The sequence below is a fragment of the Pinus tabuliformis genome, chromosome 8, assembly GCF_031772625.1.
Source record: "Pinus tabuliformis cultivar Carrire ecotype Pingquan chromosome 8, CPIR1, whole genome shotgun sequence".
NCBI classification, from domain to species: Eukaryota; Viridiplantae; Streptophyta; class Pinopsida; order Pinales; family Pinaceae; genus Pinus; species Pinus tabuliformis.
In genome coordinates, this window is record NC_142294.1 from 143548419 (window position 1) to 143620507 (window position 72089).

The window sequence follows — 72089 nt, forward strand, 5'->3', positions numbered from 1 at the left end:
TAAGGTTGCATCATAATTAACCAACCCAAATGGAATTCTTTTGAAAGAAAACGTGCCCCACTTCGATCGAAATGATGTTTTCAGTTTGTTAGGTTCTAACACTAGAACGTAGTTGTAACTTGAGAATCCATCAAGAAAATAAAAAGTTTTTGACCTTGATAATGTTTGTAAATTTTTTTCCATTAACGACACCGAGTAGTTATCTTTTTCCAAGGCATGATTGGGGTTTCGAAAATCCACGTACAAACATATTTCCCCCAAAATTTTCCTTATTGGGACCAAGCTAGAAACCAATGTCTATTGTAGTATTTTGTAGATGATTCGAGCATCCAACAACTTCCTTAACTCTTTCTAAATCAGAGGCTCAAGCGTTGGATGAAATTTCCATGGCTTCTACTAGAAAAGCTTGACCCCTTCTTTGATCGAAATAACGTGTTTGATTATTCGTATGTCATAAGTCTTAAGATCATCTTACATCCACATGAAAACATCTCAGTACTTCTTGAAAAGGAGGATAAAATATTTCTGCTCTTTAGGCGTACAACAAACACTGATATTAACAAAATTTGGATCATTTTCTATGCCAAGATTAATCTGTTTGTGCGACAAAGTTTAACTGTGAGTTTTTACATTCACCAGTTCGCAGAAGTGATTCTGCAAGTCATACAACTTTTATAGTGACACCACATCCTTAGGTATGGGGTTTTCTTTACCTGATCGAGCTGCATTTTGCATCACCTTGTCATGCTCATCTTCATTAATGGCTGCATCCTTGAACACATCAATGTTGTCCATGAAATGGAGTATCTATTGGTCATAATTAAAAACACTAAAATTAGTGATATTGTCAGGGAAAAATTATTTGTAAAGAATATGAATAGACAAACCAACCATCCTTAAGAGGTGATAACTTAGCAACAACATTTTCTAATGCATCAGTAGCCGCATTGCATATTCTAGGAGCAAAAAATATATTGAAAGCTTGGAAATGCAAAATTAAGTGCCATACTTCCTATCGGTAACCTTTGAGATTAGGTGACACATAGTGTATAGTATTTCGAACATGTCGTAGGACAATCTCAGTGTCACCTATTGCTTTAAGAACCTAAAATTTGAGGTCAATGGATTTCTGGAGGCCCAAGATGAGTTCTTTGTATTCTGTGGTGTTGTTAGTGCACTCAAATTCTAAGAAAAAAGAGATCAAATGTTTCCTCTATTTTAGATCTACTAAAACACAAACAACTCTAAATCCCTCTTGTGTCTTTGAACCATCAAAATACAAAATCCAAGAATCAGAAATACTAGAGTTATATCCTACACTAGTACTACTAATATCTATTGTACATAAGTCATTTCCACCAATTAGACTAGGAAGGAGTTCCAACTGTGTATCTGGTGGGACTGGGGAAGGTTGAGAAAGATAACACCCAAGGTTAGTTTCCAAATATAAATTTACAAAAATTAAGTCTGCGAAAGCAACGAGAATAATTTTCCATAAGGGTGTAACAATGTGTTTCATGTAAGGCTCTGATTAAACTCGGATTTTGTTATTCCTTCCCTTCTAGGGAAGCGAAATATGTTACCAATAAATTAAAAGATACCCCTTTAATTTGTTGGACCAGTATCTACATAGAAATACACCATAGGTTTCAGGAATATCCAGAATCACTATGTTTATACACTGGTGAACTCGGTGATGAGACGATAAGTGAATAACATCATTCTTGAGTTCATCGATAGCATGGAAAAGAGACTTCTCTAGATGAATATCTGTGCATTGGTTTTATCCCATTAGGCATTGATTTTCTTGGTGACAGATAATGGGATTACCTTCATGGATGCACCAGAATTGACTAAACAATTGTGGACATTGTAATTGAAAATTTTAAAAATCAATAAAAATAGAGGGTAGAGAGTGTTAGCCTCTAATGTTATAGCATTAACAACTAATTCCAGAAGACCAAAAGACTTACCAAACACCTTCTATGAAGAAGAAGCATCATCACCTGATTAAGGTTGCACAAGGGATCAAATAAGCAATTCCCACTAGTTTTCTATCCTTGTAAGATCAAGGATTGAAATATTCATGCGAGATTTCTTCATGTCTTCCACTATATTGTAATCCAGTGTTTCATATGCAATGAGCATTGTCGAAATTTCAGGAGGACTTACTTTGTTGGACACTTTTGTAGGTGTAGACTTTCATTTTCCACTAAGGAAATTATTTTTCATTGTAGCAGTATTTCTAGACTTTATCTGAGTGTTTTGAGCAGAGTTAACAAGTAGTGTGATTTTTCTTAACAGGTGTTCCTTCAATTTTCACCTCGTTAGCTCGTGTTCAGAAATATGCCCCTAAATTCTCAAATGGTATCTGACTATTTTGTTATAAGTTGGGGCCTCATTGAGTGGTGGTTCTTTGACATTTTTCTTCTTAGTGGTAAAAACATAATTGAAAGTATTCATTGTGTGTCCAATACTCACAGTCCCTTCAGTCGTAGCAATTTCTTCCTTTTCTTTAGTTTGCTGAGTCTACTCATATGAAAGTACCGTGTCAATAATGTGCACAACTAGAGCATTCATGTTGTGGTTCCATTGTGAGCACGTGTTTTATTAATTGTATTCTTGATGAAAATAACAATATTGGTCCATTCCCATGCTTTTGACATTCAACACAACATTCGAGCTATGCACAAACTTAGATAGTTGATTATTGTTGTTATTTTTATCAGTCCTTCTCAGGAAGTTGAACTTGGGGGGCTTGCTTTTGACAATGGTCTCACTTCTTCTTTGTTTCAACTTTGCCAACTCATTAGACAAAGACTTGATGGTTTAGGTCAAGCTTTCAATATGAGTATCTTCTTGATCCTTGGCATTGTTCGAAGAGGCATAAGACATTTTTTCCAGTCTTCCTAGAATGTCTCAATGATTCATCATCGAAAATAAATCTGATCACATGTAAGTCATTTTGAACTATGATTGCTTCTTCAAAATTCTGCATCAAAGTTTCTTTCACATTTCTTAAGAAATTGTGAAATGCTTCTTCGCAAGGCAGAAGTATAGTAATCAATCATGATTGAGTCATGAGGCTTCATATCCGGGGGAAATTTGTTCAGTATTCAATTAAAACTCTAGTTGAAATCCTTAACATTCTCTTTTTTTCCATCTTTAAATTCCCTAACTCCTTTTATTATATGGATGGGGTTTTATCATCAGCAAACTTTTCAAGGAACAACCCCTTAAACCCCCTCCAATTCTACATAGAGTTTACCAGAAGACAATGATACCAAAAAGTTGCTCTACCATCTAAGGTACAAGAAAAGAGTCTACTTGCAACATCTTCATAATTCACCTCGAGCATCTACAGGTGTAGGTAGAAGTTATCCAAGTGGTATTCCACTTTGATTGACTTGTGAGGGTCATATTTTGTTAACAAATTTTTTGGTGTCTTCGAATCTTATGTAAAATACCCAGAAGTGTGAGTAGGCTCTGAGTCATTCAATTTAGATCTTGGTTTGTTATGTTCTCGTCTTTTTGCTCCTCCTCCTCTTCAGAATCTAAGGAATCCTCTCCATGAACACCTATCCAGTGGAAAATGTCATCCAAAAGCACAAATTTATCTTTGTATCCTTTGTTGTAAGGTGGAAGATGATCTATATGTTTTGTGTCATCCACAAATTTTGTTAATCTTGAAGACTAGTAAACAAAAGATTTTCCACTATAGAAACCACTATGCTAGTATGAGTTGTTTCTTTTCTCTTTAGAAAATGAGGAAGGTTTTGTGCTATGGGATTTAGTCTAATAACCTTCTCAAACTGACGGGTTATAGGTTGAATTGCTCGGATCTATTCGTAAGTAATTTCGCAGGTTAGTTTCCGGCCCAGTTGAGAAGATCATCCCCTTCCAGGAATATGATTTAGAGAGGTTTTGGGAATGTTGTTGCCTTTTCCATAAGAAAAATGATGTGGATGAGTGGATTTATCAACCATAAAAAGCTAGCTACCCTTCTTCTAGTGCCATAAATATTGAGAATGTTGGACCTGCCAACATTCAAGGGGTCTCCCGAATATGTGGTCCCAACTATACCTCACAACATTTGGTTTAGGATCCCCATCTGGATATGGACCCGAATGTTGTCTAGTTAATTATTTTCCTTGGATTTAGCTGTCAGCAAGAGAGAGAATCACATATGTGCCTTTGAAAAGCATGTATGTTTTCTTGGTGAATGTTCAGTTGCAAGTGCATCAAGGTTCTTCTACTACAGAGGAAGGAAAATACATGAGCCTCTAAGAGAGGTAATAATACCAGCCTAGTAGAGACACACACAAACATGAAAAATTTGTCTAATATACACTGGAATAGTCCATAAAGGTGCGATGATCAATAAAACCACTACAACACATTCTCAATATGATGAGAACTAAAATAACCGAAATAGTTCAACTACTTTATTACAGGTTAAAACAAACATGAATCATAAAAATTCACATAACAGTCTGTTGTGGCCAGCAACAACCCCCCTTCTTATTTAGTGTTATTCTTAATACTAAATAAGTGGGGACCCTTAGTCAAAAGATTTAAAAATAAATTAGTACTTGAACTTCCTTTTTCAATAAAACTTACCATCATAAACTTAGGAGAATACCCTTAAAAAAATAAAAAAGCCTAAGTTTTATGATAAAGTAGAATTATTCCTTAGGAAATATCGCATCACAAAAAGATAATGGATACCTCCTTACAAGCAGAAGTCTAAGATTGCGATATCACAATGCGAAACTACACATTAAGAAAACATTTATCACATCGCATGTCTAAAAAATCACTTACGCTGAAAAACTTTAAATTGCTGATATGCGATGGCGCATATCGCAAATCACATTTTGTAGAAAACTTATTAATGAATGTGACATATATTGTGCTCCAACGATTTACGATATAGCGATATTGCGATATAGTGAGCTAGAAACCTTGTGATGTTGCGATTCTGCGATGTTGCGATCTGCAATATTGCGAAGCAAATCACAAAATCGCTTCATCGTAGATCTTTCGGGCTTGTTATTAAAAAAAGTATTTTCCATAAACCGAGACCTGGTTATGCGCTTTAATGCTAATTAATGAGTTAGTTTCCAGTCATTAATGGAATATGGTTTTGTGCTTATCAAAAAGCCATTTCACGTAAGGTGGTATATTTTATATGTCTTTGGCATTTAAAACTTTCCCATCACCTTTCCTTATCATTATTCTCACTTCACTTGTAAATTGCAGGAACGGAGAACAGAGAAATATACAAAGCAGTACGCAGGATATTATGGGAAAGAAAGGCAAAGCCCCGAGCTCTGAAGAGAAAGAAATGGCGCCCTTGTATACAGACACCGCCTGTAACAGAGACACTGGTATTGCTACTTGGGAAGGCATGTATAGTCTACTTGAGGAAGAGAATCCTAAAGTGATGGAGGTTACAGCTACTGCTGGCTCACATGGTTCTTCTGAGGCATCCATTACAGAGCTAGCTTGTTCATTCTTACACAGGATAGCGGCGAGGCCCAAAATTCTTCCATACACGGACATGATTAAATGGATACTGGATAGCGCTGATATCAGAAATAGACAGTTTAAGACTCAGGGTCAAGGACTCATTGGCTCATTCACTTCACAAGATTTGAGGCTCATGTATCATTTGCCAGAGCCACAGGCGACTTATAACAAATAGTAAATGGAGAATTTTGCAAAAGAAGATCAAGACCTGGCAGAATGCACCAAAGACTGGTCAAGGAGGGATGAACCGCTAAAAAAGGACAAACATGGTATGTATAACACTGGTTCTCTCACCTCCTCGTATTGCTTTATTGCTGCTATGCTCTGTAGACTTTTTGGGAAGCGAGACATTAACAAATTTTCATCTGAATGGCTACCATTATTGGATGTTGCCACCAATGCTATTGTAGTGGACTGGGCTAAAATATTGTCTGATAACTTAGCCACAGCCATTGTAAATTACCGGTCTAAAAGAACTGTTTCTCAAAGAATCTATCCCCCTTTCTACTTATCTGCATATGTGATGGATGCGATCTATTATATTTCCAAGTTTCCTTTGATGGGTTGGAAATGGATGACTCAAGACCCCTTACCCATTCATGTTTATCATAAAGAATTGTGGGATTCTAAGTTCACTCTGTATTTCTACAAGATTTGTCATGGAATCATGCTGCCCATGTACAAAGTGTTGTATGATAAAGATGTTCCAAGGTTTTCTCTTGAACTAGAGGTAGATATACTCCTTGTTGCGAGATGGTTTGGAGAAGAACTGTTTACATATGTTAGGGTATTCAGAAGTCTCGCTTCCCCTCACATCTTACCTTTGTGTATGTTCCTGATAAACTCTTGGCACGATAAATTTCTTATCAAACCTGCGGAGAAGGAGGTTTTACTAAAGATTTGAAAGACAAAAAGAAGGATATTTGGCCACAATTTCCTGTGGCCTGTGGGGCCTTTTCACTATTTGATGTAGGTCATGCATTCAAAGAAGTAAACAACATAACATGTCTACAATTGTTCAAATTTCCAGGAAGATCGTTTGACCCTTATGATATTGCTAAGAATTTCGCTACTGCACTCAAAATAAAGTTATTTTCTACTGCACTCAAAATAAAGTTATTTTCTTGAGAAGATGATCTTTTTGATGACATATTCCAACAGAAAAGTACGCTTAAAGAAATTCTGCATTCGGCCCAAATGCGATTCCCTCCAGCAGAATTTCAAGAGTTCAAGATATATAGGGAAAGGAGGTTAGCTAGTATCCCTGTGGAAAAACTACGCTTGGAACCCGTAAGGGAACCAACTCTGAGTATCAGTCTCAGTAGAAGTTCAGGCACAGACAGATCTAAATCTAAGTCTGGTAAGGAAACATCTGAACATTCTAAGAGATCTGAAAGTGACCACGATAAAAGTGAAGGGTCAGTAAAGGATACTGCCTAGTCAAAAGAACTTCCACAGCAACAGGTTTTGACCTCTCCACAGCTAGATCCTCCCCCTCTCATCATCCAGCCACCATCAGTCAGAACCGAGCTAGATAAAGAATGGGAGACATTCAATGATATAATCAATGTTGAGGGACCAAGTACAAAGACACTTGCGAGTGATGTACAGGCAACAAAATATATAGTCATAGGAACAATTAGCAATGTCTCAGAAATGGAACATATTCCCATCACCACATCCTTTGAACTTATGCTTAAAATAGAGGAGATCCCTCCTCTTGATGTATTTTATAGTCCACAACACAAGGCAGTAGTGAGAAGACAAAGAAAGAAAAGAAAATTGGAAAACATGCTCTCTCATGATGCAGAGAAATTAGACATCCTATGGCAAGATCCTACCACTGATCCCACTAAAAATCTCACCAAATTACCTCAGATCGCAGGAGCATATGCCTCTGCAACCATTGACAAAGCATCTGAGATATAGCAACTGCTAAAAGAAAAGGAAGACCAGATACAGGTTTTGCAACAACAGTTGCAACAAGCCAACGCCAACAATGAAGCACAAAAACAGCTTGAAAGGCTACAACAAGATTTCCAACGAATGCAAATAGGCTACCAAAATAGTTTGGCTGAAAGAGAAAAACAGTTACAGGATTTGCAAGAGATGCACAAGGATGATCCTAAGCTCACAGAATTTATTACAGAATCCATTTCCTTAAATGATCAACTACTGCAGCAACAGGAAGCATTGTGCCAAAGAATATCACAGTGGAACTCTTATTGTGAAATAAGCGATAAAATCACTAATCAAGTCGTGGATTTATGAAATGATTATGATTTAATTGATAAAAGAGTTACTGAATACTTAGCTTGGCAAGAAACAGAGGAGGGGAAAAGAGCAGGTGCACCAATAATCAATGACATTCACAAAGAAATGCTCTTTAACAAATGGGATGCACAACTCAGGAAAGCAGAGCAAGCAGCAGAAGAAGCAGCCACAGTATCGAACAGTGTTATTGACTGCATAAATGAAAATTTGCACAGGGCAAATATGATCTCAGAAACCACTCCAGGGTATCTACCGAAAGTACAACAACTACAGACAGGCTGGAGACAGAAAGCTCAAGAAAAGGCAGAATCAATCCAAGGTTAACCAAGTTGAATTGGGATTCTTACTGGGCATACTTGGTAAAACCACACAGCCAGTGTATGACTCTCAAGTGTATCATCAATTCTACCGAGAAGATGGCACTAGCTCTTGCCAATTCTGTTTTCACAGCACAGCTAAAATCAGAAGTCGACCAACCGACTCTTCTCAAACAAATGCTTAACGCGTGTGATTTCAAGGACCAGATACAGAAATAATTAGTTAGTAGTTTTAATTTTAGATTCAGTTTTAGTTTTAATTTTGTTTTATTTCTGCCTGAAACGAGGACGGTCATTTAAACCGCATCCTACATTTTTGTAATAAGTTATTTTTATATTTAGTTAGTAGCATTTAAACCCTTCTCATGCATTTAGAGAAGGGTCTTGAAATTTATCAAACTTGTCCTCAGAACATGCACTTTTGTACCATCCGAGGAGGTTTTGATGAATGAATGGAACAGGATTTATTGATATCTATATTTAATATCTACTACTGATGTTGCACTTCTGTACTCTTAGTGGATGTTGGATTAAGAAGAGATAAATCATTATCGCTTGAATCTCATGAGTAGAACTAGTTATAAATGGTACTTCTATCTCTTAACTATTTCTGCCTTTGTGTTAAAAGTAATATTCATGTTCAGCTATTTATATATTCATGCGTGAATGTTTGAGTTATCATTTGGCACTTTTGTACGGTGATAACTATTTATTTATGCTTAATGTATGAGTAGCTTATTATGCGATATGCCTTTCACAATTGCTTCATCTAACTTTTTATACGAAGTGGTTTATCTGTATTGAATTATTTTCTCATAACAGTTGAATGATCTTTATTATTGATTGTTATCTGAAATCATTTTAGATCACGTATCAGAAGGATTACACCCTGGGTTAGTGTAGACTTAGATATTTCTGCTTATTAGAATACAATTTGCATGTTATTAGATTGGAATTAGAATTAGAGCATCTCACTTAGGAACTTTTAGAAAGGAAATATCAATTCTTCACACACACACACATAAATTGGGAAACTGGTCCCATATCCCCAGTCGGACCCACTATACCAAACAGAAAAGGAGCTGCTAACCAAGGTCCGGACCAGGTGGGTATCCCCCTTGTTGTAGACCTGATTTTCGGGGCTTCAACACAGTCTTACAAATATTCACAATTCATGCATGAAAAATGTGCTTTCTATTCAGCTTCGAATATTAAGTAAAAGTCCCAAGATGCATGAATACAATCAACATCACTTTCTCTAACAGTGGAGCACTGGAGCCACTACTTTCTCCCCAAAAGTACCAACTTTGTCTCTCTGATTCCCTATGGGAGAAGCCAAGGTGAAAATTCCTTTGCTTGTACAAATGAGGGTGTATATATAACAAATGGGGTGATGTTTCACCTTCCTTGTAACTCTTAGACTACCCTCATGACTCCTTAAGTACCTTCATTACTGTTTGACTTACCTATGCCTTTTGACTCTCAGCTGAGTCTTCACATTCTATACATGTCCTTTGTACTTCCATTTTACAATACATTTTAGAATAATAATTTATATAATCCACAAACTTATGTTCCACATGATGAATCATGATATGACATGACATGACATGACATGACATGACATTGATTACATGGAAATGTCAATCCATTATTTTGTTATTTCTTTCTTTGTGTCTTCTTGAATATAGAACACGATCTCTTCTTCCACCTCCATATGGATTAGAGATGAGGATTCTTTAGTATTATATGGATCTTTAGTTGTTGTCGCAATTTGCTTTCCCTTTTCTTCTTCTTGATTGATCAAATTGCACTTGCAGGTACAAGGGTGTCTTCTAGCATGGCCTCCTTACCCATCTCTTTAATCATCATCCTATCATAGCATGATAGAATACCTGTGACTACAATTCACTCATGATAAGATGAAATCAGTTGGATAAACCCATAGACTAAGATGCACCATGATGATCCACTCACTGAGCTAAAATTGGATGGAAAGTTGAGCGAGAGGCTTAGGAATTACACAATTGTCTAGCTCAGTCAGTTAAGGGTTGGGATTGAGCCTTGAGATTTTGCAATGCGTAGTTCAAGATGGACTAGGCCTAGAAAATATGCAGTTGATCGATTCAAGAAGCTAGGCTGAGGACTTGAGCACTGATATTTCCCATTGGATATTTTTAGAAGGACAAGAGGCCAGGTGATTGCATAATTGTGCAGTTTAGGAGCTCAAGGTTGAGGCTTGAGGATTGAGACTACATAATGTACAGTTTAGGCGTGGCTGGAGGTCTAGATTGCATAGTTTTGGAGCTTAGGTGTTGGGCTTGTCTTTGAGATTGCACAGTGTGTAGTTCTAAGAGGCAGAAAATATGCATTGCGTAGTTCCAAGAGACAATTTTGTTGCTTGAAGACCGAGACTGCATAGTGTGCAGTCCAGGAGGGTTGGATGAGGCTGAGTGGCCTAATCGAGGATTTTTCCCAGTTTTGACTAAGTGTTGGATCAATGAGACGAAATTTAACAAAATAAAGACTTAAACATTATCACATGCTTATATTACTTGACGACACAATGAGGAACACTCAGAGCACACAAATAAAATACTTTCCTTAATGCGACAAATTTATGACGGCTAACAACAAGTGCGACATTAAAGATACAGTTTGCGACGATCGTGATGACAATTGTGTGACAATGCTTAAAACTTTAGAGATGAGTGAGAGAAAAGTTTTCATGATAAGAACAATTCATTTGCACAAGAATTACCCACTAAACACACAAAAACTAGCTTGTGTACAATGTGCGACACTTAACATGTTAGAAGATGACACTTTGATCTTCTCACAAATGAGACTTGAACAGTTAGAAAAAAACAATTGCAATGAATATTACTATTTGAGATGACAACATGTAAATTCAAAGTAGGCTCTAAAATTTGGATGTAAGCCAAAAATTTGGAGGGTGTTGTAGCAGTAACAACAATTCAATGAGTAGTTGATCGACGAATTCAAAAACACACAAGTCTCGAGTGGGTCGATGCCACGTAATAGATCTAAGTCATTGATTAAGGGATAGGCATCTTATCAAACTACCTTCCAAGGCACCTCACTCATTAAAGTACGACAAGTGATGATTCCCCCTGGAATAGATTTGAGTCGTCAATTTTGAGGTGAGTGGCTTGATCAAACTATCTTCTGTAGGCATCCCAATCGCTAAAGTACAGTGACTGATGAGATGTCAGACACTGTTTAAATGTCATGAGAATTTCTACGAACCATCGATTATGTTTAGGATAGGAGGGCTACGGGTTAATCCTTAACTCTTGGTTGTTTCATGTAGAAATGGATGAGGCGTGTGGTGGAATAAGAAGAGGCTTGGGAGCTTCAACCTTAGTGCTCAACCTTTGGTTGTTTCGTGTGGAAACAAGGCCAACGGTGTTGAGCCATTAGCAAAAGGAATTGAATGTACAAAGGGCTTAAGTAGGTTAAGTGCTAATAGGCTTAGCTAGTAGTCACAGGGTAATTATGAGATCTCTATGAGTTACAAGAAAGAAAAAAAAATTATACCCCATTCCCTCGATTGGAAATAAGGGTTCGGGTATGATACAAATGACAATCATAGGATGAGATGATTGGTAGTATTGGAATTTTTGAGATAGTTTGCAATTGAGTGTATTTCCTACTCAATTAGAGCTTAGTGAGTGTTGGCTTTGTGGGGCCTGACCCAATTTCAGCGTGAGTTAGCCAAACAAATCCCTACACTACTGGCCCTTTCGGCATTAGGCCGCGGAGCACAGACCGAAGTCTCACTCGAAGTAGTATGGGGGGATGCTGGAACCAAGTTTCTGCACCCTTAGATGGTTGTGATGTCGGTTTAGACCCTTCGTTCCTACTTTCATGTAGGTCACTAAGCTTTAGGGCTCTGTCAGTCTACCCTTTATTCCGCCCTTTAGTACCTTCGCGAAGGTGTACGATTGACCTTCGCGCAACCTTAACCTGTGATCTAGGTACTTCCGCACTACTATGACAACATATTGTATAGGTTCCCAAGTTATCTTAAGTATTTTACTTATATTACTAATCAATCACAGTTAGCGCCATGTAAACTGATATCCTTACTTGTGTTTAATTAACCAATACAGTCACATACATTCGTGCATCACATGAACATTGTAAATTGAACCCAAAACACAATATAACTGGATGAATTAACAAGAAATAAATACACACAATTTGTAGAATACTTCTCTTTATTGATATATTCAGATTAATACATACTCTATCCGCCTTGTGCACTTAGCTGCAGGGGTCTGCGCACTCAGCTACGTACTTGCACCCTAGGCCTCTGCGCACTTAGCTGCAGAGCCTCTACCTACACTAAGACCCGAAACACCTATACTTCTCTACAAAGACTCCAAAACTCGTCTACCAAGTACTTAGAGCTTACTTACTTAGCTCCTTTTTATATAATCCCATGGTCCACGAACCATGGGTGGATCTTTACAAGCAACTTTACACTTTACAAAATAAGGGTGGACAACCCTTATGACTCTTGGCGTGAAGACCTCCCAGCTCGACCTGTATGACGGCAACCTCGGCAGTGCACTGTGCAGCCGCTTGCTTCACTTCTTCAACCAACTACTCGGTCGCTGGTCCTGAACTATCAGCCTAAAGCTTCTACTGAGTTACTTTGATATGAGAAAGATTGCTTTCAATAGAGGCCATGAACGAATATGCCTCATCCAACCAGGGCTTCAAGCGTGCATTCAACATTGCCTCCTTGTGCTACGATGCATCTACCTATTCTTTCAATTATTTAGCCTCCAATAGTTTCACCAGTCTCTACATGAGAGCGACGATTCGTACTATATCTTTTACTTCATCATAGCATTGCTGCAGTTCTTGAGCTTCTGTCTCCAACAGCTATACATTAGGGTCCTCTTGCAGGCTCATCAGGACCTCGAACGACTGTTCAAAAAGTTGTGTGCAGTCTGCTACTGCACTGTCTACCTCCATTATCACCTCTATGATAGTGATCGCACGTTGCTACTTTACTTCTAGTGGAGTTGAAGGCTGGGCCTTCAACCATAAATCTGCAATCTGTAGGTTCATCTCTAGCTGAACCTTAGCCAACTTTGTGTGAGCATCGCACACCCCTGTAGCAAGCTTGTGAACGTGCACCTCGATCAGTTCTTCCTCAGGAATGGCCAAATCCGGGACCATTCGGCATGCCTCCTCTACGACCTAAACTATGCTCTTGTTTCAGTCGATTAGCTTGGTCATGGTGGCGATGGCAGAGTCTCGTTGTAGGGCCATCTATTCATTATTAATCTTCTGCTCCCTGATCACCTGCAAAGCGTGGTGTTCAAGGGCCCTCAGCTCTGCGATCACTCCGTCCTGCAATAGGTGGAGTGCCTCGCCAGGGATCACTGCCAAGTTCAACCCCACTCCCTTGAGGGCGCTGACAGTGGGCCTGTCAGCTTCCTTTTCTATGGTCAGTTTTCTAACTCGCAGCACTATTGCGCAGGAGACCTTTGCATGCAGCATCTCGGTAGCTTCTAAAGTACCAATAATGAGGCTGGTGGACTGATCCAGGTGGATGTTGGTGGCCACCCACCAACCCATTTGGACCCCCACAACTGTCTCTTTCAGTCTTTTCAGTTTCCTAAATTACAACACAGTTTACTATTTTTAGCAGTTTTTCGGGTCCTGAACTTCCGGAGCCGTTTTGAGGCCCTAAACGACGTTTTTTTGGGATTCTGGGGCAACATGGGTCCATGGACCGATGTTGCCTCCCAAAGTGGTAGTACTCGGATAGATCTTTCTAACGAGCTATTGTACGCGTCAAACGGAGATCGTATGCCAAAGTTACGACCCCGGGAAATTGATGTACCAATTTACCCAAACGGGGCCCACAATTTGGCGTTTCATCTTCTAGGGTTAGGTTTCGGGATGTGAAGGGTTTTCCATTGTTTCTCAACAATAAATAGGCCTTCGAGCCTCATTGTAATACAGTTCAGAACAGTTCAGAGGCATGTAGCCGCCACATCTCTTCTCAGAGATAAGCTACCATCGCCCTAGCTGGTTTCTTTCCATTTCTGTTTGTAAGCATATTTCAGTATTTTACAGTAATGAAATGAAGTATTATTTCCGGTGCATCTTTGTGTATATGGTTATCGCATCTCTGTATTTATGGTTATCTCTGTAATCTATTGCGTTCCTGTTTAAATCTGGATCATGGACACCGTGCCAGCTTGTGATGAGCGGGTCTGCAGCTCCTGTAGACCCATTTGGATGGCCCCCAATAGTAGATGTTGCTGCTACTCGAACTGCTGTAGTGCCTCTGCGGTGACATCTCACACAGTGTCTCCAATGTCATGTAAATATCCCTCTGTGAGGGTGATTGGGTCCAGTGACACCTTACTGGCCTTGGATTTCTTTCTCAACCCCACTTTTTCTTGTTCCCTTGGATTCTTGTTGTAGTCTAACATTGTCTATGGGTCCGCACCATGCTGCTCTGTTTGCTCATTTGTTTTTTCCTCTGTTTCAGGCGAAGGCGACATCGCGCCTTTGTCAGAGCCACACTCTATTTTTCATGTCTACTTTTTCATTTGCTGGGTGGCATCATGCTCTGCCTGGGCCTTATCAGTAGCCTCCTTCTTCCTCTTCTCAGCCAGTTGTGCCATCTTGAGCTTGGCCTCCTCCTTTTTGCGCTGCGCGGTAGACTTGCTCGATCCCACCACCAAGTCCGAGGTAGTGTGCCACTCATACCAAGTCATACCGCAAGTCATACCATGTATGCGTAGGGTCCTTCAATGCCCTAATCGACACATGGTGAAAGTCTGCTTTGAAATCCACGTACCCTTGCAAGTTGGCAAACATAATAGGTGACAACCACGGTTTACAATTGATAGCCATGTGGATGTTCATTTCCATCAAGATCTAGAAGATCTTGCTATCCTTGATGCGCTGAGCATCCTTGGTCACCCACAGCGAAGCATACTTCGCTGCTTCTGGCAGGTCTAGTGTGACCGAGGGGAATTGACTGTCTTCTGACATCTCCAGGCTACCAGCATAATAGATAGCAAGAGCCACGCATAGTGGAAGGTCTTGCTGAGCTCTTGTGCCTCATGGCAGTTCGCAAGGAACTCATTGCAAAGATAGTGTGCCCAATTAAACTAGACTTCTTCAATGCATTGAGTTGCTAGCGCGATGACTGGTGCCGACACTTCATCTACGCGACACTTTCTCATAACCTTTCCTGCCAAAATCTGCATGGCCACCTTGACCACAAGGTCGCAGATACTCAAGATGGCATAGACTTGCGACTTCTTTACGAACTTGAATTTATCCTTCATGGCCTCCGCGAGGGTCTGCTTGCCACCTTTTCTCCCAAATATCAAGGCCGAATTTTCCCCTATGTAGGATAGTCGCGTGATCCTATGGATCAATCTGTCCTTGATGGGTATTGGCTCCTCCAGCCACAGATAGCCATTGTGCACTAGGCATAGTAGCTCCTTGATGACCAATACTATGGGGGTACGATTATAGTGTGGGACCCATAGGAGGTTGAGAAGACCTACCTTGTCTACTCCCCTTAGCCACTTCTGTGGTTCTAATGCAGTCATCCTGGTGGTTGTGTCAACAACGCAACACATGATGTTATGAAACTAGCTCACAAAAAGATATAAAAGATAGATCAACGCCTTAGAAATAAGCCTCTTCGAGGGGGCAACCCCCTTCACATTACACAAATGAACAATTCTTGGATGATACAAATGACAAGACCTCCTTTCTATATATAGGAGTCTAAGGGGTCATAATATAATTAGAGCCGACATAGGAATAATAATGTAAGGCCACAATAATAAAAATAGTGGGCTTCTATGGGGCACAATAATAACAATATGGGGACTACATGGGCACACCAATATAATAAGACGGTTGTATTAATAACAATAATGGGTTACACTAGTAGTATAGGGACCTAAAATGCCCCTCTCCTTCAAAAAGTGTTGTCCTCAATGCTTGAGTAGTTTGTGATGCTTCTGTATAAAATTCTTGTCCTCCCATGTGGAATTTTGAGCGGGTAAGTTCTTCCACTTGATGAGATACTCTGAAATTGATCGATTTCGTAGCTGTCGGGTTCTTGTTTCTGTGACTGCTCCAAGTTCCAATATGATTTTTCCTTCCTCGTCAAGTTCTGGCAATATTGTTTGAACTGGGATCTTCTATAACTTTTGAATGAGTGGCCACACTTCTTCATCCTTCTTCCATTCATCCCTTGCTTTGTTTATCCAATCTGGTTGGATAATAGAAATAACACAAAACAATGATTCAACATCCTCATCGTTTCTTGAGAGTGCATCTGCAACAACATTTTTCTTCCCTTTTTTGTAGATGATTTGAAAGTCATAACCCAACATATTTGTGACCCATTTTTTTTGTTCTTCTAAAGATAATCTTTTTTCTAAAAAGTATTTAAGAATATCAAGATCCATTTTTACCTTGAAGTGTCTTCCCATTAGGTAAGGTCGCCATTTCTTAAGTGCATGTAGTATTGCAAACATTTCCTTCTCATAAATAGCTTGCTTGAGATGTAGCCATAAAAATACCCAATTTCCTACATCAAAACTTCTTTCATTGCGATGTTGATATGCCTGTTGTTTCATTCGATTCTGCACCAAAGTGGCGTTATCCTTTAAAATTTGGAGAACTTGTTGTTGATGTTCGATGTGATCTTTCACTGCTTGAATCTTTTTCTTCTTGATATGTCCATCTATCTTGAGAGTTTGAGGAGTGGTAATTTGTTCCAATGCATTACAAGATATGGTTGGATTCATTTCTTGATGCTTGATGTGATCTTTCACTTCTTGAACATTTTTCTTCTTGATATGTCCTTCTATCTTGATAGTTTGAGGAGTGGTAATTCCGGCCAATGCATTACAAGATATGGTCAGATTCATTTCTTCTTTCTCGATGTGATCTTTCACTTCTTGAACCTTTTTCTTCTTTATATGTCCTTCTGTCTTGAGAGTTTGAGGAGTGGTAATTCTTGCCAATGCTTTACAACATATGGTCAGATTGATTTCTTCTTTCTCTAGGGTTCATTCCTAGTTTATATCCTCTTCTTCTTTTGTTTCTTGATCCTTTTCTTCATCCTCTTCACAATCAATGTAAACTAATTTCTTCTCAGCACACTTATGACCTTTAATTTATTTGTTATCACAATTGTAACAAAGTCCTTTTGCCCTTTTTTCTTCCAATTGTTGTGGTGTCAACCTTATAGGTTCTGGAAGGCTAGGAGAAACAACACTTCCATCTTTATAGTTGTGAGGGGTAGACTTCCTTGTTTCCATACTTTTTCTTTCCACTTTTCTTTCCAACCTGAATTCATTCTCCAATGAATTAAGTTCCCAAAGATGAACCTCATGTTGAATGTTATCCTTTAAAGTCCCTATGGAAACATCAATCCTCTGCTTCTCTGGAATATCATTTTCCCTTATATTCAATTTTTGAAAGTATTCAATGTGCTTTGCCATTGAACACTTTTGTTTGATATTTATCAATTGGATAAAGAAGGTGTTTATGTTTGTATCCTCATAATGTGCGATCATTTCCTCTGTGAAAATTGACCACGTAACAAGTGGTTTACAAGAACAAAGCCCTTTATACCATAAAAATTGATCTGGTTCTAAATATGAAGATGCAATACGTGCCTTTTATAACAGTTGCACTTCATGTAGATCAAAATATTACTCCATCTATAGTATCCAATTTACCAGATCCTTTCCATCAAACTTCCTCATATCACCTTTTCTTTATTTTAGGAGATCGATCTTGAAACAACTGTAACTATGTAGTTTCAGATTTCCAAGTTATAAAATTTTCTTATGAGGTAGCCCTCTGAGTCCTCTTTCTAACCCCATAAGTCTGATCAAGATTGGATTCTCCAAGGAAGAGTTATGCCAAATCTCCCACGGTGACCTGATTATAAACTAGTTCAGTAGAGCGAACTTGTACTAAGTGCCACGTGTTACTATTTTGACCTTAGGACCTGAAACTAATATAAAGAAAACTAAAGGTCGGTCTCTTTTTGAAACTTCTTACGAAATTTCAATTTGATGCTCAAAACAAACGTTATGATGATTTCCCCAAGTCACCTGTTTTGAATGTAATTCAGGAGTTTGCAAAAACCCTAACTTCCTCAGATCATATCTCTGAACATATAGTGAGACAAGATCTGAAATTCATACCCAAAGTTCAAAATGATTTTGGGTCAAATGGGTTTTTGTTTTAGCTTCTGAAATGTCACATAAAAACATTTATAGCGAAAATTCCATGATGACCTGTTTGGAGCCGCAAAACCTTAGAATCTAAAGCTCTAATACCAAATGTTATGAAACCATCTCAAAAAAAGATAGAAAATATAGATCAACGCCTTATATATAAGCCTCTTCGAGGGGGAAACCTCCTTTACATTACAGAAATGAACAATTCTTGGATGATACAAATGAGAAGACCTCATTTCTATATATAGGAGTCTAAGGGGTCATAATATAATCAGAACTGACATAACAATAATAATGTAAGGGCACGATAATAACAATAGTGGGCTTCTATGGGGCACAATAATAACAATATGAGGACTACATGGGCACAAAAGTATAATAAGGGGGTTGCACTAATAACAATAAGGGGTTATAGTAGTAGTACAGGGACCTAACACATGAGTTGTTCTGTTGCCAAGTGCGGGAACTTTTCATGGTCAGCTAAGTCCCAATCTTCCAGTTTCAACATAGGAATCCACCCAAATTGCAGTCCTTCAAGGAAAATTTTGTCTGGTAGTAGCGGGTGTGAAAGGCAACCTTACTCTCATCAATGTCCTTTGGCACCTTGGTCTTGCCCTTGCATGGAGGGACGTACTCGGGCAACTTAATGATAGGGCCAAAACCCTGGACTTCAACTTCCTCCACTTCTACCCGCAAATCCTCATCATCCATCGGAATGTCCTCAATTTCTTCCTCCTCCATCTCCGGGTTAATGGTTTTTCCCTTTTCCTGTGTGGTGGGCTTGTCCTTCTGTGGGTTTCTTCTAGGCAATGTGCACACCAGTATCGCAACCTACTTTCCCTTTTCCTGTGTGGTGGGCTTTGGTCTAGGCATTTATGGTGACTTGGGGACTTCAGCTAAGACCTCTGTAAGCTTTGGAGCAACTCCCTCTACCTCCCTAAAAACTTCCGACACAACCCCCTCGGTTGTTACTGCTTCTCTGTCCATAGCTTCTGCGGGCGTTGACATGATGCTATGCAACAACTCCTGTGTCTCCTTTGGCAATGTCTCAAATACTGAACTTGCTAGAAAAGCTTCATAGTTTTCACGGTTCATGTGCGCTTGAGAGCTCAACAACTCAATTCTCAAAATTCCAAGTGTTTTTCACTGGGAAGCCACCTGTAATTTATAGGCACTTTCAAGTTCAAATCTGATCATTCCCCCGAAAATCGGCTCATTAATGCTGGATTGGCAGCATATGTCCAAGGATATTACCCATAAAGTTTGTCTTAAATGCCAAACGGTCACTCCATTTGGCCACATTCTTACCATCAAATCATGAATAGTGACTTTAACGATCACTTTCCGATTGACCTGCATGATTTCTCCCCGAGTAGCGCAACTCTCTTTGTGCTGTCATGAACCCTGTGCCATTTCCTCGTTTCACACAATCCTCCAATAGTGCAGTTCCCCAACTCAGGCAGTGTAGTTTATAGTCACATGCCTCGTTTTAGCTACTTGGAGTGCTAAGACTATGCTATCTTCATGTAGTCATCTAACCCAATCACCGGTGTATGGCTTCAGTGGATTGCCATTCACCTTTCCTGGGAAGGGATCTCCATTCAATTTAACGAACTGAACTGCTCCGACATCGGTAATCTCCTTAATGACATAGGGCTCTAACCAGTGCATTCTAAATTTCCCCGGAAGTTTATCAAACTTGCTGTCATATAACAAAACCAGATCATTTACCTTAAAGGTGTGCTACTTAGTGTGTCGATCATGCCATGCTTTTTCGCGCTGCTTTTGGACTTGTCAATGAAATCTAGCTAGAAATCTCTCTTCCTCAAGCTCAGCCAGCTGCGCGAGCCTCTCTTCCAGGGCTCTGCATCCATCATACCCATGAGTGCCACTATGCACAGACTAGGCATAATGTATTCCATGGGCATCATTGATTCAACACCATATAAAATCCTAAAGGGTGTCTGTCCAGTCAACCTTTTGCATGTCATCCGATAGGCCCATAGTACTATGGGTATGTGTAGGTCCCAATCACTTCACTGAGTATTGTAAGCCTTGGTCAGCATGTTTTCCAGCACCTTATTGAATGTTTCCACCATCCCATTAGCCTGTGGGTGATAAGGTGAGATTTTTTGGTTATATACGTGAAATTCCTCCATCAGCGCGCTGATCGTTTTGTTCAAAAAGTGTGTACCACGATTACTCATCAAAATATTTGGACACCCAAATCACATATGTACATAGTCAAAGAGGAACTTTGCAGTGGTCATGCCTGTGTAGTCCGTCACAGGCTATGCCTCCATCCATCGAGTCAAATACTCAATCTCGGTGATAATGTATTGCGTTCCCGTCTTCTTCCCTTAGGGCTGGATGGGTCCCACAAAATCTATCACCCATTTCTCGAAAGGTTGTAACGTCATCTGTGGGTTCATAGGCAGCTCATCTCTCTGCGATGGCCTGCTAGTCCTTTGACACACATCACATGCCTTGCAGTAAGCTTTTGAATCCTGATGGAGGGTTGGCCACCACAACCCTGTGCATAGAATCTTTTATGTGGTCACTCTTCCTGCATAATGCCCTCCCGCGGCACCCCCATGAGTGTCCGTGAGGATACTTCTCCTTTCGAACTCTGGTACATATCGTCATAATACTTCCTTAGACCCCATTTTGTACAGATGTCTGGAAATGACAGAAAAAGTCTGTTGCACATACCACTAATTCCTTTTTTTGCTGGATGATGTAACGTTCCAGGGCAGTTCCTTTTGTTAGGAAGTGTATGATGCCTTCAAAGTGACCATCCATGATGCGCACTGCAAATAGCTGTGTGTCAGGCAATCCCTCCTCCAAATTAGTTGGCTCTTCCCCTGTTTCGATGCATGACAAATGATTTGGTCACGTGTTTAGTCATCCATACTTTAAAATAACCTCAAAACCATATTCCTGGAACAATAACAACCACCTATAGATTCTCCCCCCCCGACATAGGCTTATTAACCAGGTATTTCAACGCAGAATGATCTGTATACATCTTAAAATGTCCACCCAGAAAATAGTGTCTAAGCTTCTGGAGCACGTATACCATGGCTAACCCTTCACACTCGGTGGTGGAATAGTTCTTCTTAGCCTTGGATAATCTCTTGCTTGTGAATGTTATATGATGGTCCAATTCTCCTCCACCAGCCTGTGTCAGTACTACACCCAGTTCTATACATGACGCGTCTACATGTACATGAAACGCCTTCTTCCAATCTGGGAAGACTAAAATTAGCGTGATGACCATTTTTCCTTTTAATACATCCAAGATCTTCTGACAATCCTCATTCTAGTAGAATGTGACATCTTTTTTCAACAACTTCTCCATAGGCACGGTGATCTGGGCACAACCCTTGATAAACTTCCTGTAATACCCAGTATGTGCTAAGGTTTCGCGCAACTGTTTTACACTCCTTGGCACCTCCAAGTTAAGTATCACTGCGATCTTCACGGGATCTACCATCAGTCCCTGTCTACAAACCACATGACCCAGCAAAGTCCCAAAAGGCACACAAAACATACATTTCTTCAAATTAAGCGCAATATGGTACCTTCAAAAAGTATCTAGCATCAGGTGCAAACTTTCCACACGGCATTTTACCAACCCAAACACAGTCCAATAATCAAAGTACACCTACAGAAACTTATGAATGAATTCTTTGAATGCAACAATGACTACGCGCGAAAAAATTGCAAGCGCATTCTTCAATCCGAAAGGAATTATAGTGTACTAAAAACATCCCCACTCAGTCACGAAGGTCATATTTCTTCTATATTTAGGCACGATTTTAATCTGATGGTACCCAGAGAACCCATCAATGAAGGAGTACACTTCCTAGCCACCTACATTATCCAATACCTCATCAGTGAATGAAGTCGAGAAAGGATCATGTACGTAAGCGTCATTCAACTTCCTGAGACCTACGCATATCCTTATTTCATCCTTCTTCTTCTTTTCCTATACCACCATTGGCCTCACCCAATCAGATTCTTCTACGAGCTCAATGATGCCTACCACGAGCATCTTATCTAGCTCTAAGTGGACATTCTCCTTATACTTCGGATTGAGACGGTAAGGTCTTTTCTTAATCGGCTCCGCGTTGGGTTTTAACGTGATCTTCATAATGCCCAGGTCTCCTCTTATCCCCTTTAGCTCCATAAATTTGGTAGGGAAAAAATCTAGGTATTCACAGAGCAATTTGACGACCTTATTTACCATCGCGTCATCCCAGTAGTCTCCAATCTTCACAAATTTCAGCTCCGCCTCCATACCAATATTTACCTGTTTCGTTTTTAGTGGCATAGTTATATTAGGATTCTCAATCTGCGGTCCCTCAACCTTGCAGTGACCCTTTGTTTCAGGGATATTAATCTTTTGTGGATCCTCGTCTTCTTCTTTAGTAGTCACGTTATAGCATTCCAGCGCATAGCTCAGCTAAGTAGTCCAATTGGGTTGAATCAGATCCAAAGGATGCTATGGTATCCTAAATATTGCTTCTTTAACTTCTTATAGAGCTTCATTAATACAGTCAAACCCATCTTCGAAGCTGAACGTCATTATGAATCCTTCACGCACAGGTGAATGGGATAACATCCAGGTATGACAGAACAAGTGCACCCATTCAGGTTGGGGTTTCTCTCCATAGACCTTAGCCCATTTGGCCAAGTGTGCACACGGATCATCCTTCCCGTCATATTTTTCTGTCATTCGTGCCATTGGCTTCCAAAATCATGTTCGCATCATCCTTCTACACTCACGCCAATCGTCAAAACTACCCTTGTGCGTACCCCACCATCTCACAGGTGTAGCGCGTAGTGCCCAGTCCAAAGCCTGGAAGTGCTACTTCTCTTGTACTTCCCTCTCAAAGTGCTACTTCTCTTGTACTTCCCTCTCAAATGCATCCAAAAATACATCTACATCATTCAATCCATCGTAATTGGGCATATTTCTTACCTCTAAGGATACACAACACAGCAACCGGGTCATCATGTTACAGCTCAATGTGGTTAATTCATGTATCCAATTCTGCCAGTGCTCTAATTCTTCATCAGAGTTTGAGGTGCAGGAACTCTCACGATCCCATGTAATTCATCCATCCACCATTGGATTCACCCAATTTTGGTCTCGTGCTGTTATTATATATATGCAATCCAAATCGTCATTGCTCTCATAATTGCGGACTGGTTTAGTACATCGTGACCCTTTAGCAGGGTCTAGGGGTACTATTACGTGAAACGATTTCTTTTCAAATATCATGTTTTGCTTCTTTCGGTTGATTACCCCATTCATGTCAGTAGCCCAATCAATGCCAAGGAGCGCAGGGCAGGGGTTGATGTCATCAACAATTTCTATCACTTCAAAGTCAACGAATGTACTCGCGCCTTCAATATCTATAGTTACTCCTCACAACCGTCCCATGGGGATGATATTATGCTAATTTTCCATCCTTAACTGAATCGGAGACCACTGTAGCATGAGTCTCCCCATCCGCTCCCAAGTTTACTTTGGTAAAACGTTCACGTCTAACCCCAGATCCAAAATAACCTGATCCATTTCATATTCTCCTATTTGTGTGGTCAGTCTCATCTCACGCCTTGTCCTTACTTTATGCTTACCAATCTTCTGTACCACATGAGGTTCACCTAGAGTGTTTCTGGCACATCTATTTATAAGTTCCCACAACCTTTTCATAGCCTTGCTATCGTGCAACAACTTCATGTAGGTTTCTAGAAAAGTCGTAAGCATAGAAGGGTCCATTTCCTAATCAGGCTTATCCCTGCTTCCTGAGGTAGAGGCCTCAGTGAAGCTTTTCTTTTCTTCCACGAATGTTTTGCGTGCGCGCACCAAATCAAATTCAACCTCCTTCGCCAGAGCTTGGCGAACCCATGCACTATCTTCAGGTTGTTTCCCCTTATCGTCGCTCGTTGCAATTCTACTTCGGAGCACTATGTTCACATTTGGATCCTCCTCGCAAGGCTTAGACTTCATCATCTACAGGTTCTGAGTCAGCTGTCGTGGCATCACCCCTTTGTCACGTATTCGTGCTATTAGTGTAGGACAGCCCTCTGTTTCATGATCAAATTGAGTACAATAATTGCACGATAGACACATTGGGTTAGTTCATTCACGGTCATAGTGTCCTGGTCCTCCACAATTGTAACACATCAGTTGTCCTTGACCTCTGCCAGGTCCTCCTCTGCATTGACCTCGTCCGTGCCCCAAAAAGCCTGTTCGTGCCATCCCATCCCTTTGGTCAAAATGCCACATTTCTTCTTGGACTCTATAGGCAGGTGTTTTATCCATCATCAATCCATAACTTTGATAGTTGTGCTCATCATGCCCTACCGACTTGCAGAAGTTAAAGAACAGTGTTGGAAATAATACTGAGGGGGGGGGGGGTGAATCAGTATTATCAGATCAATAATTTAATTTTCAAAAACTGATTTGTATACACTACTTCAGCTTAGTGAACTAGCGTGTATACACAACTGTACTTAATGCAACTAGCGTATATGCAAAGATATTTTGATTTGCCCAAATTATCATGCATTAAACTTTAACCAGTATATTAGGAATTCATTAGATAGTGCAGTAAAAATAGAATAAAGCATCACACATAAGAAACACACATGAACACCAAGATATAAGGTGGAAACCCAATGTGGGTGAAAACCACCTGCTACAATCGTCTCTGTCTTCTTTTAATAAGAAAGTTCTGTTTACAATTATTGTACTGGTGCGGTCTTATACCAACAAGCAGGATTCTACCTATAGAAGGCTACAACCTTCTCTCGTTCTCCAGCTTCTACTGGAAGGGAGCTATAACCCCATAGCTCTTGTACTAGTTGATATGTTTACTAGTATGTAGGTGCCAGCCTACAGAAGGCTACAGCCTTCTCTTTTCTTCCAGGGACCATGTTTCATAAATTTTCAGACTGGATCCATTAACAACATCATTCAATCATCAAATATATCTGCATCAACCAATCTCCTTTTGAACCAACCACAACCGAATCAATCAATCACTTTGACAACCCATCAATCTGGTCATCAGAATGCTGTCACCAGAATACAGTAACCAGAACCCAAGCTAGAACTTAGAACACTGCAACAGCAAATAGAAGCAACTAAAACATATTTTATAAGGTATACACTGGTTCCATGTGTTGAACCTACATGCATACATGATTTCCTCAAAGCGAACCAGCGTACAGATCTGCAAATCAAATTTATGATGTATACACTGCTTTGATATGCAAAACCAGCGTGTATACACTTCTTTTCTAAAGTGAACTTGCGTACAGATCTGTAAATGATGATTTAAACATTACAACTATTCCAGACTTCAGTCATACCCAGATCATCATATTTACAGACTACAACATGCACCAGTTATTTCAGATACATGATCAAACTACATAAAGATAATTCACTTCAAGCCTTAAGATCCTGATACATCATTAGATCTTATCCTTCATCAAACGCTAAGGTTCATCCTTGGTTCAGATCAAGCACAACACCATAAGCCAATAACCTACATATTAGATCTCACACTTCATTAGATATTCGATACTTGCACACCTTGGCCTAATGATCTTCTCCTCCTTTTATAGTTTTAGGCCTTTCTCAATACCATGGACCAAAACCACTTAGGACCAATACCTTGGACCAAATACCTAGGGTCAATACCTCAGACCAGATACCTTGGACTAGATACCCTAGACCAATACCATGGATCAAAATACCATGGACCAAATACTTCGGACCAAAAATTTAGTTTTCCAAGGTATACGCGCTTTTCCTTTTATGAAAGTACATGTGTATGTATACGCGACTTGTAAACAGTGAACCTGCGTGTATACGCAGCTTGGTCAATGGTGAACTTGTGTATACTTCTCTTTCTTCATTCTGTGAAGACTTATCTGTAATTCTTTGTTTTTTACCTACTATACTGTGATCTTTCATCTAAGTGAGTTTCCTTCTGAGCTGATTCCTTGAAGCTGCCCTACATTTCATCACATCTGTAAACACTACTGTCATGCATTCTGTCACATCTGATATCTCTTCTGTAGATTCATCTTGTTACCGTATACAAGTGAGTTGTTATACTACAAATGGGTTGCCATCAAGTACAACACATACATCATAATGCCAACAATCTCCCCTTTTGGACTTGATAGCAAGAACCACACCAAGTCACTCTCCCCCTTTGACATCAAGGGCAAAGGTCATGCTCCCCCTGAGTGCATGCTGAATTCTCTAATATGCTGAAGTGTGCTGATTAAGCTCCCATGATTGAGTCCATGCTCCCCCTGAGCATAAGCAAAGTCTGCAAAAAGATGTTCTAAAAGAAGAACATGACTCTATACATACATCAAAAATGACCTTCCTATCACCAATGACTCATACATACATCCATCTCCCAAACAAGTGGGGATATACCAAATTTGACTCATCCACCCAACTTAGTGGGGATATATCAATTGTTTATACATGTCAAAAATAAGAAACATTACATCATCCATCCCATGCATAGTGGGGTTACAAATTAGGTCTTTTTATGACCGTTATATTAAAAGATATACATGAAATATATAACAGAGACCAAATATCTTAAACAAGACCACGATAGTCATCAACAACAATCATATGATTTTCACCATTAGTAGCATCTGTCAAAAACATCCATACCAGCAACCTATATATGTCCATTGTTAGTTCCCAAAATATCATCAACCCTGAACCTGTTCCACCTGCTCACTGTCAGATATGATCCTTGCATATGTCAGTAAGAGATATCAAAGCATAATCATCAATCAGATATACCTCAAGTTATCAACAAATTTATGAGGACCAATATACCAGCAGATTGAAACCATCGTCGAACAGAGCAGATGATTGACAGAACCATAGTAGACCCCTTTTTTCTGAGTCTGGCCCACTGCTTTTCTTCAAACCAACATATACGCGACTGTGCCCACAGAAACTCATGTATGTACCCGACTGCACTTCATGAAACTCGCGTATAACCACCTTTCTCTGAAAAATAGGATTTAACAATAGGATGATGTAGAAAATACTCCCAGCTTTTGTCTGAGATATTCAAATGTTTGTCTAGGCAGTGGTTTAGTGAATATATCAACAACCTGTTATTTGGAGGGAACATACTCCAATTTTACCTTTTGTTCAAGCACTTGTTCACGTAGGAAATGATATTTGATGGGTATGTGCTTGGTCTTGGAGTGCATGACTGGATTCTTTGAAATACTGATGGCACTTGTATTACACATAGAATAGAGATGGGTGGAGTACATGTGATCTAAATATCTTGCAAGGTTTGCATCATCTGAAGTAATTGTGTGCAGCAAGATGCAACAACCACGTATTCTGATTTAGCTGTAGATAATGCAATTGAACTTTTTTTCTTGCTGAACCAAGACACTAACCTAGAACCCATATAAAATGCACCACCACTAGTGCCTTTTCTATCATCAACACTTCCTGCCCAATCTGCATTTGTATATGCATGTAGTGTAAGATCTGTATCTCTAGGATACCATAAACCAAAGTTTTGCATTCCTTGAAGATATTTGAAAATCCTTTTGACTGCCTAAAGGTGTGATTCCTTTGGATTTGCTTGGAATCTTCCAACTATTCCCACTACATGCATGATGTCAGTTTAGGTACCTGTTAGATAAAGCAAACTGCCAACCATGGATCTGTAAGTTGGTTGATGTACTGCTGTTGATTCATCATTTGAGCTAAGATTTCATCCTGTTACCATTGGGGTACATACTAGTTTAGAATCTTCCATGCCATACTTTTTTAGGATTTTTTTGAGATATTTGGTTTGTGAGAGAAAAATACCATCTTTATTTTGTTGAACTTGTAAAGCAAGAAAATAGGTAAGCTCACCAAGCAAGGATATTTCAAATTCTTGCTGCATTACTGAAGCAAAATTCTGACTCGTGGATTCTTCATTGCTACCAAAAATGATATCGTCAACATACAAAACAATTATTAGCAATTTATCAGTGTCCATCTTTGTATATAAATTGCTATCTGCTAGCCCCTTTGAAAAACCCTGTTGGTGGAGATATTTGTCAAGATGGTAATACCATGCCCTTGGAGCTTGTTTTAGACCATAGAGAGCTTTTTCGAGTTTGCATACAAGTTTTGCATCATTTCCAAGAATGAATCCTTTTGGTTGTTCAATATAGACTTCTTCTTCTAAGTCTCCATTAAGAAAGGCAGATTTTACATCCATTTGGTATAGTTTGAATTTCTGAAAACTAGAAATAGCAAGAAACATTTTTATGGCTTCAAGTCTAGCAACAGGTGCAAAAGTTTCTTCAAAATCTATACCTTCTTGTTGAGCATATCCTTTTCAAACAAGTCTGGCATTGTTTCTAATAACTTCTCCATTTTCATTCAGTTGTTTTTGAATATCCATTTAGTTCCTATTATATTCTTATCATGAGGTCTAGGAACTAATTCCCATGTATTATTCTTTTCAATTTTCTCAAGTTCTTTATTCATGGCCTTGACCCAACATTCATCTTTGCATGCTTCATTTACATTTTGAGGTTTAGTGGAAGATAGTAATGCTAGATAGCTTGAGGCTTCAGCAATGGTTATTCTTGTCTGCACACCTGCCCCTTTTCCCCTAAAATTTGAGTTTCTAGATGATTTTTCTGAACATACCTGGACGAAGTCTTTTCTTCTATCGTTATCTCTTCTTCTGGTGCTTCATTGGTTTCTTCTTCAGAATCAGTGTGATTTGATGTGGGAAAATGATCCTCATCTTCTTCATTTTCGTAATCTTCGGTTTTTATCTGTTTTGGATTTTTGCATGTTTCAAATCCCTCAACATCAATACTTTCAATAATTTTCCCAAGTCTTTTATTGTAACATTTATATTCTTTACTTCAGGAAGAGTAGCCAAGAAGAATACATTCATCTGCTTTGGGTTCAAACTTACCAATTTTTTCATCAGTCCTTTTGATGTAACATTTGCTTCCAAAAACTTTGAAGTATTTTCAGTAGGAGTCTTACCATACCAAAGTTCATGTGGATTTTGAGTGCTGTTTACCCGAACATTTGCTTGTTTGAGAATAGTGACAGCGGCGAATGTAGCTTCACCCCAGAAGGTTGCAGGAGTTCCAGATTCATCTAGCATAGCACGAGCCATTTGTTGAAAAGTTTTGTTCATCCTTTCTACCACTCCATTTTGCTGAGGAGTCCTTGCGGTGGAGAACTACCTTTTTATTCCATGTTGTTCACAAAAGTTAAAGAAGTCATCCGAGGTAAATTCCCCTCGTCGATCAGACCTGAGGCATTTGATTTTTTGATCTGATTCATTTTCAACCAAAGCTTTGAAGGCTTTGAACTTTTCAAATGCTTCATCTTTATGCTTTAGAAGACCTATCCAACACATTCTGGAAGAATCATAAATGAACAATATAAATTATTCTTCTCCACAAGGTGACTATTTCCTTGATGGTCCACATAAATCAGTATGAACATGTTCAAGAGGCTTACTAGCTGACCCTTCCTTTTCGATGAAGTGAGATCTGGTTTTCTTACCGGATTGACACGATTTTCATATCGTATTTTCAGGAATGTTGATATCTGGAAGATCACGAACAACCTGGAATCTGCATGCTTTTCTTATTTGAGAAAAGCTTAGATGTCCCAATCTTCTGTGCCATAGCTAGTTTTCATCATTTTTGCTTAGATAGCATTATTGTTTTCCTCCCTTGAGTATGTATAGGTTGTTTGGAGTTCTTGTACCTTTGATCATGGTTTCTCCTGTATCAAGCTCACGAACAACACATCCATTTGATCGAAACACTACTTCATTTCCTTGATCACACATTTGACTTACACTCAACAGGTTATGCTTTAAGCCATTAACATACATAAAATGCCTAGCTTTAACTTTCTCTTTCAAGAAAACAGAGCCTTTACCTTTTATGACAGCAGGAGTGTCATTTCCAAATGAGACACTCTTTTCCTTTTCTAATGCATTATATGAGTGTAGTTTCTCTTTGTCACCTGTCATGTGTTTTGAGCATCCACTGTCGATGTACCACTAGTTTTCTTGTCCTTCTGCATACAAAGCTATACCACATCCTTCTGTTTGCGGTTCTTTCTTTCTCCATATTTTGGGATTTAATGGAGTTTGCTCCTTTTGAGATATTTGTCGAAATTTACTCCTGCATTTAGATTCTTCATGGCAAAAGTTGTTACAGATTGAGCATTCTATTTCATTTTCAAGAAGAGAAAAGTTATTATAGGAACTTTTCTTGATCCGTGTCACATTCCTTTGATTGCGTGCTTCTCTAGTCATGATGGTTTTGTAAGCAACACATTGAGCAGCTTTGTGTCCAAAATTATGACATGAGAAACATTGACCATTAAAGAAGTTCCTGCGATTATCGAATCTATTGACCTGGTGATTGTAGTTTCTATTGATATTTATCTTTGAAGCAAATTGAGTATGATTTACCTAAGGTTGATTGTGGCTTCTGTTCATCCTTGAAGTAAATTGAACCTGATTTACCTGGTGATCTACTTTATGCCTTTGCTGATGATTGTCAAACTGTTCACTGCTCTTTGCTGCATCAAGATAGCTTTTAGTGGAGGTTGACGGCTTCTATGATTGAGATGCTTCTTCAGTATATCCAAGACCTGTCTTTATCAGAGGAGAACACTGCACTTTGATAATTTCATTTAAGGTTTCTGATCCTTTAGAAAATCTAATATTGAGAGCTTTTGTTTTCTCAAGATCCTTTCTTAGACCCACAATTTCACATTCTAGTTTTTCATTGTGTTTTTCTCTTTCAGCAAGTTGGTATGTCAAGGTATCTATAATCATATTCTTTTCTTCTAAATAGATTTTGAGTTTAGAGATTTCTTCATAAAGGTCATCTTCATCTAAAGCATCCAAAAAATCATCATCTTCATAAGCCATCAAAAGTCTATAGTCATTACTATTTTCATCTTCATCACTATTTAATAAACCATCGCTATCTTCATGAGTATAGTAGCTATTTTCACTTACACTTTGTTTTCTATTCCATTTTGCAGATTCCTTCCCTTTATCATATTTATCTTTATGAGGACATTTGGCAGCATAATGACCAACTCTACCACAGGCAAAACATTTGAAAGGTAGTTTACCTCTGAATCTTCCGGAACCCCGTTGAAGGTTCTTGACAAAGTTTGATTCCTCTTCTTCTTCTGAAATATGTCCTGATTCATTGAGTTCTTCTTTTCCTTTTGCTAAAGCTTTAAATGTGACTTCTCTCATATCTGATGGACCTCCTCTTCTCATCGAAAGGCAGTTAAGATTCCGTGAAGCTGTGTCATAGTAATAGTCTGTAGATCCTGCTTTTCTTCCATGGCAGATACTTTTGATTCAAATTTAGCAGATACGGATCCTAAAACTTTTTCAACTAAGGTAGCTTCCTTTATCTCTTCACCCAAATTCTTCATGCAATTAACAATCTCATCTATACGTAAGAAGCAACTAACTATACTTTCATCATTGTGCATCTTGAGAGTTTCATATTGAATTCTGAGAGTTTGCAGTTTAGCATGTTTTACCTGAGAGTCTCCTTCGTAGATTAGAATGATTTTTTCCCATATTTATTTGGCTAATTTGAGCCGCATAACTTTGACAAATTCTGATTGTGACAGACTTCCCAATAATGTATTGACAGCCTTGGCATTGGTTTCATATTGCTTTTTACCTGCTGTATCTGTAGGAATTGCTGATGGAAATGTATATCCTCCTTCCACGATTTCCCAGACATCTGTTCCAAGAGATTGAAGATAGGCTGTGGTTCTTACCTTCTAATAAACAAAGTTTCTCCCATCAAAGATTGGCGGTCTGATGGATCCCCTGCTTTCTTGATTACTCATGATGATGGATCTTCCTTCAAGCGATCAAGCTTCTTCTGAAGGACCTGCTCTGATACCAATTGTTGGAAATAATACTAAGAGGGGGGGTGAATCAGTATTATCAAATCAATAATTTAATTTTCAAAAACTGATTTGTATACGCTACTTCAGCTTAGTGAACTAGCGTGTATACGCAACTGTACTTAATGCAACCAGCGTATATGCAGAGATCTTTTGATTTACCCAAATTATCATGCATTGAACTTTAACCAGTATATCAAGAATTCATTAGACAGTGCAGTAAAAATAGAATAAAGAATCACACATAAGCAACACACATGAACACCAAAATATAAGGTGGAAACCCAATGTGGGTGAAAACCACCTACTGCAATTGTGTCTATCTTCTTTTAATAAGAAAGTTTTGTTTACAATTTTTGTATTGGTGCAGTCTTATACCAGTACGCAGGCTTCTACCTGCAGAAGGCTACAACCTTCTTTCATTCTCTAGCTTCTACTGGAAGGGAGCTACATCCCCCTAGCTCTTGTACTAAGTAATATGTTTACTAGTACATAGGTGCCAGCCTACAAAAGGCTACAACCTTCTCTTTTCTTCCAGGGACCACGTTTCATAAATTTTTAAACTGGATCCATTAACAACATCATTCAATCATCAAAGATATCTGCATCAACCAATCTCCTTTTGAACAAACCACAACCGAATCAATCAATCACTTTGACAACCCATCAATCTGATCATTCAAAATGCTGTCACCAGAATACAGTAACCAGAACCGAAGCCAGAACCCAGAACACTACAACAGCAAATAGAAGCAACTAAAACATATTTTATAAGGTATATGCTTCTTCCATGTGTCTAACCTACGTGTATATGCGCTTTCCTCAAAGCGAACCAATGTACAGATCTGCAAATCAAATTTATGATGTATACACTACTTTGATATGCAGAACCAATGTGTATATGCTTCTTTTCTAAAGTGAACTTGCGTACAGATCTGTAAATGATGATTTAAACATTACAAGTATTCCAGACTTCAGACATACCCAGATCATCATATTTACAAACTACAACATGCTCCAGTTATTCAAATACATGATCAAACTACATAAAGATAATTCACTTCAAGCCTTAAGATCCTGATACATCATTATATCTTTACCTTCATCAAACACTAAGGTTCATCCTTGGTCTAGATCAAGCACAACACCATAAGCCAATAACCTACATATTAGTTCTCACACTTCATCAGATATTCGATACTTGCACACCTTGGCCTAATGATCTTCTCCTCCTTTTATAGTTTTAGGCCTTTCTCAATACCATGGAACAAAACCACTTAGGACCAATATGTTGGACCAAATACCTAGGGTCAATACCTCGGACCAGATACCTTGGACCAATACCATGGACCAAATACTTCAGACCAAAAATTTAGTTTTCCAAGGTATACATGCTTTTCCTTTTATGAAAGTGCATGTGTACGTATATGTGACTTGTAAACAGTGAACCTACGTGTATACGCAGCTTGGTCAATGATGAACCTGTGTATACTTCTCTTTCTTCATTTTGTGAAGACTTATCTGTAATTCTTTGCTGTTTACCTACTATACTGTGATCTTTCATCTAAGTGAGTTGCCTTTTGAACTGATTCCTTGAAGCTGCCCTGCATTTCATCACATCTGTAAACACTACTGTCATGCATTCTGTCACATTTGATATCTCTTATGTAGATTCATCTAGTTACCATATATAAGTGAGTTGTTCTGCTACAAGTGGGTTGCAATCAAGTATAAAACACACATCATAATGCCAACAAACAGTTGTTGCGGTGTTTGTACAAACTTCTGCAACAAATGACAATTATCAGTTGTATGTTTCCCTACTACTTGACATATAGCGCACCACAATGCAGGCCCCGTGCTCGGTCTTGCATAGGCCTCTGGCCTCAAAGGCATCGGTCCTCCTCCTGCAATATAGTTCGCAAAGACTGGGCAGTGGTCTTTTTCATGCCCCCGACCTTTACATTTCATGCACCATATTTCTTTGCGCACCTCCAATCGAACTATTCTGTGCTTCTTCAAAATTTTCATTTCGAGGAAAAGATTTTGCAACTGCTCATGCATTTTCTGAACCCCTAAATTCAAATCTTGCATCGGTGTTTCATGTAGTCTTATGGAAATCTCCAAGGTCTTTGCCTAAGTCGTAATCTTCTGTTGTGACAGTGCAACCTTAGGTGAGGCAGGAGCAAAGCCACGAACCACTCGCGGTGTTTTCCATCTGTTAAGTTCATATTAGCTTCGTGGATTTTACACTTCAATCTCTAATCCAATTCCCAAGGTGTCTCCCCTGGTTTCATCGTGATTTCCTTGAACCCCACAATTGATTGTGCCTTGGATTTAGGCCTATTGAACTCTTTATTCAGCGCGGTCTGGATTTCTGCCATCCGAATGTTTAGGTTATCATTAGAGTATTTGATGTACCAAGTTAGCACACGATCCTGTAAAGAACTAACCAATGTTGTCTTCTTCATGTTGTCATCTGTGATGCCCTAGGCTTCCCATACAGCTTTCACGACGAACCAAAACTGGTCTGGGTCCTCATTTGCCAAGCCCTTAAACAAAGGTAGCTTTACTAAATTCACCATGTTGAACCATGGTGGAGGTGGTGGTGGTGTGGGCAAAGTTGCAGGTTACAGTGGTAAAGTTGGAGGTGGTGTAGGTGGAGGTGGCAGTCGCGGGAATCCTTGTTTTATTAGCTGAACTGCACTTCGCGGAGAAGTTTGTGCCACTCCCTCTTCATCACCCAACGGAGGTGAAATCAATGGGCTATATTTAGGACCCTTTCTCCCTATGTTTTTGTAAGTATTTCCACTTTGTGTAGCTCCAAACATCAAGGTATTTTCATAACTCGTTTTTTGCACAATAACATCTTAATCTAGGTATTTAAAGATTTCAAGTACTTACCTTGCGGACCTTTAAAAAAGCGCCGCTCTGCCTTGCTGTAACTAATTGAGGTATCGACCATGAATTCAGTAATGAATTCACCTATGAATCGATCGAGTCAATGATCAACAACGTGGGTGATCTTATCCTCAGAGGCTTCCAGTCTATGTACTAATTTTGGGGTCTAGACAATAGGACCATGAAGTCGCTGCCTTCCTTGGCTATCTGCTAGCTTTGCGATCCACTCATATAACTCAACTGGAAAGGAATAGAAAAATATTTCATGGATTTCTGTATACAGGTACCTATCCAACCATTGTTCCTTTGTCAGCCATGGGTTTATGTTCTCCTACACCGCAAATTTGTGGATCTTCCTATCCAACCAGTATTCAACCTCTTTCTTCGTTGGATTCCAGTGATACACCATCACACATCTCTCATGCAGATTCCGGTCTTGGAAAAAGAAGCATTTTTTGGCTTTATGGGGCCTCGCCCATGTTCAGTGTGATTTATTCAAAGAAATCCCTACACTACTGGCCCTTTCGGCATCAGTGCGCGGAGCACAAACCTAAGTCTCACCTAAAGAAGTATGGGAGGATGATGGAACCAAGTTCCCGCACCCTGAGATGGTTGTGATGTTGGTTTAGACCCTCTATTCCTACTTTCACACAGGTGACTAACATTTAGGGCTCTGTCAGTCTACCCTTTATTCCGCCCTTTAGTACCTCCGTGAAGGTGTATGATTGACCTTCGCACAACCTTAACCTGTGATCTAGGTACTTCCACGTTGCTATGACAATGTATTGTATAAGTTCCCAAGTTATCTTAATTGTTATAGTTATCTTACTAATCAACCAAAGTTAGTGCCGCGTAAACTGATATCCTTACTTTTGTTTAATTAACCAATATAGTCACATACATTCGTGCATCACATGAATATTGTAAATTGAACCCAAAACACAATATAACCAGATGCATTAACAAGAAATAAATACACAAAATTTGTAGAATACTTCTCTTTATTGATATCTTCAGATTAATACAGAATATCTGCCCTGTGCACTCAACTGTAGGGGCCTGTACAATCAGTTGTGGACTTCCACTCTAGGCCTCTGTGCACTCAGCTGCAGAGGCTGTACCTATGCTGAGACCCGAAACACTTAGAATTCTCTACAAAGACTCCAAAACTTGTCTACCAACTACTTAGAGCTTACTTACTTAGCTCCTTTTTATAGAATCCCATAGTCCGCGGACCATGGGTGGATCTTTACAGCCAACTTTACACTTTACAAAATAAGAGCGGGCAACCCTTTATGACTCTTGACACCTTCACACTCCACAACCACAAAATGCGGATACTTTACAACTTTATTACAAAATTTGTCCCAAAACATGGGCTTTTAGCCCCAAAACCGTCCTTATGGGAACCCGTTCCCAACAGTGAGTGTGGAGTCTTGATAAGAGTATTGATGTATGTTGTTTCATAGCTAAGGTCAAGGAAAAAGGTCATATATTTGAAGGAATTTCTACCTTAGTGCCTCAACTCAAATAAGGATAATACCTTGGGTGAAAAAAAATTTGCGCTTATATAAATGATCCAAATACCAGATCATCTATAGATATCTCGAAAGTGCAGGATATCAAAAAATTTCTAGGGGGGCATTATTTCTCAAAACCAAATTGATGATAAAAGGTAGGTGTGCCAAGGTTATTGTAGATAAGAGTTCCACGTGAAGGAAGAGATATTTGAATATCTAGGTATCTGTGGTTGCAAAAGGAAACCACTTAAGGAATTGACTCGGATCCATATTTGTCTTGAACAATGATTGTCAAAATTCCATGTTTTATGGTTCCATAAGTGAATTTTTATATATGGGCATCTGAACTGTAGAATAGTTTCCAAAGAAAAAGAATGAAAACACCTCGGACACCAGATTAAGTTCCATACTAATGTAGGCCGTAGAGTGGCACATGGTAACATGTGATGAGGTGGCTCATATGAGTTGGTTGTTGAGTTTTATGAATATAATTCATAACAAGTAAATAAATAAAATAAATGTAAAATATTAAATAATCAAATATTGATTATGTTAAATAGTCATTAAGATAAGTGAAAAGGCATGTCTAAAAGACATGCCCAGTCATGAAAGGAAACCTACTTAGGTATATATGCAGGTCTTGATTGTAACAATCATTACTTGTACAATTTTTATATATAATAAATTATTATTCCAAATACCTTTGTGTATTTTTACATTCAAGACTACAAGCTATTAGCTTTTATGCTTCAGTGGTATCAGAGCCATGGCGAACAATATAATCATGAAAGTTTTTGAATTTTGTTTGCCACACAATGTGCCATTACGTTCACGTCCTGAATTCACAAAACAATTTAGTAAAATTTAAGAATCAATTCAGTGTTTAGAAAAATCATATGCAGAAGTTAAAGCATGTTCAAAGGAAATCGATAATAAGGAAGATGATAACGATAATGAAGAAATGAAAGAAGATGAAGCAGTAGATGATTATAATGTTCAATATTCTGATGAAGCTGATATAGATCAAGATGAAGATGAGGTGGATGAGGACTATCTCGAAAAACAAGAAGATGAACAATATCATAACAACGAGGAAGATGCTAAAGTAGACATTGATGTGGATGAAGATTATGAAGATCAAAATGATGAGAATAATGCACAAAACATTAAATTTAATAATGGTGAAGATAAACTTGGTCGTAGTGAAAGAGATTCACATGAAGATGATGATGATCACAACCATAAACATAGAAGGAGAGTCACTCAGTCTCAATCTTTTGATCGGGATGGTGAAGAGGATGATGAGACGAGACCTATCAAGAAGCGAGGCAGGCTTTCAGATAATGGCCAACCATTGCAAGAAGGTGAGGCACAGTTTTTAGATCGCTGCAGGGAATATACCCCATTACAAATAGAGAGAGAAGGATCTGTAAAGTTTGACAAGAAGCGTCATGGTTCTTCACCCCTTGCCCGGTTGAATGTGGATGGAGGTCAAAAATCGGTGAAGGGAAGTCATACATATCGTGTTGAACCTGCTCCTCGGTTTGATGTGCAAAATTCCTTTCTTCGTGCTCCTTTAGGAAGAGGAAGGGGAAGGAGTATAGGTAGCTGGGCTCCACATGATTCAAGGTTCACCTCCATGGAGACAGTTGATTTTTGTCAGCAATGCCTCAGGGACCTACGTCTTCAAATATGTATCCTACAAGGCCTATATCAAATCCTGGAAATTCTGCAAATTCATCATGGAATGCATTTGGGCTAATTCCTAGAATGCCTGATGGTGGTTTGGAGTAGTTGCATACACTACATGCTGGAATGCAAGGATGAGCCCCCCCTTCGAATCCTACCATTGGATTAACCATGGGCATGGGACGCCCTCGGTGCAGGGATTTTGAGGAGCGGGGATGTTGTCTTAGAGGGGACATGTGCCCAATGGAGCATGGTGTAAATAGGATTGTTGTAGAAAATGTTCAGAGCCTTTCTCAGTTCAATCTGCCAGTTTCACTTTCAGGTGGGCACTTGTTGGGGATGAAAATTGGGCCAGTTGGACCCTTAGCTACTGTTGTTTCCAGTCTACCATTAAGTAGCAAAAACTCATACAATAAGAATATTAAATATGGAGCGAATGAGGATGTTTCACGCACAAATGGGATGCCAATTGTTTCTGCAGAAAATGAACCAGATTTTTATGATCCTGATCAACCTCTATGGAAGAAGGATAATCCAGATGCATCTGTTGGACTGATGCTACAATCGTCACCTAGGAAAGGAAATGGAGACCATTTGTGGGAGGATGATTCATTTGATAGACATAGCTGTCAATTTTCTGATAGGGAAAGGAAATGGAGACCATTTGTGGGAGGATGATTCATTTGATAGACATAGTTGTCAATTTTCTGATAGTGGCAGTGAGAGACTTGGTAGAAGCACAGGCACAGGCTTTGTTTTCCATAATATGATTCCTTCTGCATGGAGTCGTATTGGAGTTGGTGATGCTACAATAACTAAATCAGGAGTTAATAGAACAAGAGCCAAATCTTGTATACAATTTGCAATAGATTATGGGGTTCTGGTTATTTACTTGTGGTCAAGAATGCAAGAAACTGTGGGCTGGCAACAAAATATTCGCAGGTAGTATGCAAGAGCTACCTATGGAGAGAATGTCGTCGCACTGCCTCAAAAGTGGTTAAAACATCGCGTCCACTTGTGTCCCTACCATGCTCCCTGACCACTTTGACAACTCTGTCCCCTAACATCCACTGCAACCATTCCTTACCATTTGGAGAAACCGATACAATCAAAACGTTACATTCTTCGTCAGCAAGCACCGTGCCTGAAGGTCAACGGTGATGACGGTTCATTCGAACAAGCATATAATTGGCTCGAGATATACATACAACATGTTGTATTGTGTGGATACCATGGGTCACTTAGTGGTTCAAGCGTATAATTACGGTGGGTCACTCGGTGGTTCAAGCTTATAATTATCAAATATGGATGAGCAAGAATCGACATAAAAGGAATGGAGGTTTTTGGTTCCACATCGTTGTGCCTTGTTATGAGTCCATTCATCGCTGTCCATTTTTACAGTTACATCCACTCATTGAGCCGCCTGATTCTAACTTCAATGTCCTTTATCTGACAATACAATTACCATCCTCAGACTTTGTCTTTGCTCTGCAATTGTCCTCAGACTCGGAATTGATCACAACTTTGCATATCTACTTCAATAACTTTTCCCACAACTAGAGATGTGATCAAAACACTTGATCTACTTCTTTAACTCATCAACAACATTTTACATCTTAGATCTACATACTTATATGCTCTATACTCTTCTTCCCAATTCAAGCTACTTCAACACTCTTCAAAGTCTTTCTCTGTGTTCATCATTTTCTTGTTTTTAGAAATAGAAACCAATCACTCCACTAACTCAACCTCTCATGTTGTTTGCCTTCACCAACTTCTCATAGCATCTTTAGTTTTGTGACATATATTTTTCCTATAGTTCTTATATGCTCAAACTTTCATACTTTCATCCCTTAACAACTCGGCCTACTCATAACTTTCATACATTCTTTCACAAATCCCCATATCTTCAATTTGTTTCTCCATATTTAAACACCTACATGTCTATAGCACTCAGTCTTGACCTAACATATTCAATGGGATAGTTAACCATTTCCATCAAACATAATACCTTTTATATATTTTGCACTCCAAATAACATGGGTAATCAAATTGTTTTACTTTCACCCCTAGGTAATTTCACTATTATATTGTATCAACAAACTAATTCAATTAAGCCATCATGATTGATCATTTCATTCTTAACTTCAATTTTGGCAACCAGAATGACAAGTTCCATGTTACATCAAATTTTGTTGAATGTCAAATTTTTTTGGCTCCAAATCATCGACTCATTTACCCATGTGATCAAACCCGTGAACCAAGGCCTTAACTCTAAGGATTCTTAGCCATAATCTTATATTTGGGTGCTTCTAAGCTCTAGTGTTTGTGCAAATATCCTAGAATCCTAGATGCCTAGATATACCTCATGGCTAAAACCTTTTTCGTGTCATTCTACCACGAAAACTCAATAATTCACCATTCAACTCATATCTCTTAACCGATAAAAAATTTCCGTCTTTCACTGCTCCACATCATCACCGATCTAAGGGAATCATGTATCTAGGTGGTTTTAATCTCTCATGTTTGTGAAAAACCCTCAGAGGCCTAAATGCCTGGATATCCTAATGGACCTCAATACTGGCCTAGGCCCACTATAAAAATCATTAACACTAAAAATTATTTACAAATCAACCACTTTCCATGTCATTTGTTGACATCATCACTTCCATATGGAAGCCTCCCAGTGGTTCCAATGTCACTCATATTTGGCCCAATTGGCCAACCAAAAGGTACAAAAACACCTTCCATGAGCCACACTATTGAGGTTCTATGTCATCTTCCTACCACATAATTGTCATCTTGCAACACCCATCTACCATCTCATGTTGCCACCTATCTAGGGTCCACTGCATGTATATCTGTGGAGAAATCCAGTTGTGGGTGTTTAGGAAAAATGGAAAAATGGCTACATGCCTAGAGGCTTGGATTTCTAGATGAACTTCTCACTGCCATGTTCGTAAGCTAACTCAATGAAGCATAAAAATTGATAGCTTTTGGGCTTGAATGTAAAAAATCACAAAGGTATTTGAAATAATAATTTATTATATATAAAAATTGTACAAGTGATGATTGTTACAATGAGGACCCGCATATATATACGTAAGCAGGTGTCCTTTTGTGACTGGGCATGTCTTTTAGATATGGATTTTCACTTATCTTAATGTCCATTTAACATAATCAATATTTGTAATATTTTACATTTGTTTTATTTATTTACTTGTTATGAATTATATTCATAACATAGCCCCTTCCTTCAGAAGCTTTGTCCTCAAATCTTATTGTCGGTAGTTTCCTTCAGTTTACATTTGTCATCTCAACATATATAACTTGACGCCATTGGCACCTCTCCCTATATATTTCGCTTGTAACACTGTCCTGAATCCATGGTTGTTGATTTTTTTTTTTTAATAACTATTTTTTTTCTTTATAACTCTATTTTTTCTTTAATAATTCTAATTTTTTTTTATAACTCTAATTTTTTTTAAATAACTCTATTTTTTTTAATAACTCTAATTTTTATTTTTAATAATTATCTATCTATCTATCTATATATATATATATATATATATATATATATATATATATATATATATATATATATATATATATATATATATATATATAGTAAACATATTATATAATTAAATATATACTTAAAAATTTATTTAATTATATGTCAAGTTAATTTAATTGATTCAATTTACACTATAATAAGGTCAACTGGATGTCGAAGGCAGAATTGGGTGCCTCGGCAAGTGGATGTAACTTTAAAAATGGACAACAATGAATGGACTCATAACAAGGCACAACGACGTGGAACCAAAAACTACCGCGCCTTTTCTATCGATTCCTGCTCCTCCATGTTTGATAATTATAAGCTCGTCTTGAGTTGGTGCTTCCTTCAAGCGAGTGTCTAAGAAAAAAACTACGGGTTGGTGCCTCCTATAATTAGGGGCTTGTAAATCAAAGAGTTGGCTCCTCCTTCAATTTGATTCCTAAAAATCAATTGGGGTTTGGTGCCTCTTGCAAGTGGGTGCTTCCTTCTAGTTGGTGTTCGTAAACAAAATGTAATAGTGGGTTGGAGGTTGCATTTTCATAAAACCTAAAAGGAATATTTCTAGTTTCCCCCCTTTATGGGTTTCCACAAACATCTGGTGCCTCTATGTGTTACATATGTGTATGTTACTTATGATGTTGTTGTGTGATTTATGAGTTGCTTTATGATGCTGCTTACATGATTAAATTCTTAGTGAAGTGAAATTTTTAAATGGTAATAGTTGTGAAAATTCGTCATCATACTAATTCACCCCCCTCCCAGTATTATGATGGTTTCCAACATTTTAAATCTTAAAATTCCCCTGACGATTATTATCTCCCTTCCCATCATATAGTGTTTCCACTTCTTCACAACTTGCACCAAGGCATAGGGCTCCTTGTCGTACTTAGAATAGTTAAGAAATGCCCCATGAAATATTTTAGAATGGTATCATATGTGTCTTCCTCCTTCAATCAAGACTACTCCCATAGCATATCCACTCACAATTGTCTTCACTTTCAAGGGCTGCTACAAGTTTGATAATGTCAGAACTGGTTCTTGATTAATCTTCTTATTTAACTCCTCAACGGCCCTCTGTCACATCCTTTCCACACTAGAAAATATTTCCATGCATTGTTATGGTGTGGATTGGTGCTCCTACCACTGAAAATGACGCTATTAATTTCCTCAGGTATTGTGCTACTCCAACAAAAATCCTCACCTCAAAAACATTAATAAGAACCAATCACTTATTGATGGCCTCCATCTTGGAAAGATCTATCTGCAACTCTCCTATTCTAATCACATACCCTAGATACACAAAATAATGTTGTGCAAACTCATACTTCTTGAGATTTTATAGTATTTGGTGCTTCTTTAATATCTCTAACACCTATGTCAAATGTGATATGTGCTCCTACTAGGTATAATTGTATACCAACGTATTATCCAAATAGAAGATAACAAATGAATGTATAAAAGTGTGCAAGATATCATTCATTAAACTCATAATCATATCTAGTGCATTCTATAGGAATTTACAGGGTAAGTTCCTCAGATAGAACACCCAAGGACACCGCTAACAAAAAGATCATAGATCAGTATACCAATATTCTTGACATGGTTAAAACCCTCAAAGAAAGAAAGATTCCACGACTTGAGCCAACGAGGCCACTTTAGGAAATTTATTAATGTAAAAGAAAGAAAATTTACATAAGCTTCTCTCATGAACGATCACCTTACAAATGACCCTCCATTCTCTTTAAATAGAGATCATGGACCAATCAGGTGTTAAACCACAGATCAAGTATCGGTAATACCGAGGAGAGAATGAACCATCAGACCACTTCATGTCTAGAACATATCATGAGAGTAGGATTGTAAGTTACAAAAGTACATAGTAAAGAAACACACTTTACCTAACTCTACAATATACCAAGTTATACTTAACTATTTCTTATGTGTCAGAATATTCTAACATCCACCCTTAAGAACAACTTGGGATGGGATTGAAGGTTGTACAAATATGACACAATAGGAGAAGGAAGGAGGCATTAGAGCCTATTCCCCCTTAGTGAACTTCCTAAATTCCAACCATAAATCAAAGTTTAGTAAACTTTGCCTCTGTGAGAGCCTTTGTAAAGATGTCTGCAACTTGATCATCGGTTGAACAATATTTCACTTCAAGAACATGGTCATGAATGAGCATTCTGATGAAGTGCATGTGTATTTCAATGTGTTTATTGCACTGATGTTGGACTGGATCTTTTCATAGTTGAATGGCACTTTGATTATCACACCAAAGTGTAGTCGGATGCTGCTGCTGAAAGCCAAACTCTAACATGATCTGACAAAGCCACAGGGCTTCCTTACTAGCTTCTACAATGCTACTATACTCTACTTCTACTAAAGAAAGAGAAATGGCACTTTGTTTCTTGCAAGCCCATGTAATAGGTCTGGAGCCAAGAGTGAAGACATAACCTGTAGTAGAATTTTGATCATCAGGGTCACTAGCCCAATTGGAATCAGTGAAACCAACAAATAGAGGAGATGCTTCTGCACTGTAATGAATCCCAAACTAAACTATACCTTGAACATAACGAAGTATTATTTTAGCTGCTTTCCAATGACTTTCATGTGGGTTTCGTATATAACAAGCAATAAGGCCAATAACAAAGGAAAGGTCAGGACGGGTATGGGTCAAATACAAAAGTTTTCCTACAAGATGACAGTATAAGGTAGCATCAACTTCAGGGGAAGTACAAGTGACTGAAAGTTTGGCTCCAGATTTAAAGGGAGAAGGGGCTGGCTTACAATCTTCCATGTGAAAGTGGCGTAGAAGATCACATGCATACTTGGATTGGGAAAGGGAAATACCTTCCTTGGATTGCAAGACTTGAAGACCAAGAAAATAATACAAGTGTCCTAAGTCTATCATTTCAAACTGCTTTTTAAGGCTGGACTTCACATGGTTTATAGGTTTGGGATCACTACAAGTAAGAATAATATCATCAACATACAAAATAAGAATGATAAGAGACTTACCCACTTTCTTGTTGTAGACAGTATTGTTAGAATGACACCTAGAAAAGCTAGTATCTAGAATAAAGCTATCCATTTAGGCATACCAAACCTGAGGGGCTTGCTTAAGACCATAAAGGGATTTCTTAAGATGACATACAAGGTTGGAATTTGTTTTTATAAAGCCATGAGGTTGTTCCATATATATTTCTTCATGCAAGTCCCCATGCAAGAAGGCGGATTTAACATCCATCTGATGGACTTCCCATTTGAAAGAGGTAGCAAGGGAAAGAACAAGGAAGATACAGTTAATTTTGGCAATAGGGGAGAATGTTTCAGTATATTCAATGCCTTCAACTTGAGAAAAAAACTTAGCAACAAGACGAGATTTATGTTTATCAACGTTTCCATCTGGTCCAAACTTGGTTCTGTAAACCCATTTACATCTAACAAGTTTTCTTCCCTTTGGAAAAGGAACAAGATCCCATGTATCATTTTCCAATAATGAACAATATTCTTAATTCATGGCTATGTCCCAATTTGGATGTTCTAAAGCTTCTACAAAGGTGGCATAATCATAATTCGCTGAAACTTGAGCTAGTAAAGAAGAGGTTCTATCGAACTGAGAACGTGTATGTTGTTGATTTGTAGGATCACCTGTAAGAACACCTGCTACATCCCGAGTAGCACATACCCATTTTGGAAGATGAGGGGATGAAGGAGGATCCCGAGAAGGTGGGTGAGGATTTTCATCCTCGTTGTCATCATCTGAAGAAGAAATATTTTTAGAAGTAGAAGGGATAGAGAGAGGTAGCACGTTCGCCAAACTAGGCTCGTAGGCCGATATATTTTCAGCAAACTTTACATCTCTTCTGATGATAACATTTTTGGATTTAGGTGGAAGAAGTCCATATCCTTTGACATCTTGAGAATATCCAACAAAAATACATTTTTCACTCTTAGGTTCTAAGGATTTATGTTTCTCATTGGGAATATGGGCCCATGCTTCACTTCCAAAAAGACAAAAGTGACTTACATTTGGTTTAATTAAGCTCCATGCTTCTTTTGGAGTGGTATTCTTTAAAACCTTACTAGGAGTGTGATTTAATATGTAATTTGCATAGTTAATTGCTTCTTCACAAAAATTAAGATTAAGTCCTTTATATTGAAGCATACAATTAGCCATTTCCTTTAAGGTCTGATTCTTCCTTTCAGCTACACCATTTTGCTATGGAGTATATGGAACAATATGCTTCATTTGAATTCCAATTAACATATTCTCCGCCATTATCAGATCATAGCTCAAGAATTTGATGTCATATTGTTTCTCAACAAAGGCCTTAAATGCCAAGAACATGTTAAAGACTTCACTCTTGAGTTTTAAGAAGTATACCGAAGTGCATCTGGAGAAATCATCAATGAAAGTTAGGAAATACTTGTAGCCATAGAATGAAACAACTAGAAGTGGACCACATAAATCACTATGCACAAGATATAAAGGGGTTGAGGCGTGCCAAGAGGCACATTTTTCAAAACTACCCCGATGATGTTTTTCGAGTATACATCCAGAACAAACACTATCTCTGCAAGATACCATAGGAAGTTCTGTCACCATATTTTCTTTACATAGATTTTGAAGGGAGCGATAGTTTAAGTGACCAAATCGCCCATGCCAAAGTTTTCTCACTTGATCATTATGAGAAACAAATACCAAGGGAAGAGTTGATGACCCAAAGTTGTTAAACTTATACAACCTTGTAGAATCATCATCAATTCCAGTAGCTAAAATCTGTCTAGGATCTCTTAGGTCCTTAATTACAACATCATGAGGTGAAAATTCAATGGTTTTACCTTCACCTAAATGAGTTATCTAATATACATATAGAAGGTTGCAGGATAAGGTAGGAACACATAATACATCATTAAATTGACGATTGTCTAGATGAATAGTTCTAGTCCCTACAACACTAAGAGATCTATCATCACCAACATATATATTTTTAGTGTTACAATAATTTAAAGAAGAAAAAATGGCTTTGTTTTTGGCCATGTGATAAGAAGCTCCAGAATCAATGAGCCACTCATGAGAATGAGAAGAAGATAATAGATTTAGTGCATAACTAGACTGAGATGCTTGACAACACATGCAGAAAGTGCTATTCCTGAAGATGAAGTTGAAGTTGAAGAGTGCTCCAAATGGATGTTATGCTTCTTCATTTCTGCTTCCAAAGCTTCCATCTTTTTAAAGAATTTGGATTCTAAGTGGCCATCACGATTACAAAATTTGCAATGTCTATCAGTCTTCATCCCTTTGTTTTTATTTGCATTATCATTTTGTTGAACTGATTTTTCATTTTTAGACTGAAATTACTTAGGACCTGATCTGAAATCATCATAAACTAAATACTGATGTAGAATTGATTAGCCATTAATGAGTTGAACGATAACTAAAAGCATGAAAATCGAGGAAAAATAGTGGAGAAGAACACTTTACGACAGTTGATAAACCATAAGTAAGATGCAAAACAGAAGTGATAACAGCGAAAACACAGATATACCAGACAACAATATTGATTATGGAGTTCGTTCTTGATGGACTACGTCTCCAGGTCTGCTTTTAAGATGGCCGACGGTTTTATTAGGAATGAGAAGAAGGTGTTGATTACACAGTAAATTAGATAGACTAAACTTGCACACAAGAAATTTTGACCTCTATCATCAGATAGCTCTCTGAACCAGCTTTCCAACATTGCTTACAGTTTCCAAATCTGACGTCAGATTCTCCTGAAACACTGAAAACAAAATTGCCTCTATCCCTCCAAAACCTGCACATGAAGCTCAAAAATCACTCTCCTATCGTCCATGGGAAAAACTACCTCTTATAGGCTTGTGGATACATGATAACCTCCTCTGACTACATTTGAGGTGAATTTGGTTGCTTTAGATTAGGTTTACCATCTCGGTCTAGTCACAAGGAGACACCTAGGGTTAATGCCATGGTCACCGAATTAGTTTGTTCCACAAAAACCCATCAAAACACCCAAAAATACATTATATTAAAACCCCGAACTGCTGACGATCAGGTTTAATCGGGCGGGGTTGGACAACTCATGTGACTGGCATGATATCCCGTCGTTTGAGTGTCGGTGGTTCCGCTGACAGTTTGTTGATGATTTAGTCTATGGTTCCAAAACACTGCGGTAATGACCAGTGGTTAGGGACCCGTGGTTAACTGCTCACCAAAACTCTGATCACATGATCCCGCTGCGGTTTAGAGACCCCACGTGGTCTAGCCACGGTTAAGACTGTTTATTTGAATTTGCAATGTTTTATATTGTTTTAAAAAGGTCCGAGGGTGTTTAAACATAGTTTTATGTGTTGTTTAATACATGGGTTTTGGATGCATGGTTTAGACTTAGGGTTTTGGTGTTTGCATAGGATTTGATACATGATTTAGTGCATTAGGGAATGGTGTTTAGCATAGGATTAGGGTTTGTAGAACTTAGGCATAGGTTTAGGATTTAATACATGGATTAGGGTTTATATGTAATTTTTTTTTAAAATCCCATATGTACAATATTGTCACAATGTGACGTTCACGACATTCGTCTCATGATGACAATAAACCTATGCCTATCATCGACAAACGACGATATTGATCCTCTGCCACGATGACACCCATGTCGACACATCAAACCTCTGTGATGGATGACATAACCATGTTGACACCAATCCTGCAAAGTTGAACGACAAAACACATGTCGTTGACCAATCCTGGCGGAAATGTTGATGAACATAAGTCAACAACCAGGTACAACACCACATCAACTAAACGCCATGAAAAAATATGAACATTACCTGAACAACCTGATCCTATCCAACATTGTCAATCTGAATGACACCCATAACCGAGGCGACTACGACACTGAATACTGATGACGACACTTGAGCACCTGTACAATTTGAATCAACGGAGCCTTCTGGATCATTCCTCTCCACTTGAAAGCTTTTGGACCATAAAATTTTGACTAAACAAGTAGTCGATGAGGGTAGAACCCCATCTTTTTCCACCTTGACCTGATGATGTACCAATACATTCGATTAATCACCTGCATGTGATGACCCTGATGATGCTGACCATGATACCTTTCGATTTGGTGACCTGTTTCTTCCATCCACAGTATGAACAACTTGCGACGATGGGAAAACAACCTATTATCAACATGGCAATTGAATTCTTTCCACGAAGAATCATGAGTTACTGATTCAAACACATCTTTGAAAACAATATTTGTAGATCTTTGTTCAATACATCTGATGGGTATTAACAATCTACTTTCTGGAATAACTGAAATATTCAAAGACTCCTTTGATTTTGACTTCATATCAATTACTTGACTTGATTTACTTTCCTATTGACTGATTACTAAGTGAACTTGCTGCACAGAACTCATCCAGCTGTGATGTAAAGATTGTTGCAACTTAGTTTGACTTTGAAAGTATCTAAGTAATTGTTGATTTACTTGAATTACTATTTATTCGTCTATTAACTAATATTTCCATTGACTAAGAATTTCACTTAATGCATTAGTTTTCAAATCATGATAAAGAGACTTTAGATCTGCTTTCAAAAATGATTTGTCATGAAAACTTATAGACTTCCTTTCCACTTGAAAAGGGGCTTCATTACTTTTTAAAGCATGAAATGATGATGTAATACCAAAGAAATGTAACACTGACTTTCCCCAATACTGACCTGCACCCCTGAAACTAAAAATAAACATACCATCTGAAACAAGTCTCTAATTAGACTCACATGTACCATTCCCTGCAATACTTTGATGATGATGATAGTTTCTAGAATTCAGTTGAATAAATGAGTTGAGATTAATTCTGTCTTTAAGAAGATGTTCATAGGACATTAAATGTATTTCATGTTGCTCATCCTATTTATGAATAAGATTTCTTGGAAAAGAATTAACCACCTTGACCAATTGATCTATAAACTGAATCTCGCATCTCAAACAATCATCCTTATGTTGTTCCTTAATAAACATGAGTACATATTTACTTGAACTTATTAACTGCTTAACTTGATTTGTAACAATTAAATCCAAGTTTGATTTGACTTTATGTGTCCTAACAATAAATTCAACCCCTTCTTTCTTTAGGTGGTATTTATGTTCTCTTGTATAAAACACTGCATCTCTATCATAAAGATAAGGAATTCCTAAGACAACTCCACATATGTCTACTGGGACCACATCTAGCTCCACTTCATCAATGTACTTAGACGTAATTGAAAATTTTAACCAACACTAGTTTGTGACATGTATCTGAGTTTATTTATTAATCCAACCTAATGGGTATGGTCTTGGATGATTTTGTGTCTCCAATTCCAATTGATTAACTCTATGTTCATATATTAAATTTGCTTGCGATCCACTGTCAGACATTGTGTTAATCTTTGTATGCTTATAGCTTATCCTTATGTGGAAGAGTTCAACTCTTTTATCCTCATGTGGAGGATTTATGTTCGAAGAAGATACATTAGTTTTCGAACTTGAACCAGCATCAGAAGTTTTACTTGTCGTAACCATGGCAGTTATCCTCCTTTCATCACCTGAATCTAAACCTAGATCCTACTGGACTGCTGCAATGGCCTTCTTTTCATCCTTCGCCTTAAGCAACTTTTTGGGCTTAAGTTCTGGATGAAGTTTCCAACACTTCAATTCATCATGACCGATTCTCTGGCAATGAGAACAAGTAGGTATTTCCTTTTAAGCTATCACTGATTTCTTTCTCTTCAAAATTTTCTTCCCCTTACTGTCACTGCAATCTCTGGTTTCCAAATCTTTGGATGACTGTGATGAAAACTTGAATGGTCTACCACCTGATTTAGTATGTATGTCCTGAACACACACCTCGTCAAAATCATCAGGATTAAACATCAATAAAGTATGCTCCAAATATAAATGTAAATTGCCGATGTATTTTAACAAAGTTTCACGTGTATCCAATGAATTACCAAGTGCCAATGCTTTCTTTATGAACTCCTGAGTAAAATCCTGAACACTCTACCCTTTACCTTTCCTCAGATGTTGCCAATCAATAACATCTTGCTGCATGTATCCTAAAGGATAGAACTATTTCCTAAGAGCTTTCAAAAACTTAGACCATGAAGAGATGACTTTTCCTTTATGATTTACATCTATCTGAGTTTTTCTTTCCCACCGGATTAAAGTTGTTCCTCCCATTCTAAGTGTATCTAACTGAATTTTAGTTTTATCTCTAGAAATGTTCTGAATATGACAATACACTTCTAATTGCTTTATCCAGTTATCTAGCTTTTCAGGATTCATTTCACCATCATAAACAGGTAATTCAAATTTAACATCAAGTTTCAAAAGAGATGTCTTATTAGGTTTCTTTTCCATTTCAAATTTTGCACTCGAAGAAGAAGAAGAAGAATAAGAGGATGATGGAGATGATGGAGGTGAAGGAGGTTTATCATCCTTGCCATTACCTTTTTCCTTCTTCGATGGCTTTGAAGAAGAAGTTGCATCTCTCGCCTTCTTGTCTTCGTACAATTCTCCCAACATCTGCTGCATAGTTAAGAATTCCCACTGAAACTGCTCTTCACTCATCTTAGTTTCAGTGTTTTCACCTGCATCAGGTCCTGATATGGTTAATTTCTGAATGACTCGTCGCTTTCCAATCTCTGGATCGATCTGCTCAAGGATTCCTTCTCCTCATTGCGACTTAGACCTGGTTAACATTCAATAGCACATTCTACAAACACAACCTGCTCTGATACCAAATTATATGATCTAAAATGATCATAAACTAAATACTAATGTAGAATTGATTAGCCATCAGTGAGTTGAATGTTAACTGAAAGCACAGAAATCAAGGAAAACTGCTGGAGCAAAACACTTTGCGATGGCTGATAAACCATAAGTAAGATGCAAAACAGAAGTGAAAATAGTGAAAACATAGATATACCAGACAACAAGATTGATTACGGAGTTCATCCCTGATGGACTATGTCTCCGGGTCCACTTTCAAGATGGGTGATTGTTTTATTAGGAATGAGAAGAAGGTGTTGATTACAGAGTGAATTAGATAGACGAAATTGCACACAGGAAATTTTGACCATTGCCATCAGATAGGTCTCTGAACTAGCTTTCCAATTCCACTTACGGTTTCCAAATCTGACCTCGAATGCTCTCGAAACACTGAAAACAAAATTGCCTCTATCCCTCCAGAACCTGCACATGAAACTAAAAAATCACTCTCCTATCCTCCATGGGAAAAACTGCCTCTTATAGGCCTATGGATACATGATAACCTCCTCTGACTGCATTTGAGGTGAATTTGGTTGCTTTAGATTAGGTTTACCATCTCGGTCTAGTCACAAGGAGACACCTAGGGTTAATGCCATGGTCACCGAATTAGTTTGTTCCACAAAAACCCATCAAAACAACCAAAAATACATTATATTAAAACCCTAAACTACTGATGATCAGGGTTAACCGGGCAGGGTTGGACAACTCAAGTGACTAGCACAATATCCCGTAGTTTGAGTGCCAGCGGTTCTACTGACAGTTTTCGAGCTGGCGGTCTCCCTTACCCAGGCGGTTTTCAAATGCTCGTTCACATGTCAGTCCTTCTCGATGCGGTTAGCGCTGATATTTTTCTTGTGGTATAGAGACCCCACGCCATCTAGCCATGGTTAAGATTGTTTATTTTAATTTTGCAATGTTTTATACTATTTTAAAAAGGTCCAAGGGTGTTTAAACATAGTTTTATGTGTTGTTTAATGCATGGGTTTTGGATGCATGGTTTAGACTTAGGGTTTTGGTGTTTGCATAGGATTTGATACATGGTTTAATACATGGTTTAGTGCATTAGGGAATGGTGTTTAGCATAGGATTAGGGTTTGTAGAACTTAGGCATAGGTTTAGGATTTAATACATGGATTAGGGTTTATATGTAATTTAAAAAAAAAAAAACCCATATGTACAATATTGTCACAATGCGACGTTCGCGACATTCATCTCATGATGACAATAAACCCATGCCTATCGTCAACAAACGATGATATCAATCCTCTGCCACGACGACACCCATGTCGACACATCAAACCTCTACGATGGACAACACAACCATGTCGACACCAATCCTGCAAAGTCGAACGACAAAACACATGTCGTCGACCAATCCTGGTGGAACTATCGATGAACATAAGTCAACAGCCAGGTACAACACCACATCAACTGAACGCCATGAAAAACTATGAACATTACCTGAACAACCTGATCCTATCCAACATTGTCGATCTGAACGACACCCATAACTGAGGCGACGACGACACTGAATACTGATGACGACACTTAAGCACTTGTACAATTTGAATCAATGGATCCTCCTAGATCAGAACCCTTGTTTGGTTTAGGACCATTCTTTTTAGGATGCTTCTTCTTAGGATTCTTTGAAATTGGTTGCTACTCAACTGCTAAGGATTTCTTAGAAGAGTTTCCAAGATTAAGAAGACCAAGATGTAAGAGTTTTTCTTGTTCTCTTATTAAAGAATCACAAAAGGCATCAAAAGAGGTGGACTTGTAGTCTTGTCCTTGAGAAAATAAGGCTTCTCTAGTAGAATGGAAGGTGGAAACAAACATAGAGTAGGCTCGTCCCAACTTAGTAAGAATGGAATATATAAGGCTACCATCTTCTTTCTTAACCTTAAAACCTTCCAAGAGAAGTTTAAGTGTCTTGAACTTGGAGAAAAAATATTCATTGGAAGAAAAATTGTTGGGGTCCAATGTAAGAAACTCATTTTCGAGTTGATGGGTTCTAATTTCATTTTTAATTCCAAAAACTTTATTGAGTTGTTTCATTGCTTCATCAGGGGTATCAAGTTCTGCAATATGGAATCTAAGGTTCAGAGAAATAGACATTGTTATCAACCCACATGCTTGATCTTGCCTATTTTCCCATTTGTCTTGTTTATCTTCATCTTTAGGTTTAGACTCTTGGCGTGAGGCTATTATATAAATACCTTTACTTCTAAGTAAATCCTCCATGTAGGACACCCATTGGAAGTAGTTGGTGTTGTCAAGAATAACTTGACATGGACTTTTAATTGTAACAGAAAATGAAGATTTAGATGTTGAAACTAAGTGTTCCAATGGAAATATCTTGAAAAATTAGGCCGATTATAAAAAAGGGCTCTGAAAATGGCTTCAGGATGAAGAAGTTATGGCTTTTTGAAGAAAAGTTGTTGAAGATGCTGACGAAGTACATGAATGTGCAGAAGTGAATGATAATGTTATAGTTTTAAAAAAAAATTGCCCACCCCCTCCACCCACTCGACCCCCCTTCCAAACTTAATCTAATTAGCTCTCTTTAAAAAAAGATTTTATGTGACCCACTTTTATAAATAAGTGAAAGTCACTTCTACAATGGTACTTTATGAGTTACACACTAAATTATAACTTAAATAAAAGATAAAGAGACTTTAGAATTATAATTGACTCACTTTTTATAATGGGTGAGAACACTTTTACATAAAGCAACTTTAAAACATAAGTTACATGTGTTTTTTTGAAAAAGCAACTTAACAAGAAGAAAGACTTGAACCCAAGACCTTCATTCTCATAAAGTAACTTTGGACCAAGTGAGCTAGTTTAAAAGGTTAGTAGTTTTTGGAAAAGAGGAAGGGCTTTTTTATTTTTTAATCACTGAAGCTTTGGAGTGCGTGCTTACTTGAGAATGCCTTTTTCCCCTACAAAACAAAAATCCACACAACCCAAAACAGACATGCAAAAAAAGCCAAACCTTACGTCTTGGAGTCAGATTTCGCCAGAAACTAAATATTTTCCTCAATGTTTCTGATTTTTGGAGATCACACTAAGGCATGGCATAAAAGAGCCTATGCATGAGAAAAATCCTTCCCTTTTGTTTCTGATTTGCCCAGATCACACAGAGTCATGGGGCAAAGAGCATACGCAGAAATGAAAGGTATGGATCTGATAATAAAAAACAGAGAGATAAATAAACTGAAATAAATAGAGAGATAAATAAGTAAAACTGCAAATAAAGACTGTATACCTCCAGATCTTAAAAATGACATAGCTAGGGCTACATGAAACCTTTTCGTGTGAAACGAAAGGGGTTCCTCACTAGAACAGATGCTCCTAACACAATAGAGCAGTCCTTTTAGCCAAAAGCTATCAGAAACAATAGATATAGGAAATGACAATCAAATGCATTTGTACTGGCTTCAGATTTGGATCACCAACGGATGTGGCCCTCAAATATCTCTAATACCATGTAGGAATTTACAGGGTAATTTCCTCAGATAGAACACCAAAGGAAATTGCTCACAAATAGATCACAGATTAGTACTCCAGTATTCTTGACGTGGTTAAAACCGTCAAAGAGGGAAACAGTCCACAGCTTGAGCCAACGCAGTCACTTTTCAGGAAATTTATTAATGTAAAAGAAAGAAAATTTACATAAGCTTCTCTCATGAACAATCACTTTACAAATTACCCTCCATGCTCTTTAAATAGAGATCTTGGACCAATCGGGTGTTAAGCCATAGATCAAGTGTCGGTAATACCGAGGAGAGAATGAACTGCCAGATCACTTCATGTCTAGAACATATCATGATTGTCAGATTGTAAGTTAAAAAAGTACATAGTAAAGAAACACACTTTACCTATCTCTAAACTAGACCAAGTTATACTTAACTATTTCCTATGTGTCGCAATATCCTAACACATTCCATAGGTCAAATGACATGAATAACCACTTATACAAACATTTCCTAAGTTTGGAGGTAGTCTTCCAGGTATGTTCTTATCTTACTCAAACCTAGTGATATCCAAACTCTAAGTGTAGCTTAATGAAGCATTTGGCTTATTGCATCTGATCCAACATATCATCTATCATGGGTAGGGTGTACCTCTTATTGAGATTAATTTTATTTAACACCCTCTAATTAACACACATCTTCCAAGTCCCGTCCTTCGTGGGAATAATGATGATGGGTGACCCACATAACAATGTACTTGGTTGAATGACACCCTAATCTAGTAGCTACTACAACTTATTCTTCTTCTCACTTTCTTTTATAATGAACTTCTTATTAAATCCAATGCTTGGAAATGGGGAGTTTGATAAAAGCTGGACTCGTGATCCACTTTCCTCTTGGGTGGTAGCCCTTTAGGCTCCTGGAACACATCCTTATATGCCTATAGAAATTATTCTACTTTCTATTTATGCTTCTTAAAAAATACTTATTTCTAGAACTGATCAGTTTCTTGGCTTAGTTGGCACTTTCTAGTGGAATTTTGGAGTTTCCCTTTCATGCATCAATGGTGAATGATTTTCCATCATTGATGAGTTGGTATTAGTTGGATATGCACATGAATATTACATGTTTCATGTAAATATAGGTACTTCCAAAAAATCTCCACATACATCTAGGGGAACTATATCTAGTTCTACTTCAGCAAATAAAATCAACATTGATGGCCAATCTAATTTTGCATTGTTTGGTTACCTTTATTTATGCAACATTATTTACCCATCCCAATGGATATGGGCTTGGATGATCATGAACCTACAATCCCAATTTTTCAACCAACTCTGTTATAATGAGATTCACCTATGATCTTGAGTCAAACAAAGCATTAATATTTGTCCTCTTGACTTGTATCTTTATATGGAAGATTATAATATTTTCATCCTCTTGTTGTTGTTGGAGGCTACTCAAATTCACCTCCTTTTACACTAATGGATATATGATCTCCTTGCCCATTTTTTTATATGCTTTGAACCTGGTTCTTCAATCAGTGGCCATGCGGTTCTTCTTCTTTTCCTCTTTATTTTTGTTCTTTAGGTTAATTTCTAAATGCAACTTCCAACACTTGTCCTCTATATGACTATCATTATTATAGTGGTTGGAGTGGTTGCTAGGATAATTCCACTGGCGTGTTGTGGTTGTCGTATTTTTATCCCCCCCCCCCTTTCCACTTATTTTTACCCTCCTTAGAAGCATCCTGGTTCTTGTTTTTCTTGGACTCACTTGATTTCTCTTTCTTCTAGCCTATGTTCTCCAAACATAGTGCCTATCCATAAGCCTCATCCACCAATATAGGCTTGAGCAACACACTTTCTTCTATCGCTGACTATGTATACCATAAATATAATTGAGGAGTAAATCTAGCTTCTTTGGGAAGATACACACCATTATGGCCATATTTCTAAATCTTATTGTATACTCCTATAAACTCTAATGCTTCTTCTTGAAGTAATGAAATCAAATTTACTAGTCCTCTACATACTCGATAGGGTAAAACTATGAGTTTATGAGGGTTTTTAAATCATAACACTAAGTCATTAGAGGATATCCATTCATTTCCAAGGTCTCCATGTGGATTTCCACCAAGTCAAGGCATGTCCATCTAATCTTAGCTGAAAAAATAAAAAATTTTGTTATTCTATTGGGCTGAGGAAAAGGTATGTTTTCTCCTTGTAAATAGCTTAATTAAGCATTTGTCTTCACATATTTATCTTCGTTTTATGGATAAAAATAGAGGAAACAATAGCAAAAGCTGGGTAAAATTGATTAGTAACAAATCAGATAAATCTCGGCACGGAAAACTGGCTTTCACTATATTTATATGCAGGGACACGGATTGGATGACTATTGTTCAATCGACAGAACAACAACATCCAGTAAAGGAAAAAATACAATGTCCTGAGTATGGAAGACAGTGGAAGACCAGGAGGACCAATGCTATTCTATGATGAAATCAGATCAAGTGTTGCAAAATCTATTTACTTTTCCAAATTTTATATAAAGCCGTAAGGAAAACTGAACAACTAGTTAGGAATTCACGGATTGTAACTATTATTTTGGACATATAATACTTTCATCACAGTGATGTTGTAACTCTGTTATTGATTTTAATGAAGAAGACTGTGTTTAATTCATAATCGTATTCTGAATATCTAATAGCGGGGACTTCTGGAGACTTTGGGCCCACTCAATAGAATATCTATTGCTTCAATTGTGTTATAATCATTTCTGTTTACTTGTAGGCTTATTTATTATTGTTAGTTCGTAAAGATTAGCATCATTCTGATTACTGTGAGGATTGATGATTCTGATTTTCATTTTTTGTTCAACCAAGATTCTAGATTTAGCTATGTGTAAAATTTGTGTGATGCTCTTTATTTAATTGTTTATGTTAAATCCAACATTAGATTTCCATTCATTCTAAGTAACACTATCATAGATTTCAAGCTAGAGTTGATTGCTTTCCAGGAGATGCTTATATGATTATTTGTTGTTCAATTGTTATAGATTTCCTTCATGTTAAATGAATTAGCTTCAATACCAGTTAGATTGCTGAGTGTGATTCTTTCTATTTCAATTCTGATTCAGTTTCTTGTGGAATAGATTAAGTAGATTTGAAAGTGTGTTACAAATTTCTTTTAGAATTGTTTGGATTGAATTTAGAGAAATAGATATTAGCAATTACAACGATTCCAACTTATTTCATTATGAATTGACCTCTGAACTCACTACATATATAGTGTTGACACTCTTGAAATAAAAAGACTTGCCCTGGGTTGATGATTAATGTAGGTATTAAGATTGCTTGTAATAAGACATCTTAGTGTACCAACATTTTTTCACTGTTTCCAAGGAGAGTGTTTCAAAGTGATTTCCTTTTATCTTGTTGTAAAAGAATTGGGTTTTAAAAATGAGAGGTAAGAACCTGCATAACCAGCAAGTAAAGTGCTTGCTCACTAGCCTGCTTTTCAACAAATGCATTGAGGTTAAATAGGAATAGGTTTTTTATGAATGACTAGGAATAAAAAGATAGAAAAATATCAACAACCCCCACCTAAATCCACAAAACCTAGGGGATCGGTGAACCTTGGGAGAACAAATTTTATAGATGAATTCGTAAGGAAAGCAGAGTCTCAAGCATCAATAGGATTCTAGACTATCTCTGGAAAAATCCCTACTATAATCCTTGAGGGAAGAGGCTCACCATCTGCAGCCTACACTGAGATTCATAGCCAAATTGGAGGATATGAACAAAGTTTTCAGGTTACAACAAATTTACATTCTGATCCTCTACAAGAGGGAAAATCGTGCAACTTAAGAGAAGGAGAGGGAGAAACCAGTGGAACTGCTAAGGCAGGACCTTAGCTGTCTGAACAAGGATCTCATGTGATCCCAGATCTAGGCAGTGTTGCAAAACCAACTCGGATTGGGAATCCTCCACTTACTCAAATAGCACCCCCTGAAATCCCTGAAGGATATTGGCACATTTTTTACCAAATGGTGAATCTACCACCTCAAGGTCAGACCTTGACATTGGAATACCCCATAGTCGACCAAGTGGCCAATGCCCCGATGAAAGCTATTCCCTTGCAAAGCATCCCAAATTTTCATGGGATGATCACAGAGGATCTGAATGCCTTCTTATTCGAGTTTGATGTCCTCTGCAGAGGGTATGACTATACCACCGACCCTCAAAAACTAAAACTGTTCCCTTCTACTCTAAAAGGAGCAGCTTTGAGGTGGTTCATGGGTTTAGGCAGACGTATTATTAACTCTTAGGATGACATGAAAACTTATTTCCTCACAAGATACTAGGACTTTTACAAGACTAGAGAATTAAAAAATGAAATCTTTAAGATGGTTGCAAAGGATAATGAAAATATAGAAGAATATTTCGAACAGTTTCACTATAATTTGCAAAGATCTCCTCACACCACTTTATGAAAAGAAGTCTTGAGAGCTATCTTAATTAAGGGAATGAAATAAGAATGGATAGAAACTCTAAATTTGATGGGGAAAGGAGATATTTCTCAAGAATATTATGATGAAATCGTTCGCTTGTGTATCAGGTGTTCGCAAGGTAGCACACGCATAGGGTCAAGAAGCCGAGATCCTATGACTAGAGGAAGAAAACCACATAGTGGAGGCATAAAAAGAATGGAAATTGGTAACCTCCTAGAAGACTTCAAGACAGACATCCTGGGTACCCTCACAACACAGCTAGATGTCCTACAGGCTAAACAGAAACAAGCCTTAGCAGAACAGAACTTGGTCATTTTTTGCCCATGCTACTAGAAGAAGCACACCCAACGGGAGTGTCCATTGGACATGGTCTAGACATGCACCATCTGCACCAAGGATCACGCGACTGAACAATGTCCATCACTTCTAGGGCTGAAAGAAGATTTCAAAGAAGCAAAAGAAGAGATAGAACTAGTATACTTAATGAACCAACGTTGACAATGGCGGGCCAAACCTACAGGTATGTCATAAGAACCCTGGTGTAGCATCGCAAGGCCAATCACATTACTCAAATTGGAAATCCCAATAATTTCCCATGACACCTTAGACAAATCAGTCCTTTCTGGGTAATGGTTGGCTGAATTCTCCTTTTACTGTTGTTTGGCAAGATAATCCATATCCATCCCAGTGGCCTGCCTCTACTTGTCAAAATCCGAACTAGTCTCCAAATTGGCAGTGACCTTTGGTGATATCCAATACACCTATGGGGATAGGTCCTCAACCTCAACCTACATTATCAACTCCATATCCATTATAGAAAAATCCTCAACCTCTTTTGCATCCTCAATTTATAGCTCAACCGAATCTAAATCCCAATAACAAACCGGTTTAGCTGGTGCAGATTGTCGAGAGCTCAGACTATGAGATTGAACAAAAAGAATGTAATAAACTTAGATTGAGGTCAAGATGCATCATCACCCCTAAGGAAAACAGAGACCAACCATCAATTGAGTTAGAAACCCCACCTTTACATATACCATCAATTGTGATTAACACAGATATAAAATAAGGAGAAGATACAAAAGAACATAAAGACCCTAAAAAACTTATAGTCACTTCTCCTCTATTCCGTGAAAGGTTAACAATACCCAAACCAGTTGTTTATCCAGACTTTGATCTTGTAGGGGAACTGAAAAACCTTTGTATTAAAATCTCTCTCCTCCAGGATATCCAATATATTCCTATTTATGCTAAAATGATTAAAGAGCTATGTGTGAAGAAGCCTGTGAGGAAAGAAAAAACTTCACCCACAATTCATGTTGTAGGGACCTTATCTGATTTTCTCTTAGGAGGGGAAACTCTGGTAAAGTATGAAGATCCTGGGAATTCCATAGTTACAGTTCAAATATATGGCCACTCCTTTCCAAACACACTAGTTGATCTGGGTGCAACCATTAACATATTAACAGCAGAAACCTGTAAGACACTTGGTAATACAGCTCTGGAACCAATCACCACCCTGCTAGAAATTGTTGATTGTTCAGTGGTAAGACTAGAGGGAACTTTACAGGATATTGTGGTTTCTATTGATTCATGTGAGTATCTAGTAGATTTTCTCTTTATAAACCAAAAGAGTCGATTGGATGGGCACCCTCTGATTTTGGGCCAACCTTCACTGGCAACAGCTGATGCTTACATAGGCTGTCGAGAGGGAAACATGACCATTGCTAAGGGGATGCTGTAAAAAAATATTGTTTTATATCCTCCTACCAAACCAAGTCTGGCCATTGTAAAAATACATAAATAACCACCCGCATACCTAGAAGAAAGTAGTCGGTCACCACTTACAGTAGTAGAGGCAGTTGAATTCAAGGATCAGAATGAAGATGATGTTATCAACAACTTTATCAATCAGTCAGTTAATGTGAACAATGTAAAATGTCAAATGTTAAAGTAAATTCTTGACAATGAAGCCTTGGAGGACCTTTTGAAAGATATTGATGATCAACATATCCAGAAAACTGTTGTTCATAATAGCAAGCCTGTTGAAATTGAACGAGGAAAGGTTTTAAACATTAATGATAGCCTGGACAGTGACCAACAGCAAAAACTCATTCAGGTCCTGCAAAAATATAAAGGGGCTTTTGCATGGGACTATCTTGATATGAAGGGCATAGACCCACAGTTATGTATGCATCATATCTACACCGAAAAGGATGCTAAGCCTATGCGACATCCTCAGTGAAGATTGAATTTGCATCTCAAGGACATTGTAAAAGAAGAGCTACAAAAGTTATTGGACGTGAATTTCATTTATCGCATTTTGGATAGCAAATGGGTCTCTACATTGGTAGTTGTCCCCAAGAAAAATGGGAAGTGGTGTATCTGTGTGGATTATCGGGAATTGAACAGCGCAACACAGAAATATCACTTCCCTCTTCCATTTATTGATCAAGTCCTTGATACTCTAGCAGGGAAGTAGTTCTTTTCCTTTCTAGATGGCTTCAGTAGCTACAATTAGATTCAAATCGCCCCTGAAGACCAATACAAAACAACCTTCACCTGTTCGTGGGGTACATTCGCTTACAGAGTATTACCGTTTGGCTTATTCAATGCCCCAGCTACGTTTCAAAGAGCTATACTCAAAATTTTTGCTGATCTGATAAATGAAGGACTTGAGGTTTACATGGATGATTGTACCCCATATGGGGATGACTTTGATCAAGTGCTACAAAAATTCGAGAAGGTTTTGGAACGATGCATCACTACCAGGCTATGTTTAAGCAATTTCAAGTGTCACATGATGATGACAGAAGGCATAATCTTAGGAAATTACATTTCTACAACAGGGATACAGGTAGATGCAACAAAGATACAAGTAATTATTTTACTACATACACCGTGTACTCAGATGTAGGTATGTAGCTTCCTTGGATATGCAGGCTATTATCGCAGGTTTATCAAAAAAAATTCACAAATTGCTGCGCCTTTATATGCTTTAACTGGAAATGTTGACTTTAAATGGTCTGACAAATGTGACACAACTTTTACAGATTTAAAGAAACTAGTTTCGACAACACCAGTATTACGTGGACTTAACTGGGAGCTGCCCTTTCACATCTCCACGGACACGTCAGATGCAGCAATAGGTGTTGTCCTTAGCCAAGAGGAGGATAAAAAACCTTATGCTATATATTATATCAACAAAAATATTAATTCTATTGAACTTAATTATATAGTAACAGAAAAGGAATTCTTAGCTGTCATTTATGCCAAAAACAAATTTAGACATTATATAACTAGTTATAAATTTTTTCTGTATATTAATCATTTGCCATTACGTACTTAGCTAACAAACCTATTACAAATGGTTGAGTGACTCGTTGGTTGTTGCTTTTGCAGGAGTTTGATATCACCATCAAAGATCGTCTGGGGAAGGAAAACCCAGTCGCTGATTTTCTGTCTCAAGTTCCAAAGATAAATGATCCATTGGTAGTAGACGACCAATTTCCAGATGAACATTTGTTTGTCGTAGCAGTCAAAATGCCATGGTATGCAAATGTAGCAAACTATCTAGTAGTAGGAAAGCTGCCCAGACACTTGACAGTAAGGGAAAGGAAACAGATTGTCCAGTGTAGTGCCTAGTTTTCTTGGATTGGCGGATACCTTTTTCATACAGGGTCTGATATGTGTATACGCAGATGCATTCGTGAGGATTAAATTTATGACATCCTATATGTAGATGCATTCATGAGGATGAAATTTATGACATCTTGAAGGCTTGCCATGATGAGCTCTGTGTAGGACACTTCGCAAAACGTAGAACAAGGCATAAGGTACTACATATGGGTTATTATTGGCCCACTATTTTTAAAGATGCAAATAAATATGCCTAGGCTTGTGATAGCTGCCAAAGGATGGGTTGGCCTAGTCCATCTGATGAAATGCCGATGCAGCCCCAATTTGTAATAGAACCTTTCGAACGATGGACATTGGATTTTGTTGGCCTATTTCATCCACCATCAAACCAAAAGGCATACATACTGGTTTCCATAGATTATGTAACGAAGTGGGTAGAAACAACAGATTTTCCAAGAGCTATAGAAGAAGTTGTAATTAATTTCCTTTTTGGGCTATTTGTGCATATGGTTTACCTCGGGAAGTGATAAAAGATGGAGGAGGGAAATTTGTAGGACACAAGATTACAACCACTCTAAGGAACCACGACATTACACATAGAGTCACTTCCATGTATCACCCGCAGGCGAACAGGCAAGTTGAAAGCACCAATAAGGTGATCGAAGAGATTTTGACCAAGACAGTCTCAACACATTGGCGAGACTGGGCTGCTAGATTGCTAGAGGCCTTGTGCGCCTATCGCAAAACTTGGCGAAATGCTACTGGATATTCTCTATACGAACTTGTATTTGGCAAAGAACCTATCTTTCCTATTGAATTTGAAATAAAGACTCTAATAACAGCTCGGGAAGTGGGATGGGATCTGACAGAAGCACAAACCAAGTGACTTCAACAAATAAATGAATTGGATGAGGCTCGACTAATTTATCTACAACACACCGCAATTATTTAGCAGCAAAGGGAACAGTGGCATTAAAGTCTTATTAAAAAAAAGACGTTTCAAAAAGGATATTGGGCACTCCTCTATGACTCCATATTCCAAAACTTTCCAGGCAAGTTACAGAGAAGGTGGCTTGGCCCTTATGAAATTCAAGAAGTACATGATAATGGTGTTGAAAATAGGAACAAGAAATGCTAAAAATAGAAATGCTAAAAATAGAAATGCTAAAAATAGCATTGCTATAAATAGCATTTCAGGATATACTCCAACCCTATTGGAAATAGAAAAAAATAAAAATGCTAAAAATAGCATTGCTATAGATAGCATTTCAGGATAGATTCCATTTTTAATTAGTCCCTGAATTAAAATTGAGAATTAAAATTCGAATTTCGTCTCACTAGCTGTTTGAAAAATAATTAATTAATTCATCTTGAGTTAATTAGTTGGAGAAAATGAAACATGAAGTCTATGTGAAGACATGCAATAGTTATCCCTTTGATTGAGGAAGTTATCCCTTAATTAAGGAGATAATGATGAGTTGTATTTGAGTTGTAATTAGTTAGCTCAGTTAACTGAGTTAAGTCTAGTTAAATTAGTTCCAAACAGTTGGAGGAACTAATTGTGAGTTCAATCAGTTAATGCATGCATACATGCAACTAGTGTTCTCCAGATAACTAAATATTCTCTCATAAATAACTCATGCATGTTAGTTCAAAGAAAGACCCAGTTGAGATTAAAGGAAGGGATAGTGTACTATCAGTTGGAGGAATTTTCCAATAAAGGAAGCTCATCCATGCAGAAGGAATTATCTCCTTTAGGATTGTGCAGTTATTTCAGAGGTCAGTGTTGTGTGTGAGGTGAGAATCACACAGGTTGCAGCTAGAGGACCCAGGAGAAACTGCGCAAGGAAATAGGAGGCTTAGAGGACTGAAGGAAGGCATATGTGTTGTCTATTCTGTCTACGTGCAGTAGTGAGGGATTGTACTGAGAGCTGGATAGCTTGTGAGCTAAAGCTTTGTGTAATCCTTAGATATTTCCACTTGTATGATAATATAGATAGCGGGGTTTTTAGCTGAGGCTTTCCCCTTAGTATTCTTCTGTGTTTCATGTGTATGATTTCTTCTTCTCTACTATATGTGTTATGATTGATCTTGCTCAAATTGATTAAGCTTCCACAAAGTTTGATAGTAGAACTAGATCAAGTATTTTGCTTTAGTATATTGCATTATCAGGTGATCTACAGTGAAATTTCTACATGGTATTAGAGCCAAGTTTATCGGAGCAAATTTTATTGGAGCAGTGAACAACATACAAAGAAGAGAATTTGAAGTAAAAAAAAATAAAAATTGGGCTGCGAGTTTTCAGAACAGATCTGAAATTTTATGTGAAAATTTTTCAGAACAAATAGCAGATTTGGATTCCTTGCTGAAAAAGACCCAAATTCAAAAAAAATTGTCTGAATTGGAGTTCGGATGAGGGAGATATCACTGATTTAAAATCAGCTCTTTTCCCAAAAAATTTCTTGACGGCGGGAAAGATGAAACAGATTGGTGTGCTAGCCAAGAACCTGTATGCTCTTGAGGTTAAAGATGCATGCAAAGCCTTGAGGAGCAAGGAAACTATTGGAGAGTTGGTGGTTGAGAGGAAGAGTACATTACCTCTCAACATGCAGCGCTAGAAGAAGTCTCAGACAATTGTGGAGGAGCCACAATTGGTGAAGTAGCTTCAGGAGGTTGTGGAGCAGCCACAATTGGAGAAGCAGAGAGGAGACCGAGTGGAGGCATCCACTCATGCAGAGACCTCCAGTAGGGGGAAATTTCAAGCCAAGTGGGTAGAGGGATCACATGCATCCATACCTCCAGGTGTGAGGTGGGGCGATGTGAAGTGATAGTCCCAAGAAGGCTGAAATAGGGGTAGGATCCTTGAGGTACCCAACCTCTTTGATTAGACCTTGCTACAGGAGCCCCGATGAGGAGTAGCAGGACTAGCTGAGTGGGTAGAGATGGATGTGGATGGAGCGATAGAGAGAGCTACAGTGCAGGAGTCCCAAGACAGCGCAAAGCTAGCAGGCTGCAGCAATGCGAGAGGCACAGGAGTGTTGCACCAGTGCAGGATGGCACAAAGAGGTGTGAAATGGTGCGAGATGTAGGGAGTTGTTGTAGTAGTGTAGAGGTCAGAGAGGGAGCACTTGTCAGTGGCAGAGGGAGCTTCAGCATCAGAGGGTGTTTCTAGCCCAACAGGGAGGTCAGTTACTTACTTCTCAGTAACTGAGTTGCACTGTAGTAGTGGGCAGCACGATGCAACATGATGAGAGGAGGTGTAGTGTGGATGCAGTGCTGGGAGAAAGGAGTAGCAGCAGTGCCAATGCAATAGGAGGAATCAGTGTGATTGATGCAGTCAGAGATCAAAGTGACGGAGGCTAGAGTAGTTAGATACTGAAGGGCATAGATGTGCAGAGTTTTCAATCGACAAAGGCAATAACACTCAGAGACTTTGATGACAGAGGCATCATTCTAATTCAGGTTGGATATTTTTTTGTTTCTAAGTTGTTGGAGCAACAACACTTGAGAGAAGTGTTGCATGCAGAACATTCCAAAGGTTCAGGATCGGGTTCGAGTTAAATGAATTTCTTGTTGAGAGGGAGTGTTGAAAATAGCAACAAGAAATGCTAAAAATAGCATTGCTATAAATAGCATTTCAGGATAGATTTCAATTTTAATTAGTCCCTGAATTAAAATCGATAATTAAAATTCGAATTTAGTCTCACCACCTGTTTGAAAAATAGTTAATTAATTCATCTTTATTTAATTAGTTGGAGAAAATGAAACATGAAGTCTATGTGAAGACATGTAATAGTTATCCCTTTGATTGAGGAATTTATCCCTTAATTAAGGAGATAATGATGAGTTGTATTTGAGTTGTAATTAGTTAGCTCAGTTAACTGAGTTAAGTCCAGTTAAATTAGTTCCAAATAGTTGGAGGAACTAATTGTGAGTTCAGTCAGTTAATGCATGCATGCATGCAACTAGTGTTCTCCAGATAACTGAATATTCTCTCATAAATAACTCATGCATGTTAGTTCAGAGAAAGACCCAGTTGAGATTAAAGGAAGGGACAATGTACTATCAGTTGGAGGAATTTTCCTATAAAGGAAACTCATCCATGTAGAAGGAATTATCTCCTTCAGTATTGCGTAGTTATTTTAGAGGTCAGTGTTGTGTGAGGTGAGAATCACATAGGTTGCCGCTGGAGGACCCAGGAGAAACTACGCAAGGAAATAGGAGGCTTAAGGACTGAAGGAAGGCATATGTGTTGTTTATTTTGTTTATGAGCGGCAATGAGGGATTGCACTGAGAGCTGGATAGCTTGTGAGCTGAAGCTTTGTGTAATCCTGAGATATTTCCACTTGTATGATAATATAGATAGCGGGGTATTTAGCTGAGGCTTTCCCCTCCATATTCTTCTCTGTTATATATGTTCCAATTGATCTTGCTCAAATTGATTACGTTTCCGCAAAGTTTGATAGTAGAAGTAGATCAAGTATTTTGCTTTAGTATATTGCATTATCAGGTGATCTACGGTGAAATTTCTACATGGTACTCTCACTTTGACTACCATTGATGGGTCTGGCCATTCTTTCAACGTGAAAGGGCATCGAGTGCGTCTTTATCAAAAATCACTCACCAAGGAGTCTTTTTGTCAACAGGTATGTGATTACACCACTATGCAAATTTTAGCTGCAAGGAGTGATGACTCGACATCATTTCTCTCGTAAAAGTATATCTTTCTTCAGTTGCAAATAATGTATATATTCTTTTACGATTGGTTGCAATCTAGTTAGGCATCACCATGTAAATATGAGGATTTCTCTTGTCTTTGGGTGTGTTTAGTAAGTGTTGTTCAATCGATTGAACGATTGTTGTTCAATCAATTGAAAAACACTTATTTTTGTGTGTGTTTCTATTCAATCGATTGAATGATTGTTGTTCAATCAATTGAACAACACTTATTTGTGTGTGTGTGTTGTTGTTCAATCGATTAAATGATTGCTATTCAATCAATTGAACAACAATTATTTTTGTGTGTGTATTGTTGTTCAATCATTTGAACGTTTTTTATTCAATCAATTGAACAACACTTTTTGTGTTTTGTTGTTTAATCGATTGAACGATTGTTGTTCAATCAATTGAACATCACTTTGTGTGTTTTTTTGTTCAATCGATTGAATGGTTGTTGTTCAATCAATTGAACAACACTTTTTGTGTTTTTCTATTCAATCGATTGAACGATTGTTGTTTGATCAATTGAATAACACATTTTGTGTTTTTTTGTTCAATCGATTGAACGATTGTTGTTCAATCAATTGAACAACACTTACTTGTTTGTGTGTGTTTCATTGTTCAATCAATTGAATGATTGTTGTTTAATCAATTGAACAACACATTTTTGTGTGTTTTGTTGTTCAATCGATTGAACTATTATTGTTCAATCAATTGAACAACACTTATTTGTTTGTGTGTGTTTCATTGTTCAATCAATTGAACGATTGTTGTTCAATCAATTGAACAACACATTTTTCAGTGTTTTTCTGTTCAATCATTTGAACAATTGATGTTCAATCAATTGAACAACACTTTTTTTGTGTTTTACTGTTCAAATAAATTGAACGATTGTTGATTCAATTAATTGAATAACACTAATTTCTTTTTGAGTGTATGTTGTTCAATCGATTGAATGACTACTGTGTAATCAATTTAACAGCCCTGATTTTGCTTTTGTGTGTTTGTTTTTCAATTGGTAGAATGAATAACTGTGATTTCTTTTTGTTGTTTCATTGTCGGTCATTCTTTTTGCCATTTTCTTTCTCTTCTATGTTTTGAATAAAAACAATTTGGTTGGATTTGTGCCTAAGATAAAGAAAAATAGTAATGTTAATACCATTATGACCTATGAAACCTTTTGATGGTCATCTTTATTCAAAAGTTGTCATGGTGCATCTCTATAATGACTGACTGAATATCTTCCCTTTGGACACATCATAAAATGATTTATTATTCTAATACCATGCTGGTTTATCTTTTACACTTTCAAATGGATAAATCCCTTTGATATGATGATATGGGGGTAAAATCATAACTTTTAATTGGAATTTTTTTTACTTCTTACGCCATCCCTCACTCTTAAGGAGTAAATGAGCTTCCCTCTCTCTACAATAAAAGAATCAAAATATGAAAATATGAAAATGCAACAAACATTGTCTTAAAGAGGATAGGGGGTCTCAGTATGAGCCAACCTACCATGATCATAAGGATGTAATGGGTGACATTCCACTATGGCCACGACATCAAGGTAATGACCTTCTTGATAATTGAAACTGTCAGAAGGATAGGGGGTCTCATCACAAGCCAACTGCCTGATCACTTCGTTATATCTTGTTGAGTGGCACTATGATTATCTGGTTACCATGCTAGCACAGTGGTCTCTTTATAGCAAGAAAAAGAGAATCATCTAAATACTAAAAGGAGGAATCTGGCTTATTTATGGGGTTAAAATGAAACCTCGTCGAGGCTATGAACGCCTGCTGGAAGTAGTGGCTCTGCTTGTGGTATTGAACTACTATGTTACACTGTCGAATGCTCTCTATCCTATTACCACCTATGAATTCATTTCTAAAGGAAAATTTACAATTTGAACAACATTTCTAATTTAATTAGCCAACATGCATGGTAACCTATATCTTATATGAATTATATCATTATTATCCAATTACTTTACTAACAGTCATTAGTATTTATTGCCGGTCATGCATTTGCCACTTTTCCACATAAGGTAAATATCTATTGACATAATGATATAAATCTATGTTTTATTTTACGAGCATTGCAAATCTCTTGACGTGTAATACTTTGATTTCCTTTGTCATATTTTACGCTGCTTTTATTGATTGGTCGCTTGCATTTATGATTTACCTGCACTTCCTCCTTTTTTTTCCCATGCTTGGCGGCCATGGATGCCCTTTTCTGATTGGAGGGGGGATGGTCCATGTATGGACAACATGTGTGACAATTTATGGTTAGTTTGTGTGATGATTATTAAACTGATTTCCGATTAAAGGATTGAATGATGATTGCGCGTGTGTAATAATTATCAAACCATTTATGATTGGAGGAAAGAAGGCAACCATTATGGATAGCATGCGAATTTATTATGATCCTATGCCAAATATTGCTGACGAGACAAATAACTTAATTGCTTATGATATTAATTCTCAAAACAACGTCATTTTCCTGTCAATAGATTTAACGTTCTATGGTGCTGTTCCAAACTGTGAAAGTGTGAAATAAGTGCATGCAAGTGAATTGGACATAGAAAAAAATAGTCATGTGAAGAAAATCCATTTGAAATGAACCACAGTGCTCAGGGTATCAGACGTGGCTCGTGCGATTGTTGAGCGTGCCGGCTGGCTACAATACTTGACCAAATTACAGGGATTTCATGAGGAGATGACACTTGAATTTTTGCAGAATTTACAGAATGGTCACACCATGGTGAAAGGAAGGAACATAACGGTCTCCGAAGCAGTCATAGCTAAAGTCACTGGACTTCCAGTAGAAGGAACGAGATGGATGGACAAACATGTTCTTCTGTAGGATGCAGTCACAGTATTTCAGGACCCAGACGAGCAATTGGTGTGAAAAGGAAAAGGGGTTCACCCTACAGCTTTAAGATAGCCATGGTAGGAATTGGCAGCCATTGTGTAGAGGTATATCATGTGCGACGGATGACAGGACATGGTAAAAACTAGCCAACTTAGACTATTAGATATTTTGAAACAAAAAATTACAGTTAACTTGTCATTTTATTTAAATTTTGTATTGCATGATGTTGCTCGTCGGGTCAGAAAGGCAAAGGACCCACATACAGTCATCAACCATCATGGGTTGATCAAATTAATCATCATTTATATACTGGCCCAACAACAACTAACCTGGGATAACCTTGTGAATCCTACTTTGGCCCCACCTATAGAAAACTCAACAACTGAACAACAAGGGCCAAGAGTGATAGGTCTGAAAAGGACATAGAAAAGGAAGAATCCCTCTTTGGCCTCGGCCCTAACAAAGCGAAGACACTCTGCGAGGATAAAGTTGCATTGACACGCCCCAATTCAAATAAACGAGGCTGGGCCATCTCACATACCCCCTCCATGTACACACTATGACTCTTTGCAATACTATGAGGAAGAGGTTGCCTGAGTAATGGAGAATATGGGGATATTCGGTGAAGGAAGGGAGAAATCTAGGAATTCTGAAGGGAAAATTTATGCCCCCAACTAGTCTACCCCTACTGGTAGTCCTGGTCATGATGAAACCCTACCATTTACTAATAATTTGGAAGAACATACGGAACTAGTTCCTTCTATGGAGAAGCCCCTTGAAGTAGAAGTTCATGCAGAGGAAACCATTAGGGAGGGAAATCAAGCAGAAGCTACTGGTCCATTGGAACCCCCAACTAAGGAAAACCCTATAGAAGAAACCCTGGAAGGTGAAAATCAGCTAGGGAGCACCAT

At 38.0% G+C, this 72089-nt stretch overlaps 1 pseudogene; it reads left to right on the forward strand.

Moving 5' to 3' along the window:
- Positions 1 to 37814: 37814 nt before the first annotated feature.
- On the forward strand, positions 37815 to 39488 carry LOC149234529 (zinc finger CCCH domain-containing protein 27-like; annotated as a pseudogene).
- The last annotated feature ends 32601 nt before the right edge of the window (positions 39489 to 72089 follow it).